Source organism: Notechis scutatus, chromosome 2 (genome assembly GCF_049901735.1).
Source record: "Notechis scutatus isolate UNSWTSFEM ecotype Mainland chromosome 2, rNotScu1.2, whole genome shotgun sequence".
Classification (NCBI taxonomy): Eukaryota; Metazoa; Chordata; class Lepidosauria; order Squamata; family Elapidae; genus Notechis; species Notechis scutatus.
Genome location: NC_142010.1, coordinates 187,747,480 through 187,819,568, shown reverse-complemented (window position 1 = coordinate 187,819,568; position 72,089 = coordinate 187,747,480).

Here is a 72,089-nt window from a genome sequence, read left to right as displayed (position 1 = left end):
AGAAACTGTCTCTTCGTTAACCCTTATTACATTCTTGGCAGGACTAGACTTCCTGTTTCTGGAACTTCTTTGGGTATTTTTTCCTCCTTTGCTGGTACTTTGCTTGTGTGGAGTGACCATTCAATGTTACAATGGCGCTGGAAAAAGTGACTTATGACCGTTTTTCACACTTACGACTATTGCAGCATCCCCACAGTCATGAGAGGCCAGGCAAGGAGATGCATGCCTCAATATGAGTGATATTGAGTTGGCCACACCCAGCCAATAACATGACAACCAACCCATGCCCACCAACTAAGTCACGCCCACAGAACTGGTTGTTAAAAAAATTGAATCCCACCCCTGAGTAGGATGTACCTTTAGGAGAACTGGGGTAGGAGGTAAACATGGATATGAAATTGAGAACAAATTCATTTCAGGGATAATCGTTTAATGTGATGTGGGCAAGGCAGAGATGGATATTTATGCAAGCAGTTTGTGCTAAGAGAGCAGAATAATTCTTGTTATATCTGTGGCTTGAGTTTCTGGAATTTTACTTGCACATTGCAGAGAATGTTTGGTTATGAATAATAAAAAAGGCATCCATTCTTTGCCAAGCCATAATTTTCCACATGTGGGAAAGTTTTTCACTTGATTGTTTCCTTGTCATGGATATCACTAGAACTATCTGTATATTAATCATCCTGTAGCAAACATAATTGAGTTTTATGAATAATGAAAGTCATAAACTAATGGATTTGGTAAGGTTTTTTCCCCAGCCCTTTTCTTTCTGATGACAAACAAATCATAATATTTACTAGACCTATCCATTACTATTCTAAACTACTTAAGAAGTTCTTGACAATTCTTCATATTCTTCATATCATATCTGGTGAAACCAAGTAATCATTCTGTCAGCTCCAGCACTGCTTATTGAAGCACACACATATATCAAAGAACATATATGGCTAAGCATGAAGTTTTTAAAAGAATTATTATGTCAGATTTATGTGAGCTGAATATAAAATGTGCAGATAGGCACAGATATTGATAACTTATTCACTAATGCTTCCATAGCAAAATCCTGTACATACACATTCCCCAGAGGAAATGTAGCTTCTTTTTTAAATTGTTTTTTTTATTTAAATTTAGGGAAAAAAAACATATACAGAATATAGACCAAACAACAAAATGTACTAAAAGCCTCTTGTTTAAGTTAAGTTAAACAGAATGCCTAAACATAAATGAAAAATAATATAAATTTAAAAAAATAAGAGGAAAAAAAAAAGGAATATTGGAAATATATCTTTTTTGCTCTGGATAGTTCTTTTGCATTTAGGCTCTGCAATATACCTGCCTCTTTCTATTCCCTTTATAAAAAGGAAATAAGTTTGAGAAACACTTGGGACAGAAAACATCTCCCAAAATTCAGAAATCTCTAAAATTCCCTGCCCCGTAAGTTTCCTTCGACCCTAATAATTTAGTAATTATCCAGAATTCATTCTAGGGCATTGTATTAAGGACTCCCAAGTATATGCCAATCTTTCTGTTGCTGAATCCCTAGACCAGGGGTGTCAAACTGGATTTCTTTGAGGGCTGTATCAGCATTGTAGTTCTCCTCCGTGGGCTGGCCGGGGGGGCAAGGAGGAGATGGGACGGATGCCTCCTGCAGCACGCTGTCCCCGCCCCCCTTGCCCCGTTTTGGCTGGCGGAGTGCCGCAGGAGGCTGTCCATGATGAAAATGGGGCACAGGGGAGGGATTGCATGCAGCCCCCTGGGCCCTGTTTTGACTGTAGAGGCATGGTGGGCTGCTCCTTTGATATTTCCAGGCCAGCCCCGAAGGCCAGATTTAAGCACCCAGTGGGGCGGATCCGGCCTACAGGCCTTGAGTTTGACACCCCTGCCCTAGACCTTCCACTCAGACTTTTATGACCTTCTAAAAATAATTCAAAAATAAACCAACAAAAGAAATGAATGTAGAATGTAACATGAAACTGGCCTGCAGAATCAAGGATTCTTTCTTAGGGAGCGCACACTCTTGGACAAGCTAGAATAAATTCAATATTCTGCTCAAACCAGGATTATGGTCAGCTACCAATTTTTCTGTGGGTCATTGATATGTCTTCCTATGTCTGGGCAATCAAGCAACCCATGTGGCTTTCCATTAGGAATCGATGTTAAATCAGAATCAGAATGATTACGCTGGAGAAGGGAAGTGCTTGCCTAGATGGTTCTTTGTGGATGCATTGGGAAAAGCAAAGCCTCATTTCCATTATATCATTTAATCATTCTCCATCCACTAATGTTTCTCTCCCAGGTAGCCTTCTGGCTGCATTTCATGTCCTCATTTAGACGTATCAACACTGCTGTCTCTCGTTTTCAGTCTGCCCCTGCGTAATTAATAATCAATGGGTCAATTTGGAATTTACACAATAGATTGGAATCTCAGAGAGGTCCGTTCACATGTGGACGGAGTATGATAGACCCCCTTATTCATATTTTTACATTGATTTCCTTCGCTGGAGAGGGTTGAGGCTTGTTCTGGGTTTGTAACCGAACGTTGCAGCAACAGTCCCCTGCCTGCATCTTTGATCAAGCCATATCCTCTTCTGTCAGCAAGATTTATACCTCTAAACAGCGTTAAGAAGATTGGTTTTTAATTTTCATTTGGTACTGTCTTTTAAGATTTAATTCAGTTCTTTCCGAAAGGACTGTCATTTGCTGGAAAACTACTGGAATGGGTGAAAGAAAAGAAAAAATAATTATTTCTATCCTGTTGCACTTGACCAGTTCTAACCATTTCTAAGCTTCAATTTAAACATTTGCCCCAAATAAGGGTGTTTTTTTTTTCCAGGTCTCTTCCTTTTTGATGGTGGATATTAATAACACCACAGAGTGGTTCCAGCAGCTGCAGAAGATACAAAGAAGAGCTAAACAGGGAATTTATTGAAAGATTTTTAATGCAACTGGTATCTCTGGCAAACAGCACTGATTCAGAGCCAGAGTGAAAACTCTTTTATCCGGCATAAAGTGAGCAAATATAGGGATCAGGAAGGAAAGCAGCTTAGATTTCTATTTGAAATGAGGAACTTCTCCTGGACAAAAAAACTCAGGGTGGAAGTGCACTTGATTTGCAAACAAACGAACAAAAAAATAGTTTCGGATTCAAGACCTGACATCTCTAGGCAAGGACGGCTGCCCGAGAATTAGGCTAAAACCTTAAACAGATAAACTTTGTCACTGTGGACAACGCTAAGGTAGATGAACCAATTACTTGCATGTGGTTTAGCTCTTTCTCCAGCATTTGTTTATTTGAATGAGAAGCAGCCCAAGCAAGTGAAATAAAATGAGAGAGCACCCATTTTGAGCCGAACAACAAGAAGAAATCTTGGCATTTGGTATCTTGGTAGCCTTAATTGGTATCTTCACTGTGAGTGAGATAAGCAGTATCTAAATTTGATGAATAAATAAACAACAAATAAAGATATAAAATATTTTTGCCTATTTCTTCTTAGGCTGGGAACCTAATAAAGCTATGCTCCTCCTCCTCCTCCTCTTATTTCCCCCCTCCTCCTCGTCCTTTTCACTAGTCCTGCAGAGGCCAATGATGTTCAGAAACTAGCATCACCTGAGCAAATCCACCAATGAGGGAGCGGTTACCTCACGAGTTCCGCTTCCATCTGTCTTTCTCAGAATCCTTTAGAGAATCTTTGCTCTAAAAGAGACCGAGAAGATAGCAAGTCCACCCTTCTGCTCATTGCTAATCATACACATGTATTTCATATACAAGCACTCTTTGGTGACAAGGCAAATCTCCAGAATTGGCATCGCAGATTCATAGGGTGAAGCAAATGACCCCATCTATAGATTGACAAGTTGAGGAAAGCAACTTTAAAATATTGTGTTACTTTTCTTTCTAGATTCTTTTGCCTCAATATGCTTAAATTCCTCTTCTTTTCAAATGAAATTATATAAACATAAACAACAAGTCCTTAGAGTGCTTAACTGATACAAAAAATTGTGTCAGGTTCTCCATTTGAGGATTCTGGATCACAGCGCTTCTTCAGGAACAGATGATGACCATGAGCAGAAGACATTTTGCCCATTTTCAAATTGAAACTCCAGTTGTGGAGTTTTTTGGGCAGGGTGTCTAGGAAACATTTATATGCTGATTACTTGGGAATTGATTATTTCAATAAGATTATTTCAATTATTTAAATGAGAGGGACCTTGGGTCCTAATGGACAATCACTTAAATATAAGCCAGCAGTGTGCAGGCGCAGCCAAAAAAGCTAATATAATCCTTGGTTGTATAAAAAGGTATAGAATCAAAATCATGTGACATATTAATACTGCTTTATAAATCCCTAGTAAGGCCCCACCTCAAATACTGCATCCAGTTTTTGTCACCACCAGGGGTGGGATGCTACCAGTTCTGCCTGGCTCTATAGAACCGGTAGCTCTGAAGAGCAGCAGACACCAAACCAGTTCTGTGTCTGCTGCCATTTGGCCACCCGCCCACCCGGGCTCTTACCTGTCCTTTATTTCCTGCTTTTTCAACCTCAGCTGCTTTGCGCGGCACAGCTAAGGTTGAAAAAGCAGGGGAAAAGAGGCTTTTCGAACGCTGTGCACCTGCGCGCAGCACTTATCAGCTGTCCAGGCAGCACAGCTTAAGGTTTATTACATGCGCGCAAAATGTAATCACTGAACCGGTAGTAACATCGGTTGAATCCCACCCCTGGTCACCACATTACAAAAAAAGAGGTTGAGACTTTGGAAAAAGTGCAAAGAAGAGCAACTAAGATGATTCAAGGCCTAGGGACAAAAACATCAGAAGAACGGTTGCAAAAATTGGGTATGGCCAGTCTAGAGAAAAGAAGGACTAGAGGTGACAAGATAGCAGTATTCCAGGATTTGAGGGGCTGCCATAAAGAAAACGGGAGGTCAATTTATTTTCCAAAGCACTAGAACACAAGACAAGAAACAATGGATGGAAACTAATCAAGGAGAGAAGCAACCTGGATTTAAGGAGAAACTTCGTAACAGTGAGGACAATTAATCAGTGGAACGGCTTGCCTTCAGAAGCTGTAGGTGCTTCATCACTGGAGGCTTTTAAGAAGAGACTGGACAGCCACCTGCCTGAAATGGTATATGGTCTCCTGTTTGATCAGGGAGTTGGATTAGAAGACCTCCAAGGTCCCTTCCAGTTCTCTTCTGATTGATTGACCTTTCTTGGTGATGTCTTTGAAGGAAACTTCTGCAGGCAAGTATTGTTTCAGAAGGTTAACACCTGAGCTTTACAAGTACTGAATTGGTTGCCAATCTATTTCCAGAAACAATTGAAATTGGCTTTGGCTCTTGACATTTTGGTACAATCTTCTCTGAGCAGAATCTACCTATCCTGTGTGTGTAAATTGAAAGGGAATTCTATAGATCCCCACCCTTGGGAAGTGAAGGAGATGAAACACAGAAAGTTAAACTATCTGTCTGTACGAAACAGCATGTTTTCTAAAATGAGGTTAAACTCCCTTTTTTATTACCTTTTAACAGGGTGGGGAAGACAGTGCTTCTCCACTGAACATAGGATGACATTGGGTTTGGGGAAGTTATCAGTTTAATTTTAATTTTAGACTACTTGTGAAAGAGCAAAAAAAAAAATATTGGATACAAATACAATACAAATAATTCTAAAAGACCAGAAAACCAGAACTTTTAAAATGGAGACTCCTTTTCTTATTAGAAAAGATTTAAAGAAGATTGGTTTTGTATATGTATGTGATAACTGCAGCAAGACTATTACATGCTCAACAAGAAATACTGAAATGCTCACAATGGAGGATTGGATTGTGAAGATAGCAGAAGTTACAGAAATGGCAAAATTGACCTGTTTATCAGGGATAAAACAATAAGCACTTTTACAAAAGATTGGAAACATTTTGTGGATGTTAGCTGAAAATGGGGAAAAAATGAAATGGTTATTTCTGGATTTGCTGATGACAAAGGACTGAATATGGGATAGGAAAGAACTATATAGTGTAATTTTAAAGAGGAAGACGAGATAATATTATTTGTAACTGCTGTAAAAATGCAAGTTGCTTTTTATTCTCTTTCTCTTTTTTCTCTTTCAGTTCTTCATTTTTATCTTTTTCTTAACTTTTCTTAACTTTTATGTCTATAAAGTTTTCTCATAAAAATTCTAATCAAACTCCAGTTCTAATAAATAATCTGAATTAAAATATATAAAGAATTAGCTTAATTGTAGATTGATCTTAACTGAATTTAGAATCAATATAACTGTGTTTTTAATGAAAGGTTAGGGTTAGGTTTAAGGTTGAGAATTTTTTATGATTATGTGAGTTGTCCACAACGTTTTGAATGGCGCATCATATTTTTTTCAAATAAAAAGCAACATATAAACAAACCAACAAACATCAAATATCTAGGAGATTTTTAAGCCTGTAGACCTCAAGAAAGTGGACAGGATCCTTTGTTTCAGTCATCCAGGTCATGGTTATCGCAAAGGTGCTTTTTCAACAGGCAGTTTCCTGTTTTTTCTTTGAAGACATTTCATTTCTCATTCTTCACAGCTGAAGAAGCTCCTTGGATGAGCTGAAGAAGCTTCTTGGATGAGAAGCAAAACCTCTTCAAAGAAAAAACAGGTAGTCCAGTTGCCTCTTGAAAAAGCACCTTTGGAATGACAGGATCCTTTGGGATATTAGCAATTCCATGTGTAGGCTTCATGCTTGATCCATCCATTTCTAGGTAGGGAATAAGGAGTTGGATCCTGATTAATGCCTCTTTGCCAAAGTGAAAGCTGGTGCATTCTGCAGACTAGGCTACTTCAGTAGAGATTTTCATTTAAACAGCACTGTGGAGCATAAAGTGTACAATATATAAATACACTATTTGGAAATATTGGGTGGCCTTTTTTTCTTACATATGGAGGTGCTCTGCTGCCTAAAAACATGGTAATACAGTAGATGAGGACAAGAAGACAGTAGTGGTGATAGATGTAGTAGGGGCAAATGATAGCAAAATCAGGAAGAAGGAGAATCTGAGAAGCTGGAGAAATTCCAGGAGCTCAAGGAGGAACTAAAGAGAATGTGGAAAGTAAAGACCAACATGATTCCAGTGATGGTAGGGGCACTCAGAGATGTGCCACTTAACCAGGGAGGCTCCAACATATCCCAGGAACAACGTCAGAACTCTTTGTCCATATGAATGCAGTGTCAGGAACAGCTGTGCAGAACCACCTAACTCCCAGGCTTCCGGTAGAGGACTCAAGATTGATAAGACACATACTACCCATAGAGATATATACTTCCTGTATTTAAGTACTGCACTGATGGGCTTCATCTAAAAATGCAGAAGCACAAATTGCTGATCCAGCCTCAGAACATTAATTTGTCTATTCCAGGAGCTAAATGATAACACTTCACATTAATCAGTGGAACAACTTGCCTCCAGAAATTGTGGATGCTCCAACACTGGAAGTTTTTAAGAAGAGATTGGATAACCATTTGTATGAAAGGGTATAGGGTTTCCTGCCTAAGCAGAGGGTTGGACTAGAAGACCTCCAAGGTCCCTTCTAACTCTGTTATTCTATTCTATTCTATTCTATTCTATTCTATTCTATTCTATTCTATTCTTCTGTTCTGTTCTATTCTTCTATTCTACTCTACTCTACTCTATTCTATTCTACATCCCTTTCCAGTTTTCCTGTGCAAAAAAAGAGGAAGGGATGTTCTTCAAACTGAATCCCATTGGTGAAGGGATTCGACTGTTCAATTGTTGAAATGGCTTTAATCTGTTCAGATATAGAGACAATTTAGTCCTAATGAAATTGTTTCCCAGTTCAAGATATCTAATTAGAAAATAGGAGACCTGAAGAACTTCTTTTCATCTCCCCTAACCCTCAAATCTTTTCCAGCATATTTTAATCTCTGCTATCGTTTGTTCTTAAATAGCATTACTAAGGACCTGACAAAATGGGTTGTTCATTCATTGCCAATTTTCATTCGTGGCTGAAATGAATATTTCCCCCCAATCATATTTTTAATCATTTTCAAATCATTCTTCCCTATTCCTTTTATATGAGAGAATATTAAGTCTTCAAAAACATTCCTGCTGAGTAATAAAAACTCAGATTGGATTAATAACACCCAGCCTAATCAGCCTTTCGTTATTACTTCAGTCACTCTTAACTTTCTTTTATACAATGCCACAGATGTTGATTTACGAGTAATGAAAGAGACAAGGTCCATTTTGAAGATATACTTCAGGGAGGATATTAGTATCATATAGGCTAGAACATAGAAATCTTTTTTTGAAAGAACTCTCCCTGATTTCATTTTAAATGTATCTAGTAACGTGCATTTCACAAGGGAAGCTTTTGTTCTTATTTAAATCTGTTCTTAAATCAAGGCTTATATTTTCTACACCGGTTGAGAAAATGCTGAATGTTCAACATTCAGGCATCTGGACTCAGCTTCAGTTGTCCAAAGCTATCTGTCTTTGCCAGACTGCATGGACTGTCGAAACCTAGGTACAGTATGCCAAATAAGCCCAGGTGAGCTAGATCTTTATGATACACTGTGTGAAAGCCAAGAAACCTGGACTATTGAAACCTGTCTTAAGCTAGCCTGTTTGTATGATATACTTGAATGGGTCAAAAATGAAGGTTTAAGATGGCACTAGAACTTATTTAATTCATATAGCTGATTTACTGTAAAGGAATTTATTTAAAAACTGTGTAAGTTTCCTTATTAAATTAAATTAAATCCTCATGATCAACTTACTCCCCCATGTCTTATATATTGGAGAGTTAATTGTTTCACTACCTGTTGCCAGGACAAGATTCTAGAGGGGCCCCATGAAAACAGGACCTCTTTATGCATTCCATCTCTCTGGTTATTTCTATTTTCATTCTGTCTTCATACTCAATGGAAAGTGGGGTGGAAGAGGGACAGAAATGGACAAATTCAACTCCTATCAATGATGATACATATTCCAATTGTCCTACCAGATTTCCTCCCCCTCTAACAACAACAACAACAACAATAATAACAACAACAACAACAACAACAATAATAATAATAATAATAATAATAATAATAATAATAATAATAATAATAATAGAAACAACAACAACAACTCCACAATATGGGAAAGGATGCCTCATCTTACTTTCATTGGGTTTTCTAAGTTGATGGTTTCTAGGTGATATTTTAGACCCAAAGGTATATTATCTCTGCAGCTCTGGCTAGGCCTGTTTTCATTTAATCAAAGACACACAGTCTAGAACAGAGGTCTTCAAACTTGATAGCTTTAAGACTTGTGGACTTCAACTCTCAGAATTCCTCCTCCCATCATGTTTGCTCAAGAATTCTGGGAGTTGAAGTCCAGAAGCCTTAAACTTGCCAAGTTTGAAGACCCTTGGTCTAGAAGAAGATTGCTATTATTTAATGATTCTCTCCTATTTATACCTGTCAGAGTTGCAATGAAAATAACTTCCACCTAAGTGCATATAGCAAGTGTAAAACTCTCAGAGCAGTATATCCACATTTTTATAGCAGAGATTGATCCTTCCCCAGACAACCTATCAAGCCAAGGTGGTACGTAATCTTGCTAATTCTCTTGATCTTTTGAGTACCATCAAACATGGTATCCTCCAGGATAGGGCATCTGTCCTGCAAATTCAGGATAATATGGTGCTGAAAATTGATTTCATTCACTATACATGTAATGAAAATAAAATAATCAAATATAATTAATGCAACTATTCCAAATATACTTAATCATGTTACCCTTTTGTTGCAACCACAATTAAATTCTTACGTTAGCTTCTGAAGATACTCAGTGACTCCACCCAACATTTAAGACATTTTAAGACAGCCTCGGTTATCTTCAGGTAGAGTCAGAAAAGTCCTCTCTGCAAATTTGCGGACAGCTATTGCCAAATGTGGCTGACAGTGACAATTATATGAATCCCAGTGAGGTGGCTTAGTATGAAACTGAGTCCTTTATTCCTTATAGGGCATTTGATGCAGTGTTACAATGACAATAATCCTCATGAAGTAAGCCTAAACCATTTGATTTCTTCCTGAAGCGGTCAAATCTAACTTTTAAAAGTGTGAGATAATTTTTTTATTGTTTTTTTAAAGCACCGCTAGGAAATTAATTTCTCAGAATTATGAATTTGGTCCTTTGTGGTGCAGAATAAATCTTGATCCATGAACTCTTTCCATTTTGCTTTTGTAAACAATGTGAGTTTATGTTAACTTTTTAAAAAGTGGATTTAAGAATGTATTCTGCAGAATTATCTCCTGGTGAAAGATTTAGCAGGTTAATACTTGAGCAGTTACCAATGGGAAGGATTATTGATAAGGGACTGTTTTGAGCAAGATGCCAACAGAACCAACTAATCTTCTTACTGGATTGCTCAATTTCACACATTTATCTTGTAATTTTTAATTCACATTCATTTCTGTTGCACATCCCAACAGACATGCAGGTTTAATTCTGATAGCCCTGTTCACAGAAATAAACAAAACTATTCCCTATTCTCAATGAAGCAGTTTTGAGATTACTTGACATATTCCAAGAAAAGCTACACGCATGAGCTTTCTGCTTCTCAAACTGGCATTTGTGTGTACGTGACTTCTATGTACTAATGCCACTCTATAAAGCCTTAGTAAGACCGCACCTAGAATACTGCATCCAGTTTTCATCATCACACTGTAAAAAAGTTGTTGAGACTCTAGAATAAGTACAGAGAAGAGCAACCAGGATGATTAGGGGACTGGAGGCTAAAACATACGATGAACGGTTACAGGAACTGGGCCTGGCTAGTCTAGTGAAGAGATGGATCAAAGGAGACATGATAAGAGTGTTCCAATATTTGAGGGGCTGCCACAGAGAGGAAGGGCACCAGAAGGCCAGACAAGGAATAATGGATGGAAACTGATCAAGGAGAGATTCAACTTAGAAATAAGGAGAAATAAGGAGGGGTTGGACTAGATGACCTACAAGGTCCCTCCCAACTCTGTTAATCTGTATCTGTAATTCACCAACCTGCATACAGTATCTGGCATGTCTTCTCAGAACACAGAACTACCAAAAAGTATATGCTCCTGATGCATAGCTCGATGGGGAATTCTGGGAGTTGAAGTCCAGGCATCTTAAAGTTGCTAAGGTTGAAAAACGCTATCCACAGGCTTCATGGCTTCTCCCTTCTGAGTGAGAAATTTTCTCTCAGAGAAAATGCCATGGCATGAGTTTACTCTTCCAACGAGATTCTTAGATCAAGAAATGTTGGCATTTAGAGAATATATAGGAAGGATGGGGATATTTTTGGTAACCAGCCCCCCCTTGCAAGAATAAATAAGCTCAAAAATATCACCACAAAAGCAATGTTATGGAAATTCCCATACAAATTAAGGTGGAAGTGGAAAAAAAAAATCTCTTTTTTTTTCCAAGGGTCAAAAGCTTTTAGTAAAAAAAAAAAAAAAAAACTTGCAGCATAATCTGAATCCAAACTCAGACGAAACTTTTCTTAATTGTGGTGGGGGGGGAGTATTATTTTTGTTTGATCAGTTTAAATTGGCATCACGAGGAAAACCCGAGGTTGACCTTGGTAATGAAGAGTTTGTCAATAGCATCAAACATACCAATTTCATTACATAAAGTAATGGTTATTACAGAGCTTTAATATAAAATATACGGTTCGGAAAGCTAACATGGTGCGGCGAGCTCATCAAGCCGAATCAATTATCAGTGTAATGCAAAGAGTGATAACCCCAAAGATCTTCTTTGTGATGAGGTCATAAAACATGACAAAAAGGCATTGCCGTTTTTACTGCTCCCATTGATTTTACCTTTCCACTTTTCCATCCAAAGATGACTATAGGGTTTGAGGCCGCGGCAGCTACTAACTGGAAAAAAGCTGGCTGCATCTTGGCAGCTCATCCATCTTGTCCTTAGCTCTCTAGGTTATTCAGGAGAATCTGAATTCGTCTGGGTGAATTCTGAAGGTACAGATTACATTAGCTGCAGTAATTCACTGAGTTTTCACCCTGCAGCTTAAAACAAAGTGGAAAGAAAGAAAGAAAGAAGAAAGGAAGGAAGGAAGAAAAAGAAGGAAAGAACAAAAGAAAGAAGGAGAAAGAAAGGAAGAAAAGGAAGGAAGGAAGGAGACAGAAAGAAAAAAGAAAGAAGGAAGGAAGGAGGAAGGAAGGAAGGAAGGAAAGAAAGAACAAAAAAAGAAAGAAGGAAAGAAAGAAAGAAAGAAAGAAAGAAAGAAAGAAAGAAAGAAAGAAAGAAAGAAAGAAAGAGAAGAAGGAAGAAATAAGGAAAGAAAGAAAAAAGAAAGAATGAAAAAAGTGACATTTTTTTCTAAAAAAAGTTCTCCTTTGCTTCCTCTTTAAATCTAATCTCCAATCATGCCCTGTGCATGCTTCAGTTGGAGAATTACTGTAACTGTGCCTGCAAATACTCTTGGGAATAGAAGAAGGGCCAGGAGTGAAAGCAAGGAAGCAAGAGAGGAAGGAAGGCTTCCTAAATGTTTCTATATTACCCATTTATTACGTTTATTTATTACATTTATTACCTGTTACTCATTTCAGAAGTCTCTATAACTTACAATATCCTAGAATTAAAAACACTTAAAACATGACAGTAGGTATGGCAGCCTGGACCAAAACCAGCTATTAATAAATAAAACAATGAAAGCAATAAAAACTGAACTGGGGTTTCCGTGGCCAGGACACAGAGCCACTTTTCGTTCAGCAGCCCCTCCTCCAGCTCTTCAACAGCACTTCCTGCTTCCATTTTTGCCCACAAAAACCACAGTGCCAAAATTGCCCAGTGAACTTCCACAGCTGATGGCAAATGGAAGCTTAAGCAACATGTTCATTGCTATACCACACAGACTCCTCATGATCTGCATTCATTCTGTACTGCCTGAATTTGGGATGTTGCAATAGTTGTAAGTGAGAAAAACGGTGAGAAGTCATTTTTTTTCAGTGCAGTTGTAACTTCAAATGGGCACTAAATGAATGGGTGTAAATTGAGGATTACCTTTAAAAGTTCCAGACAATTAAAAAAAAAGAAATCTTGGAATTTGCTGATTAAATTAATTCATTACTATCAAAATGACTAGTTACTAAATATGTAAAAAGACTATAACTTTATTTTTATTGTACAGTGCTTTTATCCCACACTTCTCTTTTCCCTTCTTACCCTTTCTCCTTTCCCTACTATCTTTATTTTCATTAATATGTTATATTATAATCTAAATTTTATTTTTATTTTTTTAAAAAAATAACAGATCAGATGCTATCCAGCAGCCAGAGGTTCTCATCTGTTAATAATTTTTTCAAAGCACTTATTATATTTTACATGATATAAAAGTAATTATGCATACAACTGTATTAATATTTACAGTATGTTTTTGAGTTCTGTTTTATAGTCTTACAATTAGTCAGTTATAATAATATAATAATTATATTAATCTTATATTAGTTCTGTTTTATAGTCATGCTTTAGAAAGCTGTCATTGTTGGTAGTGGTTTGCCTTCTTGAAGTTCCTCGGGGATGAATGTTTTAATCACAAGTACATAACTTGACACTTCAGGGGTAAATATACATTTCTCTCTCAATTTAAATATGAGCCAGCAGTGTGCTACAGCTGCAAAAAAGCCAACACGGTTCTAGGCTGCATAAACAGAGGGATAGAATCAAGATCACATGAAGTGTTAATATCACTTTATAATGCCCTGGTAAGGCCACACTTGGAATGCTGCATCCAGTTTTGGTCACCACGATGTAAAAAAGATGTCGAGACTCTAGAAAGAAGAGAAGAGTAGCAGAGATGATTAGGGGACTGGAGGCTAAAACATATGAAGAACGGTTGCAGGAACTGGGTATGTCTCATCTAATGAAAAGAAGGACTAGGGGAGACATGATAGCAGTGTTCCAATGCCTCAGGGGTTGCCACAAAGAAGAAGGAGTCAAGCTATTTTCCAAAGCACCTGAGGGCAGGACAAGAAGCAATGGGTGGAAACTAAGGAGAGAAGCAACCTAGAACTAAGGAGGAATTTCCTGGCAGTTAGGACAATTAATCAGTGGAACCATTTGCCTCTGGAAATTGTGAATGCTCCAATACTGGAAGTTTTTTAAAAAGATGTTGAATAAACCATTTGTCTGAAGTGGTGTAGGGTTTCCTACCTAAGCAGAGGGTTGGACTAGAAGACCTCCAAGGTCCCTTCTAACTCTGTTATTCTCTTCTGTTCTGCTCTCCTCTCCTCTCCTTCTATTCTATTCTATTCTATTCTATTCTATTCTATTCTATTCTATTCTATTCTATTCTATTCTATTCTATTCTATTCTATTCTATTCTATTCTAGATTTTATAAAGGTGATACCAGAGTGTTTAATTTAATGGGACAAAGCAAGGGAAATGTTAACTTCATGATTAGAGATCAGGTGTATGCAGAGCTTCAGATTTTACAAGGAACGCAAATATAACACCTACCCTAAAGCAGGTTGCATCATTTTCCTGGATCAAGTAACCTGCTCCTTGAACCCAGGAAAAAAGTGTGATTGTCACTGGGTGCTAAAGATCCACCTAAAAAGTATTTAAGGTGCTGTCAATGGAGGGTAAGTTCTGCCCATCCCAAGGGATCTTTTAGAGACTGAACCCTCTTGGTCACGTGATCAAAGTTCAGCCATTTGACAACTGACCCATATTTATGATAGGGCAGTGTCTCATATTTATGATAGGTCATGTGCAGTGGTGGGATTCAAGTTTTTTTTTTACTACCGGTTCTGTGGGCATGGCTTGGTGGGTGTGGCAGGGGAAGGATACTATAAAATCTCCAGTCAGAGTGGGATTTGCCGGTTCTCCGAACGACTCAAAATTTCTGCTACCGGTTTTCCAGAACTGGTCAGAACCTGCTGAATGCCACCTCTGGTCATGAGATCAACTTTAGCAACCTTTGACAAGCAAAGTCAATGGGGCTGTACTGTTCTACTAGTCAGCTTTTCATTTTGAGTCTACGGACAGTTCTTTTGGAGTTCATCCTCAAGCATGCTGACCGGAGGATGAGGTGTAGCCATCAGTCTGGAAAAAAGTTGCACATTTTTGTTTTACATCGATTAAAAAAAATATTGTGAAGGGAGAGAAAGGAAGGGGTAGCACAAGGACAGAACAGAACGAATAGTCCCAAAATTCAGGACCATCTCAAACTGTTCAGATGGTGTACAGAAATGTCTCAACTGGGTCACACCACCAGTAATTTTTGATTATTTTTTTTCCCCATTGCCTATTGAAATATCTAGAGGAAGAAAAAAAGAGAAGATAATGGAGGTATTTTGACTCGAACAATTCAACTCAGTTTAATTGGATCTAACCTCTGGTTCCTAGGAAGATTTACTCACCTGGTAAATTAAATTCAACCAGTCCAACGCCTTTCAACACCATTGAGAGGATCATCAAAGCTCTTTTACCATGAAAGGATTGAGGTTCCTAATGAAAGAAATCAGGCACTTTTCTTTTCTTTTTTCCCCCCCTTCTACTGAGCCAATGGCTCTTTAGCAGCAACCTGTGTCATGTGAAATGGCTCTAATGTGCAGGGAGCCGAAATCTCATTCTGCATTAGAGAACTGGGGCTTTTGACCCACTCTGTGGAACAGTAGTTCCTGTAAATTAGGACTTATAACTTATGCAGAAAAATGAAAAGAGTGATAATTACAGGCTTTTATCATAAAAAAAAAGTTTTATTAAAATTATTAGAGGTCCCTATGGTAACTTTCATTTTTAATTTGATCTCTTTCACCCTCACTTGTTCTATCTTGATGAACATCGAAGGTGGAATGTCAACCCTGTAAAACCGATTCCTCCAAATCAAGAGTAAAATGCAACTACTGGAGGGATGGGCGTAAAAATGAGGCACAGAACATAGAATAATAGAGTTGGTGGGATTCAGGTTTTTTTACTACCGGTTCTGTGGGCGTGGCTTAGTGGGCATGGCAGGGGAAGGAGACTGTAAAATCTCCAGTCAGAGGTGGTATTTGCCGGTTCTCCGAACGACTCAAAATGTCCACTACCAGTTCTCCAGAACTGGTCAGAACCTGCTGAATACCACCTCTGGTTGGAAGGGATCTTGGAGGTCTTCTAGTCTAACCCGTTGCTTGAGCAGGAGGCCCTATCACATCATTTCAGACAAATGACAGTCTCCTTTTGAAATCCTTCAATGATGGAGCAGCCGCAACTTCTGAAGGCCAGTTGTTCCACTGGTTAATTGCTCTCACCATTAGGAAATTTCTCCTTAATTCCAGGTTGCTTCTTTCCTTGGTTAGTTTCCAGCCATTTCTTGCCTATTGGTGCTTTGGGAAACAGTTTGACCCCCTCTTTTTTTATAGGAGCCCCTCAAATATTGGAATAGTGCTATCATGCCACCCCTTTTTATTAGACATTTCCAATTCCCGTAACTCTTCTTCGTACATTTTAGTCTCCAGCCTCTTAATCCTTTTTGTTGCTCTTCTCTGACAGACTTTAAGTAATATATGTATCTAAGTACATGTATTTAGTGGATGGTCCTGGACTTTCTGACCTCAATTTGCCATCTGTATAATATATATAAATATGGACAATGGCAAAGATACGAAGTCATTCAAAATTAAGGAAATGTTTAGAAATCAAAAGCATAATCCTATTATGATTAATAATAACTTCTTATTACACCTGTGTGACAGGAACTACATTTCTATCCACTGCGGCACTTGTGGGTTTTGACAGAGCTGCAACTGTTAGGTGAACAGGTAATCCTTGACTTACGACCTCAACTGGGACCTGAATTTCTGTTGCTAAGCGAGGCGGCTGTTAAGTGAGTCACATCCAATTTTATGTCCTTTTTTTTTGTTGCCACGGTTGCCAAGCAAATCACTGTAGGTACGTGATTGGTCAGCCACTGTCGGTAATTTTGGTCAGCCATCTTAGCCAGGAGTGGGTGCTGGGGGGGTTAGAGAGAGACCCTAGTTAAGATTCTGTGCAGTTCGGAGAACCCTCAAATCCCACTCCTGGCTGGCCCCCACCCACCCCACCCCACCCCACCCAGGAGTCCTGACGCGGCCCGTTTTGGATGCAGGTAAGTGCAGGGTGCGTGCGGAGGCTCAGGGAGGGCGAAAAATGGGCCTCACAGAAGTTTGGGAAAGCCAGAACTGGGCACATTTCTGGATTCCAGAGAGCCTCTGGAGCCCGGGGAGGTAGTTTTCGCTCTACGGGAGGCTCAAGGAAAAGCCTCCAGAGCCAAGGGGGGCAAAAACACTCCACCCACATCATGGTACAGGAGGCTGACTAGGCCATGCCCACCATGGCCACGCCCACCCAACAACTGAGCAGAGAACTCTTTGCTAAATTTTTTGAAGCCCACCTCTGAACTTAGCTCTATATTCATAAAGAATAGCGGTGTTTGGCCCTGTGTGATTTCACTGATTCACCCCCTCACAGCACAACTTCATTAAGGAAGTTCATTGCCCGTGGGCCCTGTTGCATTGTGGGAACAAAGGCTCGAGACCCAGTTGATCTTTTATTCTCTTTATTCTCTCTAGAACTGATCCCGGCGAAACCGTGGCAGCTGCTTTTATAGCGGGCTGCTTGCGGCTCCTGGCCAATGACGGCTCTTCAAATTTCCCGCAGTCCGGACTGACCTATCCACGATGAGTATGCAAATATATAACAGGCCCCACGAGCATAGGGGCCCCATACTAACCTATGTATGTTAACCCTTCAATGTACCTTGTATCTTATAAATACAGCAACTGTAGGGCTTACTGAGTATTATTGTGTTTTTCAAGCCTCGTATAGTGTGCAAATGTTTATCATGTTGATCAGTTGTTGCTGTACAGCATGTTTTTAATGTTTCAACACCGATTTTGTTGGAAGTGCCAATAAAATAAATATATGTCTAATTTTATCGACCAACTACTGTGAGTAGTTGTTGTAGGGGCCCCTGCTTGGCCTGGGGTCCATAATGCTGTTAAGACAGCCCTGGAACAGGGTGTGGTTTGCTGATAACTGAAGACCAGCAAGAAAGTCTCTATTATTCAAGTGCTCTGATAAGTAGTTGGAAATTATCTCAGATTGGAAACCCGAACTCTTAAGTCTGGGCAGACTGGAGAGTTTGATATTGTGAAGTCAGCAGAGTCAGAACTCCAGGAACTCAAAGGCAGAGAGGTTTTCCTTTTATCTTGGAGTAATCAAAATAGATCTGAACAAAATTGAGCTTTCCTATTGACTGTCTGTGGGGCCCAGGTATTGTTATAATGAGAGCATTCGCTGCTGTTCATCAAAGTCGACATCGTTTTTTGATCAACTTATAAAATTATTGCTTTCTTCCTGGTGCCCTCAGTCATCATACAGAGATTTAAATTTCACAGATAAGTTCAACAACTTGGAGCAGGCTTTACTGCTTAGGGCATCTAATTTTTCAGAGTGTTAAGATGGTGGGGGGAATCTTTGAAAAGACTTGCTAAGAGATTGCCTTGCATATGGGGCTGATGAAATTGAAATTCAATTCAATTTGTAGAAATTGAACACATAAATAAAAACAATGATAAATAATTCAAACTGGTGTTTGCAATGCATCAAGAACAGGGCATTAGACAGTGAAACTCTACCACATGGTGAGTGGTGTCCAGAGCATAGAACATAGGATAATAAGGTTGAAAGGGACCTTGGAGGCCTTCTAGTCCAACTCTCTCTTCAAGAAGGAGACCCTATACCCATGATGGCGAACCTATGGCACACGTGCCACAAGTGGCACACAAAGCCATTTGTGCTGGCATGCGAGCTGCAGGCAAACTTACCTCACTGCGCATGCCTGCGCCTCACAGCTGATTTTTTTTTTCCAGTTGGTTTGAGGCCTTTTTAGCCTCCCAGAGGCTTGGAAAAAGCCTCTGCAAGGCTTCTCAGGCCAAATTATAGGCCCATTTGTCACTTCCTGTAATACCAGAAGTGACAAAGCGGGCCTATAATTCGGCCTGAAGAAGCCTTGCAGAGGCTTTTTCCAAGGCTCTAAGAGGCCAAAAAAGGCCTCAAACCAGCAGAAAAATCAGCTGAGAGGTGCAGTGCAGGTAAGGGTGTAGGGGTGGGTATTGTGCGGGCATGCGCAGGGGGTGTGGGGAGGGGGTGCGCATTGCATTCTGGGTGCTGGCACATGAGTACGGGCATGCTGGCGCATTCACAGTTTTTGACACAGGAGTCCAAAAAGGTTAGCCACCACTGCCCTATAGGATTCCAGACAAATCTTTTTTTTTTTTAAACCCTCTAGAGATGGAGCACTCACAAATTCTGGAGGCAAGCTATTCCATTGTCCCAAAAATGCTTTTTCAAGAGGCAACTGGACTTGAAGAGGTTTCGCTTCTTATCCAAGAAGCTTCTTCAGTTCTGGTGTAATGGTGGAGAATGGAAGGATTGCAGTCATCTGGTCATTAGCACTATGTCTGAGAGTTGTTGAGGCCACCTGGAGGCTTATCTGTGCCCTTGGGGTCATCTAAATAGTGTAAATGGGGAGTGGAATCTTTTTGGAAATAGTGAAAGGACTGTGCTTGCAACACAGGAAAAACAAAGGGAAACAAAAGAAAAACAAAGTCCAGTTGCCTCTTGAAAAAGCACCTTTGGGACAACCATGTCCTGGATGACTGAGAATCTTCATAAACATTTAGCTGCTCCATTGGTTAACCGTTCTCACCGACAGGAAATTTCTCCTTAGTTCTAAGTTGGCTCTCTCTTCATTGATCTTACACCCATTATACTTGTTCTGCCTTGTCTTGTAGTTTCCAAACTATTCATCCAAAGTTTCATTTTCAGAACATTCTGGATCTGAAAGCCTACCACACAGCTGAAGCCTCACCAGAGTCAATTCAGGATGACACTGACCGTTGCCTTCCTCATCTATCAGTCCAAGGCCAGATTCCATTCTGTCAACACATTCTTCTTCCTCGATGAACGACTGCATTAATGACATGGGGAAAGATGTTGCATTGCACTGCGGGTGCGCAATCATACCTTTTTGGTCAACTGCAGCTTCTGTAGACATGAAAGAACTGTAGCTCCTGTGAGGAAATTTTTGTCAGCAATCTTTAACAGCCCCATCACCCTTATCTGGCTCCATGAGTGTTGCTTCAATTCTTTCCTCTATGGCACAGCAATCACTTATTTGGAGGGACTGTGTGAAATCCTCCGGATTCTCCCGTCCTCCTCAATAAAATGTAACTTGCAGGAGTGTAAATAAATCTACATTCATTGCCTTAAATATATAAATATATACACAGCCAAACAAAAAAGAAAAAAAAAGAAACCCAACAAAAACTCAAGCTGACACTAAAGATAGCTGCCCAGCACGGAGGTCATCATCTAATTAGTTTTGCTACATTGCCACAATAATTTTGCCTGACAGGACACTGAATTGAGGCTCAGAAAGCAATCAGCAACTAACAAGCATGATGGGCATTAGTTACAGCTAGTGACAGAGTAATTAGCAACTGACTGAGCCACTTTACATGAAAGAGCCACTGTTCCTATAGCTGGAAAAACCACTGATTAGAATGCTCATGCTTACAATAACATAAGAGTCTTGGGTTCTTCCCACTCCAGATGTGGACATTCCAAATTCCACTCTTTGCATGCCACCCCAGGTCTTTTGAAAGACTTACACAAACTCGCTAATCAAAATACAAGGGAGGTGGGAGATGGCAGAGTCAAGAAACTTTGCTAGCTTTATTTATACACAGGCTAAAAACCGAGCCGCTTCCTGGCTCAAATGGCCTCAGGGCAGCTTACAGCATTGAAACCATTTAAAGTACACATACACTCACTGTCCAAAAAAGTAATCTGGAATGTAATAGAATTACAGTTTATGGAATGGAAGCAAAGCAGGGAGCAAAGAAACAGTCCTATACTTTCCTGACATCACCAAAGCCAAACTAGTATAAATTTCAGCCAATAACACTGAGTAGTTCCTGGAATTCCAGCTTGAGGGAAAATACTCAGAGACTCAATGTCTAGAGAACATTTGGGTATTCATCATCCACAAAGAATCTTCAGGTGGGTTTCCAAGTGGGTTGAGGAGAGGTACAGTTGGAAAATATACTGAATGGAACATAGTTCAATTCACCCCAACATCAGGTAGTTTGATTGATAGCATTGTGAAATGAATTTGCTGCATTGATGTTGTATGATGCCCTTTGAAGACATTTTATGAAATGTCTACAAGACAACCACCAAGTTCACAGAGCATCAAGGTCCTCACAGGTCAACTCTGAGCTACAAATATTCCCTTCTGTTGAAATGCTGGTGTGGTGTTGAATTCGGATTGCGGAGAACGTGGTTCAGATCCATTCTTAGCAGTGGTGGTATTCAGCCGGTTCACACTGCATCGGGCGAACCGGTTGCAAGAATTTGGCGTGGGTCACCGAACCGGTAGTAAGTTCTGGCTGGCCACGCCCCCCACCCGGTTCCCCTCCCACCCGATGCTCGCTCACCCGGCTGCCTGCCTGACATTTGCCTAAGGTATTTCTTTTTTTCCCTCCCGACAATCAGCTGTAGATAAGATCAGCTGTGCCAGGATTCCCCTTGCTGAGGCCCAGGAAGGCAAAAAATGGAGGGAGGAGCTCAGCCCCCCCTCCATTTTTTGCCTTCCAGAGCCCCAGAGGAGCCTTAGGGGAGCAAAAATGCCCCCCGCCCCGAGGCTCTTCTGAGGCTAGGAAGCTCCCAAAACGGAGCTTGGAGGGGTGCAGTATGCCCCTCCCATGCTCTGTTCCTTTTCTTCCAGAGCCCCAGAGAAGCCTTAGGGGAGCAAAAACACGCCCCCCCCTCAAGGCTTCTCTGAGGCTAAGAAGCTCCCCAAAATGGGTGCGGCTGCAAAAAAGCCACGCCCATCCAGTCACATGGCCACGCCCACCAAGTCACACCCACAGAACCAGTAGTAAAAAAAATTTAATTCCACCACTGATTCTTAGCCATGGAAGTTGACTTGGTGATTTTGACTTAGCTGCTATCACACCATCTATCTCAGCAGGGCTGTCAAACTCGTGGCCTGCAGGCCAGATGTATGATACACTGGCCACACCCGCACCCAGTTTAACGAAGGGGAGAAAAGTCCCAATACGTTACGTGACGTATGATGACGCGAGTTTGACACCCCTGATCTATCTGATTTCCCAGATGTCTTGCAATGGGGAAACCTTGGAGAAATTCCTGAAAGCAGAGGTGGTATTCAGCCAGTTCTGACAGGTTCTGGAGAACCGGTAGCGGAAATTTTGAGTAGTTCAGAGAACTGGTAAATACCACCTCTGGTTGGTCCTGCCCCCATCTATTCTCTGCCTCCTGAGTCCCAGTTGATCGGCTGGGTCTTCTTTTGTTGCCCTGCACAGGAGAACAGAGCTGGAAAGCAGGTGGGGAGGGAATGGAGATTTTACAGTATTCTTCCCCTGCAGTGGTGTGGAAATGGAGATTTTACAGTATCCTTCCCATGCCATGCTCACCAAGCCATGCCCACAGAACCAGTAGTAAAAAAATTTGAATACCACCACTGCCTGAAAGACAATGTTTATAAACTATCTGAGAAATATTTTGCAATGGGGTCTCAACAATGGAAGAATTCCATTGAAATGCAAAAAAAAAAAAAAAAGTTGCATGAAAAGCACACATTTATTTTTGAACAAGACCATAGAGATCTCTTCCAACTTTATACTTTAGCCTTCTTCCTTGCTGTTAAGAAGTAACCTTACTTTGATTCACTCACCTGGGACATCATAACTGCCTGACTGTATAGCACATTGATATTAGGGCACACTACTTTTACACTGGCAAAGTTTGCACATTGATTCCTCTGTGTCCATCTCTTTCTCTCAGGAGAAGGAAAAAATATGCAACACTACAGCACAGCCTGCAGTCATACATTTTGTTTGGTATTTTTGCTATGGTAAATACTTTGTATTGCATTACACTTAACAGCTGTTCTATCATTGATTAAAATTAGGGCAAATAAATTACAATGTGTTACATTTCAAAAATCTAAATGCTATAATGGGATTAATTTGTTTCATACATTCAGCCTTAATTGGGTGTTTGAAGGTATAATTTCACTTTATATTTTGCATTTCCTGCTGATACTAATTTTCTGTTTGAATTGCAGTGCAACCAAGTTTTTCAAGTACTAATAGTATTGAGCTAAGAGCTCTGATACCATCATTTACATACATATGACCCTTATGGCAGGTGTCCTGTAGTGATTGTATTACTTACTGGTTCCAGTTGTTAACTTTATTGTGCAGAAAAGTCCCATCTACAACTTACTGGAGGTTTATGCTGCTATTTCAGAAACATGTTGAAATATCTGCAATTATGTTCAAGGAGTCTAGCAAATATCAAGTATTATAGCTTTTTTTAAAAGTCAGCATGTAACCCATGGCAAATAGTCCAATAAAAATATTTTGGGCCTGAGAGCATGTAAATGCCATACTCTTTTAAAACGCAAAATATATCATTTTGCATAAAATTCCTTCCTTCCTTCCTTCCTTCCTTCCTTCCTTCCTTCCTTCCTTCCTTCCTTCCTTCCTTCCTTCCTTCCTTCCTTCCTTCCTTTTATTTATTTTATTTATTTTATTTATTTATTTTGATTTTTCAATCACTTACAAGATAATAGGTATAAGTATATACATAGTTATGAATACATGAAATGGGTACATATAAGAAAAATAAAAGAAACAATAGGACAGGGACGGTAGGCCCATTGGTGCACTTATGCATGCCCCCTACAGACCTCTTAGGAAAGGGGTGAGGTCAATAGTAGACAGTCTAAGGTTAAAGTTTTTGGGGTTTGGGGAAGAAACCACAGAGTCAGGTAGAGTATTCCAGACATTGACCACTCTGTTGCTGAAGTAGTATTTCCTGCAATCAAGTTTGGTGCAGTTTACCTTGAGTTGGTATCTATTGTGTGCTCTTGTATTGTTATGGTTGAAGCTGAAGTATTCATTGACAGGTAGGACATTACAATATATAATTTAATGTACTATACTTAGATAAGACCAAAGGCGGCATAGTTCTAGATTTTCTAGGTCTAGAATTTCAAGTCTGGTGGCATAAGGTATTCTGCAACGAGTAGAGGAGTGGAGAACTCTTCTTGTGAAATATTTCTGGACTTTCTCAACTGTGTTAAAATCAGATACGTAACATGGGTTCCAGACTGATGAGCTGTATTCAAGTATTGGTCTAGCAAATGTTTTGTATGCTCTAGTTATTAATGTAATATTACCAGAGAAAAAGCTACGTAGGATTAGGTTACAATTCTTAATGCCTTTTTGGCTATGTAGTTACAGTGGGCTCTAGCATTTAGATCATTAGAGATGAGTACTCCAAGATCCTTGACAGAGTTTGGATCATTCAACAAGGTCTTGACTATTCAGCTTCTATTTTATTTTCTGATTATTTTTTTTTGCCAACATGTAAGACAGAGCATTTATTTGTTGAGATTTGAAGTTGCCATTTGTTTGACCATTCTGATACATAGTCAAGATCTTTTTGAAGGGTAGCAGTATTGTCTGTGGTATTGAGCAGCTTTACATCATCAGCGAAGAGAACACAGTTGCTCTTAATGTGATCACAGAGGTCATTTATGTAGAGCATGAAGAGAGTTGGTCCTATAACACTGCCTTGGGGGACACCACTATTGACAGGTACAGAATTTGATAGGACACTCCCAATTTTGATCATTTGTTGTCTGTTTGACAGGAATGCTTCTATCCAGTTATGTAGTTGTCCAGAGATACCATAAGATTTTAGTTTTAGGAGTAGTTTGTCATGTACCACTGAATCAAAGGCTTTACAGAAGTCTATGTAGATTGCGTCTATTGTTTTGCCCTGATTGAGTTGTGTAGTCCATATGTTTTTGCAGTGTAAGAGTTGCAGATTACATGATAGTTTTTTCCTGAAACCAAATTGTTTATTAGAGAGTAGGTTGTTTGTCTCTAAGTGGAGGATAATGGATTGGTTAATAATTGATTCCATGACTTTACAGGTGACACAGCATAAGGAAATTGGTCTGTAATTTTCAACTAGGCTGGGGTCTCCCTTTTTGAAGATGGGGATGACTATGGCTTGTGACCATAGGTTAGGCAAGGAGCTGGTCCTGAAAGGTTTTTCAAAGATTATGCTTAGAGGTTCTGCTATGGCAGTGGATAGCTTTTTTAAGAAGTAGGCACATATTCCATCCGGTCCAATAGATAGATATGGTTTTAGATTGCGCAGTGCTTTTTCAACAATGTCTTCTGTAAAATCGATATGTATTAGATCATTGTCGTTGTCTGTGGTTCGACTAGGAAATACTGGGCATGATCCATTGCTGTTTACAAATACTGAGCCAAAGAATGTGTTAAAGAGGTTGGCTTTAATGGTGTCATCATTGCAGTCTTTACCATTAGGTCCTTTCAGGGGTGGGATGGACCTTAGGTCTTTTAGTTTGTTGTGTACAAAATTGTAAAAAGCGCAGGTGGAAGGTTTTTCTCTTGTTTAATGTGATAATTGGTGCATTCAGTCTTTATCTGGTAGCATAAATTTTTGTATCGGCTTTTGAAGTTGGCAACATGACCAGATTTGTTTTTTTGCCAGAGTGATCTCCTTCCTTCCTTCCTTCCTTCCTTCCTTCCTTCCTTCCTTCCTTCCTTCCTTCCTTCCTTCCCCCCTCCCTTCTTTCAAATTACTTTAGGGAAGGAGTTATTTTATTTTTTGAAGGAGTTACTCTATTTTTTTTGAAATCAAGTTTATTATACACAGCTCATTCACTTTGCTTATATCTGAGCTTCAGTGATCTCTTGATATTCCTTCCTAATAACGAGGAAACAATTTCACTGATATTTTTTTTCAGGAGAAATTATGGCATAGTTTTTCAAGGCTGAGACTCCTTATTAGCAATTGAAATAATTGATCAAAGTAATTGAAAGAACATCTGCTATTTTGTTTTTATTTTTTTCATCCCAAGGTTTGCTTTCCTTGTTTCATGTTTCTTGCAAAGTCATCTGTTGGATATATCAATAGTGAACCCTCTCCTTGACTTGGCTATACTATATATAACAGCAATCTTCATATTTATTTTTTATGTAAAAGACCCATAAGCAAGTTTTTCAGGTAAAAAGTAAATTATTGATTGGACTTGCAACTCTGAAAGTAAACTATTGATTGCATTTTCAGCTCCAGACTCTATAGTCCACGAAGCGGGCTTAGATATAGCTCTGCAGCAACTTTTAGGAGTATCAACTGTGATTTAGCATGAGCCATGCATAAAGTTGGCTTGGTGATGGTGGTTTTATATCAAAGTAGGTTTGCTCTGTGAGACCAATTTTTGAACCAAGGGATAAAATAATTGGCTAAATGAAAACTCTTATTTTTCAGATAACACTGAGCAGCAGCAGAATTTCCTTAAATTTGATTCCAACCAAGAATTATTTTAGAACTTTCAAAGTCTAAGCTGCTAAATTATTGTTATGAATCATACAGTGACCCAGACATTTTTGATAGGACTATGCATATCGGAATTCACAAAGGTTAAATTTAATAATTTCCCCTTGATTCTTCCATTATGAATAAATTCAAATCAGACAAAGACTATAGAATGTTTGATATTCTTATTAAACAGTTGCATGTACCTGGACTATTGTCCAAATAATAGACTCCTTTAATATCTTATTAATTGTTTGAACATGTGCCATAAACACTCTTAGCAATCAGTTAAATAGATTTTCTCCATGACGATCTGCTCCTAAGCTGGCCTTTTCCAAAGGTAGACTCATCATCCCTGGCTCTCTCCATCTTACTGTTGGCCTTCCTTTTTCTCTATTTTCTTCTACCTTTCTCATCATTAGGTCCATCTCTAGGGACTAGGTCTTCAAACAGTATGTCAAAATCTTATTAAACAAAGTGCACGTTATGTCTCTGTATGCTATGAGATAGTGTTACACTGTTTTATTAACTAAAACTCATCAAAATAGCATGCAAAATCTAGTCAAAAATGGATCTGACATTTTGCAAATTGTGCATATTTGCACAATTTATCTGATTCTGCATAATTTGTGTGTGTGTGTGTGTATGTGTACGTGTGTGCTAAATGATTACACTTCCAACTTTCTCTGCCATTTGCACCCTCATGTCTACTAGTTTCATTCCTGATAAAAAGACAAAAACGTACCAACAAATTGTTCAGGACTGTTAAAATGGGGAAATATTCAACCAATATCTTTTTTTCTTAATTCAAATATGGCAAAAAGTAGTTGTGCCCCTCATACAGGCAAATAAAAAGCCAAAGATTTTATACAGAGTAATCTAAACTGAAACAAAACACAACAGATTATATATTTCTTGTCTTAAAATATATTACAAAGCTACAAATAATTTTTCAGATCTTTAAGAAGAATTAAAAGTTTATGCTCAGTGCTGATAATATTAAAAGTTTATTAATTCTGCCTCTAACCCTTTCTGAAATCAATTATAGAAATGTGAAAAGATCTTCCCATATATATTAGCAGTAAAACATCCCTCTTGTAAGGACATAACTGTAGACAATGAAGGAGAAAAGAGAAGCAGATTAAAATGAGAGATAAATTTTTGTCCTGTCCGAAACCAAGAATTTGTGATGATTCTTACAAGCTGAATTGTTTATTGTTTCACACCTATAGACAGAATCTTGCCAGATTGAACACTCTACTTTTCTGCATCTAGGTTATACATTGTGAACTGTTGGTGAGGAGCTGTCTTCTCTCTCTTTATCTCATACATAATATCTGGGCTGAGTTACCTTTTATTCCTCTGGAAAGCACCCCTTTCGTTCTGGGAACTCAAATCCTCACTACATTCCATCACATTTCCATTACAAAAAAAAATTCTTCCCTTGGGATAGAGAAAGCAAAACTTTTCAGATAACAATCCTATCTGATTTAATTCACTATAAATATATTCCTTTTTGTCTTCTCAGTACAATGTTGAAGCTATTAAAAGGCAGTTTACTAAATGTGAATAATTAATTCAAAATATAATTAAGTCAGCTGAAGCAAAATTCAGACTACTTTGTGAATTAAAATCAGTTTGGAGAAATGATCTGCGAACAATGACTGAAAATGGGAAAATATTTGAGTCTGCAGCCCATATTCTCATCCTCGGTTATAATTAGAGAAAATTGTTTCAAAACAATTTAGAACTGGTACAGTACATGACTTTGCGGGAACTGGGATCTATAAAAATAAATCTGTGCTTTGGGATAACTTCAATGAGAAAGAAAAATATGCTTATCTGAATATGCCCAAATCATCACTTACAACCCTAGAATAAACCCACAGTCAACTTTGGTAGGATTATGCATTCAAGACAGTAAGAAAATAAAATACAAAGAGTTAATTTGAAACAAAATACGGAAGTTTTTTATTTTAAATTTTTATATATATTTATATGTATGTATACCAGAGTAGGTATTCAGCAGGTTCTGACCAGTTCTGAAGAACCGGTAGCGGAAATTTTGAGTAGTTCAGAGAACCAGCAAATACCACCTCTGACTGGAGATTTTACAGTATCTTTTCCTTGCCATACCCACCAAGCCACGCCCACAAAACCATAGTAAAAAAAATTGAATCTCATCACTGATGTATACATATACATATATGTACTCTCTCTCTCTCTCTCTCTCTCTCTCTCTCTCTCTCTCTCTCTCTCTCACACACACACACACACACACACACACACACACCATGAGTACTGCATTGCAACAGCAGAAAATTAACCCATTTCTAACATCTTCCAACAGGACATTCCAAACCATATTCTTTTCTTGAGAGATGGCAAGGTTTGATATTTTTCATCAATCGAAACAAAACTGTGAGAAAGAACTCCCTGCTTATTTACATTCAGACATGGAAAGGCATTAAAATTCTAAAAACTGGACATAACAGTTAGAAGTATTCATAATTCTAAGTAAAAGTTTGATATTAATGACATTCATAATGTATTAATGTTATGTCTCTGTATGCTATGAGACTGTTTTATGTTATACTGTTTTATTAACTAAGAACTATCGAAACGGCATGCAAAATCCAAAGTCAAGAATAGATCTGACCTTTTTATATTTTTCAAATTGGGCACATTTGCACAATTTATCCGATTTTGCATAATTTATGATATCATTTGGATTTTGCTTCCTTTTAGTTATTGGAAGAAAGCAAGTATAAACAGGGAGATGCCTTCTGGCTTTAGTAAATCTTATTCATTAATTCATCAAACTTTGGAGAGTTCAACATACTTTGCTCAAATATGTCTAGTCACTTCACATCTGTAATGGCTAACTATGACTGATTTTCCTTTTTAAAAAAAGTATGATTTTTTTTAAAAGTGGGACTTTAGCTGCTGTTTAAATCTTCTTTATTTTTAAGATACTTCCACAGAATTGTGCCATATATCCAGCATAGTCAAAGGGATCACTTGCAGTTATATTTCAGCAACAAGATGACCTTGTATTTTAGAGGTAGGATTAATGGCAGAACATTATCTGGCTACATAAGCTTTCCAAATTAGTCTGGCTAAAGTCTTGCTACCCTTTTTTTAATCTACTGATTGATTAACATTCAATTAGTATTCCAAGATGGCGCCACATGCAAAGTGGCACTCTCTACTCTGGAAAACCTTGGAGTTATTCCTTTTATAATTTAGAATTAGGATTAGACTGCAATTTAGGACTAGGATCAGACTTTAGTTCACTTCTACTTCAGGCATTATAGAATTATGACTATATTCTTGACAGTCATAACTAAAGAAGAACTTTCTATGTAGGACCCTAACAATCATATTCAGATTGATGATTTAGATATAAACTTATGATCAACTTTTATATGAAGCAAATGGCTATAAGACTATGGGCCTGATGTATACAACTGCTTTGGAAATAATAATATATACCCCAATATTAAAAGATAATGGTAAGGCAATAAGTACCAAAATCCTGACTGACTTTCAAGACAGTTGCAATATTTTCTGCCCCCCTCCCCTTGCAAACAAGATCCATCTGAGCAAGAAATTGGATATTAGGTCCAGAAGACCACCTGCCTTTCAACCCAGGGCAAAGGTATTTTTTTCAGATGCCATAGATGGTAAGGTGCATTGACAGAAAGCAGTGATGAAGCTCTGTGAAATCTCTAATTCATCGTTTTTCCCCTTCTGTCCTTTGGAGTTCATGGGGGTGAGAATCTTTTAGTCTGAATCTGAGTGTCATCTATAGAACTGAAGGTTCCAAGAATCTTTTTTTTTTTTTAAATTATGCCTTTTCATGATTAATCTCTCTCTTTGGTTATGGAGATCCAGTTCATCTGGGCAATGAAAAAAGAAGCAAGACATAATTAAATGTCATTTCCAATTCTGAAAACATGCCAAGTTCTTCCAGGTCAACCTGAATAAAGTAGCACTCATAAGCAATCACTTATGGAGAAATTCATTGTCTTTTTAAATGTAGATCATGCTTAACTTCATGTGGCCATTAACAATATTTCTTAGGCATTCTTGGAGGCTATAGTGATAACTCACATTTCTCTTAGTTGCAAAACAGATACCAAATAACTTACCCCTGCTATTTAAAAGGGAAAAATAAGTTGCTTATTGCAGTTCTCAATCTTTCCCGTTCTATGGATTCCTTCAAAATTTCTGATCAAAGTATTATCCATTTAACAAATATCTTCAATAACTTAAGAATTTCCCATATCTTTTCTTTAGGATATTGTGTTCTCTTTATTGCAACTTCTTACATTTTCAGTCTCTCTTCCCTTCTCATTTTTTCTTTTAAGAAAAAAAGAGAGGAAAAAATTCGGTGAAATCAATTGTATCCAGATTTTGTAGGTTACGAATAAAACAGAACAGAACAGAATAAAATAATAGAACAGAACAAAATTCTTTATTGGCCAAGTGTGATTGGACAGACAAGGAATTTGCCTCCGGTGAATAAGCTTTCAATGTACATGCAAGTGATAATCATGATCATAAAATACAATGATCATGAATAATAAGATACAACACTCAGGGATAATCATAGGATACGAAATGCAAGCAATCAACACAATTGTAATAGGATACTAATAAAAGCAGTCAACATAAATCATAAGATACAAACAACTGAGTTATAGTCATGATGATGAATTGAAGGGATATGAATCAATTCATATATAAATGAACTGATGGCGGGCATTATAGTTCTGAGTGTAGAAAAGAACAGCTTTGTGGGAAGGCCTATGAAAATTCTTATCAAATTTCCCCCTGGATGCTGGCATTCTGAATTGGGAATGGTTTGGTAAAGTGGAACTGTAATTATCCACGACTCTTTTCTATTTCAGTACTTTGTACACAGCATGGCAGGCATCCAGTTCACTGTATAGATCACTTTCTTTCCTTCCATCATGTCTTTTCCCTTTGAAACATTGCCAGACTTGCTTTTAGAAATTATGGAGGTTGGCATTTTTTTCTAGCAAGATATACATCTGGAATTTTGAGAGCATGCAATGCATTCACTCGCAAATGGCTGCCATGCAAGATTTGCTACTTTGCAAATGGTTCCAATAATGGTCTTGGCTGGCACTAAACACTGATTTAATAGAAAGTGGTTTAACTACCAGGAAGCTTTATGTTATTTTAGTACAGCAGTGGTGGGGCGCAAAGACAGAGATAAGACACAAACACACAAACATCTGTGATAGTGAATGGAAAGAGAGGCAGAGAGAGGGAGGCAGGGGAGACAGAACTGGAACTGGGACCAGGACCAGAACTAGAACTTAGAACTGGAACTGGAACTAGAATATAGAACTGGAACTGGAACTAGAACTTAGAACTGGAACTAGAACATAGCACTAGAACATAGAACTGGAACTAGAATTGGAATTTAGAACTGGAACTGGAACTAGAACTGGGACCAGAACCAGAACTGGAACCAGAACTGGAACCAGGACCAGACCAGAACTGGAACTGAAAACAGAACTAGAATTAGAACTAGAACCAGGATTAAGTGCAGTGCAAGAAAGATTGATGCAAATAATAAAGGATTAGATTCAGAAAAAAACTTATTTCGTGGGATGGGCCAATAATAAAGGAATAGCACGACATCATTACAGTTTACATGTGGCTTCCTTACTTGCACCAAGACACAAGTATGAAAGTCAGGGATTTGCATTGTAAGGTCATTGCGTATCTGTTGTCACTCTGATATTATTTTAATTTGCTGTAGTTTATTTCACATATTTGTGAGCAGATGAGGAAGGCATTTTAGCCGAGATACTAGATTGTGTTGCTAGTCAATACAGAAATATTGAATGAGATATATCAATAATATCAATTATTTATATAAATCTTGTATAACTCGGGGGGCAGTTTGAGGCATCAGACATACCTAAACTTCCTCCCTTCCTATTTTTCCCACAAGAAAAAAACCTGTGAGATGCATTGAACTGTAGGTATTCTTTTCTTCTCTTATCTATTACCCTCCTTTGTCCTATGCAATCTCATCTCCTCCATTTTTTTTTAATTACTAGGGCTGTGGATATATACAGGAACCCAATTCAAATCAATGCTTCAATTCAGGAGATTATCCAAATAAGTTTAGAAAATCGATTCAGTTTGGATATTGGAATCATGGATTGGCTTTATTTGGAACCCTTCCTTGGGGAATCTTAAAGTTGATTCAGAGGCTTTAGCCCATGAGTGAGCAATTAATTTTACCAAGAATGCACATGAAAAACTGAAATTATTGTGGAGGGCTGAACCAATAGGGGCTATAAAGTTCATAGGAATGCAGACACACACATAGGTAAATTGGAAAAAAAAATAGCAATCATCTTCAAAATAAAAGCAATCCACACAGGGATTGCCAAAGGGCTGGATGTAGACCATAAAATGCCCAGGATTGCTTTCGCCCATTTTTTAGTTATCATGTAATATTGGAGTATGGTCCATAGAAAAACTGATTGCATGAACCAAATATTCTTCAAGAGGTATGGAAATTAAGTTGGTTGTTTATTGAATTGCCACGATCGTGCACGTATTGAAATTCTGGTAAGTTCATGTACCCCATAGGCTTAAAAACAAACAAACAATAGAAACATCAAATATGTGAAATCATAATTTTGTCTCTTGGTGATTTTTTTTAATTGCTTCACTTAATTATGTAAAAGCTTAGCCCCTGAATAATCATTCTATAAAATTTTAAGAGGCAAATTAGCTACATGTTCATTCAGGATTTCAATATTTACCTAATGCATTTGATGCAGCCTTTCTTTTTACAATATACTCATTTTCTTTCATTCTACCTTTTCTCATTTTCTTCCCATTCGTTCAAACTTAAGGGAACCACACTAAGGAAAAGAACACAACAAGCCCTCAAATAATCTGAGGTAATCCAATTTAATTTAATAGATTTGTTATGGATGTCTATACCAGAAGACTATGGGCAGCTTATAAAGTCCCATCAAAAAACCTAGTAGACATAATTACTTCCATTAAACCCATGTAAACTGGTGTCTAAAGCAGGTAGAACAAAGGTCTTCAAACATGGCAAGTTTAAGACTTGTGGACTTCAACTCCCAGAATTCCCGAGTTAACATGACTGGAGGAGGAATTCTGGGAGTTGAAGTCCACAAGTCTTAAAGCTGTCTACCCTGAGGTAGAATAATAAACAGTACAAAACACATAATAATGGCCCTACCGATATATAACAATCACAATTAACCCGAAAGTTGAGAAGAGGCAGGTCTTATAGGATCTTTGGAACCTCAGGAGATTGGATGCTGTCTCTGGGGGAGGCTGTTCCAGAACGTTGGGACCATGACAAGAAGGCACACTTCCTTTGTCCAACAAGGGGAACACAGTGTAATTAAAGGGACTTGGAGCACACCCACTCTACCTGAACAAATTCAGGCGGGCATGCTTCATTGAAACCACAACTGTGCAACAGACCATAACTGGAGCATCACTTGAATACCATTGAACTGACAAAATCATCATCAGTCAGTTGCAAAGGGCAGCTTCCCTTGGAACAGTTTACTGTAATACCTTTAACACCATCAAACAACATTTCTCTATCCCAGATCCCTGGAAAGATTTGATAGATGAATAAAAGTGCCAAATCCAGCCTAAGCTTCTGATCTCTCTCTCTCTTTCTCTCTCTGTCTCCCTCCCTCTCCCTTTCCCTCCTTCCCTTTCTTTCTCTCTTTCTCTAATCATCATCATCATCATCATCATCAGCAGCAGCAGCAGCAGCAGCAGCAGCTTGATATATTTGTAATTCCAGGATACATAGGATTACAATGAAAAAGACAGTTTCAGTAGGAAATTGGGAATGATGCAAATATGGCAAACACTCCTTCAGCTTAATTTTGTTTCCAGCTCTGCTATAAGTTTAAGACAAAACTATTTGTTTGGAGTAATCGCCATAAGCAATCAATCAAAACTGCAATTGGATACCATTGTCTTGTCCTGATCTCCAATCTGCTCCTGAATGCAATAAACAGAAATAGCAGTACAGCAACATTTTCCAAGTCATTCAGAAGAAACTGTTTTATTACCTAGGCTAAGGTCCATTTCACAAAGAAATAGCTATATATATAAAATAATGCTTGTAACAGAAAGTTAGATGCCAGCCTCTTTCTACTTTCTTCTATAAACTTTTACTTATCTCATTCTCCTTGGCTCCTTTAATGAACCTAACCACATTTTCAATAAAAAAGGTTTTTTTTTTTATTTAAGCTAAAAGAAAGAAACTTTTTTTTTTAGTTTACCAGTCTGCCTTAGGTTTGGGGAGGATGAGTTTCAACTGCTGAACTAGAAAGTAAAACCTGATTCCAGATATGCCATCTGCTGTCTCTCTTAAAGCAGGCAAATATAAGGAAACAAGGATAGGGACAATTGATGCAATCTGAGATTTTGATTTGGAGGCCTTTACAGGAAAGTCTTGATATGCAAAATGCATCTGCTTCTGATAGGAAAATATTTGGATGACTTGGAATCTCCCGAAGTTTGGAAAGCTGAACAATATGAAACAATAGAGGTAAAACAATGAAAGAAAACCTTTAATCTGCTCAGATCTATATCATGCTTATCCCCACCCACCCCCACACCTTTTTAAAGGAAACATCCCTGATGGAGAATTGCTTATATAAAAAAAGCATACATTCCTGTTGGAAGAGCTGTTTGATCTTAGGCCAGTCATATATGTAGAGTATGTATGTAGAATGAGCCACAGTGGCACAGTGGTTAGAGTCCAGTACTGCAGGCTACTTCTGCTGACTGCCGGTTGCCTGCAGTCTCACGGTTGATTCAGCCTTCCATCCTTCCGAGGTGAGTAAAATGAGGACCCAGATTGTTGGGGGCAATAGACTGACTCTGAAAACCACTTAGAGAGGGCTGTAAAAGTACTGTAAAGCGGTATATAAGTCTAAGTGCTACTGCTATTGCTATCACTTATCACCCAAAATGCCAAGTGCTTGTTGCTTATGGCGATGGACTTAGGTGCCATTAATTTGGAGTTATGTTGGAAAGGAAAGCTGTTGCTCTTATCACTCTCATGTCTGTTTCCTAAGCAGCATCTATTCCCCAAGATCATCCATGCATTCCATCACAGCTTCCAAGGACGTACATATAGACAAACACATACACATAAACAGCCATGGAGATGATCTTTAAAATGGCTGCCAGAAGCCATTAGAAAAACTGGCTGATTCTGCCTTAGCTCCTTGGGATGAAAGAGAAAGAAGAAAACATGCTGGGGGACGTGTAAGTTTCTATTCTCAATAGATTTTTGTTCTTTCTCTGGTTTCTGTGTCTGATTCACCTCATAGGTGAATCAGCAGCATAAAAGAAAAGCAGAAACCCCCTCCCATAGAAGCAACATAGACATATCTATAAAGGAAAATATTTGTAGCTCTGGCTTGAAATGAGAGATTCTTGGCACTCTCTGAGCTTGGCTGTTTTCTTGCAGTTGTTTCATTACCCAAACTAGGTAACATCATCGGTGCTGAACACTGAAGTCTGAATAAGTGCTGAGCACTGATGATGTTACCTAGTTTGGGTAATGAAACATCTGCAACATCTGCAAGAAAACAAGCAAGCTCAGAGAGCACCAAGGGCCCCTCATAGATACACATACGCATGACAACACATACCCTTAGTAGTTCCCTGTCCAAAAGTGCACATACATAACTGTATACAAATGCAACAATGAAGAAGTAAATGCAGGGGTCTTTCACTACTAATAGTGGGATCGGAAGGAATTCCAGATGCCATGTTCTGCAGGCAATCCCAGACTTGTTATTCCTTCCAGTCGAATGGAATTTTGGGAAAACAGTTCAGTCGATAGGCTCAGGTCTTTAGCAATTCAGCATGGATGGTGAAGATGATAGAACTTGCTGAGATGGCTAAATCGACTGCTTTAATTAAAGACAGGACATTGTCTAAATTTCATGATGATTAGAAGCCCCTTATTGACTTTTTGCAGAAAACAAAATTAAAAAAAAGTTTGAAGATTAGAATACAAATAATAGTCTATAGAAAAATGTGGCCAATACTGTACTGTAACCATAGAGTAAGAGTTTAACTTATATTTATGCTTATAATTACTATACAGGAAAATCAGAAATCACTTCTTTATAATCTTTTTCTCTTTTCTTTGATTTCTGCACTTTTTGTTTTTGCTCTTTTCTTCTTTCATTCTTTCCCCCTCTTTCTTCATTCTAAATATTAGTTTTGGGGAATTTTTATTCTGTATCTAAAATTCTAATAAAATTTATTTTTTTAAAAAACAGAAAAGCTTAACGGTGGCAATCTTACTGTAGCAGCTCAACAGCAAAATATGAAAAACACACAGACACACACAGACAAATAAGTTACTTTAGTACAACAGTCACCTAAATAATTAGGAACAGCGACAACAGCAACAATAATCAAAAGACAACCCATGTAAATATTAGGAAGCCCTTATTTTTTCGTGGGTGTATTAAATTTGATGAGAAGAAAGCAGTTTGCTAGATTTGCCAGATCCCATGCCTATTGCTTTTTTTAAAAAAAAAAATATGAATTTGGTTTTGAGTATAATGGAATATTAAGCTAACTGAGCTTACTCTGCTGGGTATTTTTTCCCCAGTGTGGTTTCAAAGCACTGCACTTGAAAATAAAGATTTCTATATTTGATACCTGCTTGTGAAAAAAATGGAACAGTTGACAGAGAAAAGAGCAAATTTTATATCGTGTTTCTAGCTAATGAGGAAAACTAACCATGGGAGAATTATAGGAATTATTTCCTATCTACATTAGGAATGTAAACTGAATGCAATAACTGGAAGAATTTTCCTTAGTTTTCTTCAAAAACAGATGTGAGCTATAATTTCCCCAAATACACACTATCAGTCTGATGCAACAATGCTACAGAGTAGAATAATGCTAGGGCGAAAACAAATATTACAATCCTTGATGCAAAAATAAGAAATCTGTGATTAAATTCCTGGTATCTGTTTACTCATTGACTCAGAATCCTAGAAGGAGATTGTCAGTTTGCAAAGAGAGCTTCTGTTTAAGGATTCGAACTGCCTCATTTTCTATTTTACGTTGCCTAATTCTGGTGATGGACACCACACCATACCCTATGCTGTCACTCAGCTCTAGTTTGGGTTGAAGAAACTCCCTGTTGGTATGAAGGATGAAGTATTTTTTATTTTTGGCTGGAATTGTATGAAAGTTGCCTCAATTTTCACTTTGCAACTCCATTTTAAAAATCTACTGGGACAAACCTTAATGTGGAATGTTCTCTGAATATTCCCTGGATTCCCTGATTCACATCATTTTTTTTTAAATTCATCAGTTGTTCTCTGGAAACAAGGTGGTTAACTTTGGCACTCGACCTTTCACTGTGGTATTTGATACTTTTTACTGAACTGTTGTATAACATATGAAGAATAATGCCTTTGCCTCTTCTTTGGTCCTCCAATTGAATAATTGCAGATACCCTGAGGTACACTAATTTTAATCCATTTCCCTTGATGGTTTTCTTTTTAATGGATTTCATGCAATTTAATTTATCCTCTTTTTATAAAAAAAAAATCTAGTTGCATTTATTTTTATTTATTTTGTGCTTATTACAGTGAACTGCCTTGGGCGACAGGGTTGTGTGGCTGGAGCATAATTTTTTTTTTCTAAAAAAAAGGAGAAACATAAACAAATGACAGTCTCATTGAATGGCAGGGGCCTTTTACGGTAATATCATCGTCTTCTGCATTAAGAGCTGAGCAACCATGGAAACTGACACAGTTGCTCATTTCAAACAGATTGTCCAATGTCTGCTCTTCCATCACAACAAGAGGAGAGGCTCAGACATATTCATTTCACATGGGAAGTGCACTTGTGTCCTCCTTCTGTTCATATAATGGAATAGTTAAGGGAAGAAGAGGAAAGCAATCTGTAAGCGGTGACATTCCCAGTTAAAAGTCTTTTCATGTCAACATGAACTTCCTGGTTGAATATAAGCAAAACTTTTCTTTTCTCTCTCTTTAATTAGAGAATGTTTATCACTCTTCACTCCTGGCCCCAAATACCACAGAAGAAACAATAATATTGGGTTCTTAGGAAGTATTTTCATCAGAATTTGTTCGTTACTGGTTCCTTGTCTCGCCTGATGTGATTATTTTGAAGCAATTTTTAATGAAATAATATTAAATTGATGTTGGGTTTTTTGTTTTTTTTTACAAATCAAGGTTCTGCCCGTGAATATCATCCTTATTTATAAGAATAACTACAAATCCCACTTCAACCATTCTTCAGTATAAAAATACTGACAATGTGCTGTCCAAAAGGTGATTCTCCAAAAGTCAACTGGACTTTCTTGTTTTTTTTCCCCCCTTGAAAACGTTTTGCTTCTCATCTGAGAATTTTCTTCATTTCTTCACTGAAGAAAAGCACCTTTGGGACAACTATGACCTGGATGATTGAGAATCTCCATAGACATACTGTCCAGAATCTTTAAAGAAGTGCTTACCTGCCCCCCAAAAAGGACAACATTGATAAAATATATCTAGATAAGGACAGTAATAGAGAATAATCAAAATAGTCAAATTGGCTGGATCTTTTAAAAAATTACACCCAGTATGGAAGACATCATCTGACTTAGGAAACCTTTTCATAGCAATTGTAAGCATACTTTCAGAATTCCAAAGGGCCAACCGAGTCTAGAACCATACTCCTACTGAATTTAATGAATCATTAAAACTGCAAGGACATTAAAACTCCAAGTGTCTTCTGTGAATCTATTTTGTAAAGTAACAACGAAATGATGGCACATAACAAATAGAAATTAATATTTACACAAAGTAAGAGATGAGAAGTTGGAGAAACTGCTGAGGTTGCTAGATTTTATATGAAAACTAAGAGGGGATTATGTTCTACCTAAGAAAGTTCACAAGAAGCAATTTCTTAAAATTAACAGATAGAAATTAAAATGCAAGATCATTACAATGATTAGTAATTATATTATAATATGGATCCAGAAGTAATTCATTCTTACGCTGCAAGATCAATCAAGATTATAGAAAATTTCACTTTCTGTGCAACCTTGAGAACAAATCCAATCATTTAATTATAATTTATTTAGTAAACAATTTTGAGCAAATACATTATCTATCCACTCAGAACCAGCCTGCTTTTCATGAAACCTTATCCTTATCAGAAATCATTTTACCCAAACAGAACTTGGGACCTTTTGTTCCATTGAAACAGAGGTGATAGGAAAAAAATTGTGATTGTTGTTGTAATTACTCCTTTGTAACCATTTTCATTACATGGAAAAGACTGATCAGACTCCATGGAATCTGATTAGGACCACTTTAAGAATGTAAAAAGAATCAAGCCAGAATAGTTTTCCAGCAATTACATTATGCATCCATTATCCAGTAAGTAAATATTCAGTTTTAATCTTCAGCTGTGGTCCACTTAGCAAAAGATATGTGAACCTATGATACATTTTCATTTCCAGATCTGCTTGGGAATTCTCTGAATTTGGTTCTACATCACCTCTTTTGACTATACCTCTTAGCGCTGGCTACATTTAGTATTAGAACCACCGAAGCATTGCTTTTCAATAAAAAGCTAGTGGTGAAATTAAAATAAGGGTTCCACTAAGCCCTTTATATAACGCCATATTAACCATGAACCTCTTTCCCAAGGCCAGATACCTTATTATCTCTCTGAGACATAGCCAGGAGTTCTCTGTTCCCATCAGTGGTGGCATTCTACTGGTTCAGCCTGGTTCTGGCATACTGGTAGCGCCGAAGATTGGCAGAGACAAAACTGGTTCTCTCTGAGGAGTTGCTGGAGCTGCTGTTGGGCCCACCTGCCCACCCAGGCTCCCGTACTGACCTTTATTCCCTGCTTTTGAAGCACAGCTGCTTTACGCATGCAGGATTGCAGGAGGTGAGTCAGAAAGCCTCTGCACCTGTGCAAAATGTGTGTTTGGTGCCAGAGTGAGCACAAAGTGTGTGCAAATGCACAAAGTGTGCCCACCAAGCCACACCTACAGAACCGGTGGTAAACAATTTTGAAACACACCACTGGTTCCCATGTATTGAGGTACTCGTAGGCGCAAGGGAATATTTTCACAAAAGTCTGACACACAAACAGCAGATATGTGTTTTGGTGCACCACTAAATGAGAACCACTATTTCTGATGCACAAATAGCCATTGATTCAAATCCAGGATTTCAACTCACCAACTGGGGAGGCTTTTTGTCAAACAAGCTATATCCACCTATAGCCAGTGCACATTATCTGAAAGTCCACTTAAATACAAATGCTTTATTGGTTATTTTAAACAGAGTTTCACATAATTCTAGGAGCAGGAAGTAACATTCACATATGTCTATGGAAGTTCTCAGTCATCCAGGTCATGGTTGTCCCAAAGCTGCTTTTTTCAAAAGGCAACTGGACTTTTTGGTTTTTCTTTGAAGATGTAGATGCTTCTCCTTATGCAAGAAATTTCTTCAGTTCTGGACAAACTGGACAAAGTCCAGTTGCCTTTTGAAAAAAGCAGCTTTGAGTAACATTCTCGTACATGTTCATTCATAGGAGAAGCATCTACATGCTATTTTTCACTTAGCTTGGAATTGGGGAAAAAGAAAATGTTTATCAGATAAGAGGTAGATTAATTTATTAGGAAACTATCAAGTTGGGAGGCTAAGAGGATTAGGGGAAACCTAGCTGCTTGTGGGAATAGGAATAAAATTGGACGAATTAAAGAGGAAATGGAGAAGGAAAAAGTCATTATCCTAGGCAAGACTTATAAATTTCTAGATCTATAAAAATCAGAAGTGTAGGTTAATTCAGACATGTTACTACTTCAAAATAATGAGTTATTAAAGTTCTTAAACATGTTTTAAAAAGATCAGCTGAGAATTTCAACTATGCTGAACATCAAACAGATGAGGATTTATAAAATGACCAATGCAACAAAAATCGGATGCAAAAAGATTATAAAACATATTACAAGAATAATTCACAAAATTGTAGGTATAGTTGATTGAGCCTACTCATAATGCATGATGTTCTCCTTTTGAGTTACTATGTTAGTAAAATCTAATGCAGATATTAGATTTTGTGCAAGCCTGTAGAGAGTTAGTCAATTGGTCAGGTTCAACAATCAACTCTTACCAAGGATAGACAATCTGCTAGATAAACTAGATTGAACCATTGTATTTATCCATGTTTACCCATCCTAGATTTGATGCAAAGATATTTGCAAATTCCTCTTTAAGGAAGGAAGAGTTCAAAGGCTCCTTCAGTTTATCAAATGCTTTCCAGTTTAAATTGACCCCTGGAAACTTTTCAGAGGATATAACTGGTTGTAGAGAGCAGAGTGGTGTGGTGGCCTAGTGGTGAAGATGCTCGCTTCCCAGAAGGTTGAGAGTTCAATTCTAGATAATGGCAGATGTTTCCCTCCTAGTGTGCAAAGATTTTTTTTTTCCTGCAAACTCCATGTAGACATTAGGAAGGACATCTAGCTAGTAAACTGACTTTACACTGAATTGAGGAATTATGGGCTCACAAAAAGGAAGTTTTTTAACTGGTTATAGAAGGCAGTATGAAGTGCTATAATAGTCTCTAGTGCTATTCGAGAGGAACACTTAAAGTATCTACACAAGGTAGTAGCAATCTTGAAGGACATAGTCTGAGTATAAATCCAGTGAAATGCCACTCAGCATTTCAAGAATTCAAGTCTTTGAAAGTTGAAAGGGATAAAGTGGTGGTGATTCAAAGTTTAGCTCTCCAAGTACAAAGAAAGAAGTGATATCATTCTTAGGGTTGGTAGAAGTATAGCATGGTAACTTTGTTTAGAACAGTTTTTCAATCAGAGTGCAACTTCTTAGATGCAGTGAAAAAGTCTGAGCCAAATAGAATAAGATAAACAAGGCAGTCTCCGGAGGCATTTGAGAAATAAAAGAAATGGGGGGGAGGAAAGCTATTTGCAACAGCCAATCCTGAGGAGACCCGATTTTAGTCAACACGTTATCTTCCCAGATGGATGCCTCTGATGTAAGTCTAGAGGCAATGTTGCTACAGAAGTCTAGTGATAGAAACTATCCCCAAAAGCTTAAGTATTATACAGAAGAAGGCTGGTTCTCCAAAATGAGCAGTAGAGTGTATATATTGGGAAGAAAATTTACAGTAATTTTTTTTGTTAACCATATGAACCATAACTGTTAATGTGATTGGAAAGAATGAAACGTACCAACTGTCATCTCTTCCAATTATATCACTCACTGCAAATTACATAAGGTTGCAATTGTACACAAGCTAGGATAGCAACACTTTTTTTTTTTATCAAGACCTGGTAAAGATTCTGCAATAGTCACCACAGATGGGTAGACATATGAGATAAAGAAGTACAGTCTTTTAAAGAAGAAGGAAATGCTTTGTTTAGTTTTTAAGGGAAAGGTATATGGGAGAAAGCTATTCATGGGTATAGCGCAGGGGGCTCCAACCTTGGCAACTCTTAAGACTTGAGGACTTCAGCTCCCAGAATTCCCCAGCTAGCATGACTGACTGGGGAATTCTGGGAATTGATGTCCATAGGTCTTAAAAGTTAATAAAGCTGGTATAGCTGCTCTAGAATAACTACTCTACGTTCTCTGCCTACTTAGCTGCTAATTGATCAATTGAATTCAGATAGAAGAAAGAGTGGGTTGAATTCCTAGCTACTGAGAGGCTGGTAACACAAGAGGGTAAAATGTATTGGAGAAAGGGACAGTGTATTTGAGCCTAAAAGATGAAACAGGTTATCTAAAGAAGATCTAAAGTAATTTAGAAATAGAACAATATTGGACAGCCAGGAAAAAACTGAATTATTGTTGACCTTAACAAAAAAAAGAGGAAGAAGTAGAATCAATTGAGAGTTGAGTTACCTGCAAGCAATAATAGTCAACAATCTGAGATAAAAGATGAAATTTACTTCAAAGTGACTCACCATTTCGAATCTCCAAGAGAGGGAAAAAACAGAACTCCTACAGTGTGAGTGATAAGCTAACAAAACACTGTGAAAATGGAAGAATGTTAGAAAGGAAGAGGGAGGGATAGTTTTATGACACTTAAAGGAGGAGAGCCAGAAATAAAAGCAAAGATTGTATGTTACTTGAACTCGGTGCATAAAGCTACCTCTCTAAGAACACAGAAAACTCTGGAAATAAATTAATAGGCTTAGAGGAAGCTACCCAGGGTTTATGTGGTCAGAAAAAGAATAGGATTAAGACTTTACATTCATAAAACTTCAACATTACCCATGAACAAATAATAGAATCTATACCTCTTTGTCTACCATGCCTGGGAATCATCCTAAATGAATCAGCCACACTGCTGAAGTTTGAAGCATTGCATTTGTAATGATCAAACTCTTATGCCTGATTCTAAATATATCCCTACATTTTTTTTCATTTTCAAAAAGACTGGCCTCACTTTTTCATATTGAAAACATTACTTGCCATGGAAAGATACATACTTGGCATTACAAGACAGGATGGAGAGACCTGCACACTGATTAGAGAACAAAACAAAGTATTCCAGATCATCAAGAGAGGGAAAAAAATTAAATGGAAATGGCCAGAAAGCAAGAAGAACTGATAGCAGGTTGACCAAGACAGTTGTAGAATGGATCCCACTCAATGGTGGGATTCAAATTTTCTTACTACTGGTCTGTGAGCATGGCTTGGTGGGCATGTTTGGTGAGCGTGGCAAGGGAAGGATACTGTAAAATCTCCATTCCATCCCCACTCCAGGGAGAAGGTTACTGCAAAATCCCCATTCCCTCCCCACCCTACTAATCTGCTTTCCAGCTCCGTTCTCCTGTGCAGGGCAACAAAAGAAGACACAGCCATTCAGCTGGGACTCAGGAGGCAGAGAATAGATGGGGGCAGGGCCAGTCAGAGGTGGTGTTTGCCGATTCTCCGAACTACTCAGAATTTCCACCAGTGGTTCTCCAGAACTGGTCAGAACTTGCTGAATACCATCTCTGATCCCACTTGATAAAAAGCATCCATGAAAGAGACCAAAGCATGATGGATCAACAACATCAGCAAGTATGGTGGGCCCAATTGACAAAAGAAAGCTCAGGACCATATTGGTTGGAAACCCATGGAAGAGGCCTTCATCCTGAAGTTGATAGACACTAGCTAAAACAATGATATTCAGAATCATCAAGATAAAGTTTCTTTATTCTTTATTTCAAAGAATGCCGAGCAATATAATCTGTGAATATAATCAATTAGCTGAATGAAAAAGCTGAAATGAAGCTTTATATCATCAGTATATCAAGATTGTTTTATATATTGATATGTGGCATATTGAAGGAAAGTTGCAATTTAATAATGAATAAAAATGATGTTAGAAGTAAAGACTATTTTTTACTATTTTACTTGGCACTCCCTGAAATAATAACAAAATAAATAAATATAATAAATATAATAAATATTATTAAATATAATATATGATCCCAACTAATTACTTGATGAATTGCATGAGAATTCACAAATTTTTTTAATCAAAATGTTTAATCAAAAACGGTTGTACTGGTATGACGCTCATTTTGAGTTTCCTCAGCATCTATATCAGATGAAATGGATCCCATTTACCTCATGATGTTCCTGTGTATCTGACTATTTTGTCTGCTGTAAATATAAACATTAAATATATTTATTTATATAAAACTACAAGTTTGTGGAAGCGTCTCCCACTTCATTTGGACAGTTGCTGCAATATTCTCTGACAGTAAGAGAGGGATTTATCTTGTATCACTCCCAAACTATGAAATAAATGTCATTTAATCTGCTTGACTTCTCAATTCTCGAAAGAAGTTAAGATTTTCCTTTTTAGTCCGATTGAGATCTGCTGGATTTTAAAGATTATATTATTTATTTAAGACAGTTGCCTTCTGGGTAGAAATATTTGGATAAATTAAAATAAAAACAATGAATAGCCTTATGATACATTTTCAGAGAACCCTGTCGTTTTCACACTTTTACCCTGAAACTTTCTATATCAGTAATTTTTTTTAAATGTACAGGATAGGTATAATATAGCTTTTAGTGCAAATTTAAAAAGTTAATCTTCCTAGCCAGGAGCAATAAACATGGCACACTCCATTCACTACTTTTGTTTATAATGTCCTGGAATTGTTTTTCTTTTTTAAAGAAGCGTGTCATTTTGAGGGCAAATATATTCCAGACAGATTTTTTTTTAAGATTCACAATGACAAACACAGTGAAAAAAAAAAGAAAAAAAGAAAACCCTCTCAAGCGCATGAGTTAAAACTACTGATAGAAACTCAACACTTCATTTATTTAAACAAACTTGGGGACCTAGGAAGTGTATAATGTCAGATGGTGAGCTTTACCCTTTGGGGAAACTGCCTTTGAAATGCCATCTGTTTGGCTCACAAGATTTTTGAAGGCACGAAGTCATCAAGGTCAAACATGGGCATTTCTACTCAGATCACAAGTGGGATTGTTAAAAAAGAAAGCGATATTAAAAGTTATATTTCTTTTAATAATGGTTCTTAAAACTTCACCCTATGCCATATGAGACTCATTTGATTTAAGTGGCTAGGGGCATTACCTGTGGATAGGCCTGCAGTCAGTTAACTTGATTAAAATATTTGATGCATGCTGGGTCAAAAGCATACCTGAGAAATGTTATAATAATGTCCTTGACAATTATGTTCCCTTTTTTATTTATAACTTGGCAACTTTAAGACTTGTGGACTTCAACTCCCAGAATTCCTCAGCCAGTTATGCTATGCTATGCTGGTGAGGAATTCTGGGAGTTGAAGTCCACAAGTCTTAAAGTTGCCAAGTTTGGGGACCTCTGATTTATACAGATGTGAACCATTTTGCACATGGTGACATGCTAAGAAATGAAACAGGTTTGGGTAAGAAAGTCACATGCATTTCATGTAGAGTTAAAGGTAATGGTAAAGGTTTCCCCTGTCCAGTCATATCAATGGTGCTCATCTGAAAGAGACAGCATTGTCCAGGGACATTTCTATGGTCATGCGGCCCATAGGATTATATGCTGAGGAGATGGAATGCTGTTACCTTCCCACCGAACTGGTACCTATTTATCTACTCGCATTTGCATGCTTTCAAACTGCTAGGTGGGCAGGAGCTGGAGCAAGTAACAGGAGCTCAACCCATCGTGCAGCACTAGGGTCTCAAACCTGGGCTGTCAGCTTTCCAGTTGCCATTTCTCTTCCATTAGAAGCATCAGAGTGACTTAATGTTTCGAGGCAAGCCACAATGTTGAGGCAGATCTCATCTGATCCATGCAACCTGAAGTTCATATATACCGACACACTGACCAGAGTCACAGGTTTTATTTTGTGTGCTATATATTGAGTTCTAGTTTTGGTTTAAACTCATAGTAACATACCAAATTGCAACATGACTTTAAATAATTCCTAGTTCTAAACTTAAAGTTTGAAACATATTTAATTTATTTTTTTTCTTAAATTGTTACTGGATTTTAACTAAATTATTTTTTTCTCCTTCGTTTTTTAATGGAATTAAATTCCACTTTGGGATTGGTTTCAAATATAGAAATTTGGGATATACATTTGGTAAATAAATAGTTAAAAGGATGTAGTCAGAGGCTTACAGGATTGTGTAAACTAGTCACTTGTTTTGTAATCCATGATAAAACAATTATGGCTAAATGTAAAGCTTGTACCTAACCATTAGGTGCCTTCAGACCCTTGATGGGTAAATTGAAACCATTTCCAACTATGTCATCTGCGTTTAGATGCAGATTTTTATACATCCTTCCTCCCCACCCTAACTAGCCCAGTTTCATTTGAGTTTCTGATTACCAGGGATATGGATATCTTGCAAAACCCAATTCAAATAATTGATTCAGTTCAGGAAATCGATCCCATCCAACAATTGAAATCAGTTGAGAAAATTGACTCAAGTTAGACCTTTGAATGACCAATTTAGATTGGATCAATTTTGATTTCCAAACTGACTTGGAAGAAACTGTGTATGTGCAGATTCATCCAACATGTCCAATTTGATGATCTGAATCCATTTTTTAATTCAATTAAGAAAACTGATTTAACTTGGAGACTGAATCAAATTGTCTTTGAATCAAATCTCCAAGCTGTGAATTTACAAATTAATGCAGGCAATTGTGTTCCCTATTATACCTTATGGATGTGAAAGTTGGACTTTCAAGAAGCAGAGCAGAAAAAAGTATTGAAAGTTTTCAACTTCGGTATTGGAAGAGACTTCTGATAATTCCAAGAATAGCTAAGAAAACAAACACATGATTCATAGAACAAATAATTTCATAATTCTTATTTGAGATCCAAATGCCCAGGCTCAAATTATGTTATTTTGGATAATTTCACATTCACACGTGAAAACTTAGTTCTCTTGAGAAATCAATAATGTTGGGAAAGCTAAAAGGAAAGAGAAGATAGGGATGACTAATAATAAGATGGATGGGCTAAACTCTAGTTAACGTGTATGCCATTACACTGAAAGCCAAATTTGAAGATAGATAATGACACTGACTTGAGATCACTTTGTCAATCAATTGGATAAAAACTGAGGGAAAACTAAAAATTATGTTTTTTAGTCTTGCAATATCACTTAAATGATTAAATAAAAGTCACAAAAAAGTTCATGGTACAGTTTATTATTGTGAGAACTACGTTTTACGTGTTTTTCCCCCTCCTTCCTCTCTGGTGAGGTTGAAATGATAAAATTATGATTAACCACAGTTTATTCTCTAATTTGTGACACATTTAATTGTGGGTTTTGAAATAAGCCTTCTTTTTAAACCAAGCTCTTTGGCTGACTTATTTTAGTAATCCAGGTTTAATGTCATTTTTCCCCCCTGAATTTGGGTGTAGTATAAGTCTGAAATACAGATTTTCCCCTTCCCTCCCTCCATCCCTCCCTTCTTTCCTTCCTTCCTTCTGGAGTTGTAAGAAGACCTTCAATCTCTCATACATATGGAATTGCAGGGGTCTGAGAAATGTTAACATGACAATAATCAAAATCAAGGCATCTATGATCATTTTATTTCCTGCCTACCTGGAAATATACCAGCAGAGATAGAATTCTCAGAAACACCTGGTAACTCGTTCATGATGATACCTTCTAGGTGTTCTTCCAATCTATTTATGTCTTCAATTTGCAAGAGCTTTCAGTACAAGTAGAGTGAAAAATCATCTGGGGCAATCTGGATTTTGAAAATAATTATCTTTTAGGGGTTCCCCTCCCCATGAAAACAGAAATGGACAGTCCCAAAGTTAGCTCTTCATCTGCTGATAAGATGAATGTACTGATTAACACCTTTTTTCAAGTTGGACTGGAGGTGAAAGCAATCTCATTTGGCAAAACCTCATCCCATTCGCTGACATCTTCATTAACCTCACTGATAAGGAAACCATTTCACAATATTTTTTTTGTACAAGGCTGGAGATGGTATCTTCATACTTTCACCTAACAATGCTAATTCTCTGCGTGAAACATGCAGGTTGAATTGCCTTGATAATTTCATAGAGCTCTATACCTTTTTGTGTTTCTCTCTTTAGTTTAAAAGGTTGACACAGAAAAAACCCAATTATTTTAAGCTCACTGCAGAAGGCTGGTTATCGGAGGGACATTTCATTTTTTTCAGCAAAACAAAATGCACAAGGATAAATATCCAGAAACTTAGCCAAAAGTGATCATCAGATCATATTGGTTAGACTCATATATCACACAAACCTATGGTTTGTTTTAATGATGATTTGTGGAATGAGGCACAGTGTCTTGCTTTGCAAAATATATAAAGCTGTAAACCATGCTTTACAATCTACAATGACTATTCTTCCTAATACTTATCTGGGAAGCCAAGCAAGTGGCTTTTTTATATATATAAAGCAGCAGCTAAGAAATGAGATAATTAAGAAGCATAGTTTTATCTTTGAATTCTCCTGAAAAGCATCAGATAGATTGGTTTTAAAAACCTAGGGAACCACTGTTACCCAGAATTAGCTGTATGGAAAAGCTGGGGTAAGTATGTGCTGACTTCAGCACCACATTCTAATTTTCATTATGGCATGGGTGCTTTGAAACATTCAGTCTACAGTTTGAATCTTTCTTAGTACCATCTTAATTAGGTTGATCTTGGTGATTGAGGTAAAGTAATCTTACCGGCTTGGTCAAAATGCACAGAATGCTCACCTCACCAACATATAGAATGATTGTGAGATCCACTGAAAAGAAGTTGGTTAAATGGAAGACATAGTTTAGCGTATAGTTAACAGAATACGAAGGCAAGAGATGTCCTTTTCTGGAGAAAATCTATTTTAACTCCCAGTAATAGTCTTTTATACATTGTGAATACGAGAATATAACTATTTTCATTTTTCTTCAGTGGATGTCTGGATATTGTAAACATGAAATATTGGGTACACTAAGTAGAGTTGCTTATATTTTCAGGTCATCTTAGCCACTAGACCAGGGGTGCCAAACTTGCAGCCCACGGACCAGATGCGTCACATGCTGGCCACGCCCACCCGTTTTAGTGAACAGGAAAAAAGTCATGATATGTCACATGACGCCGTGAGTTTGACACATCCTGCATTAGACCAAACCAACTCTCTCATTGGCATCAAATGAGAGAGATGGTTTGGTCTAGTGGCTAAGGCACCAGACTAGAAACTAGGAGATTGTGAGTTATAGTTCCACCTCAAACATGAAATCTGGGTGAGTAACCCGTCACCACTAATGGATCAACACTTGGTTGATCCAAAAACAAATGTTAGGTATAACATTGATACCAAATATGGTTTGGGTGAATAAATATATAAAACTTAGATATCATGGTTTAAGTGCTTATCACTTTAAGCACAATGCAGCAGGCAATTAGCCGATTAAGGGTGCGGTTAGAAGTTACAATATAAGGAAGCATTAGAAGCTGGAAAGCTTACTGTGACACTGTCTGTAGCTGACTGTTACTGTGTGCTACTGCGACTAACTGTGATTACTGACTGTGAGTGCCTGTGACTGAACTGTTATTGTTTGCTACTGTTTGCTGAATATCCAGCGTTTGTTTCTCTGGAGAGTGAAACCGGAGGAGGAGAAGATATCTTTATCGGCTGATAAAGGTATTGCAAGGACTCTTAACTTGGACGATACTAGTGAGTCTTAATGGATGGAAATACTGTGAATGACTTAATGGACTGAATGACAATGCTTAAACTCTAACTGGATTAAAAACTATTTAAACTACAAACAGTGTTTGTGTTCAGTGTGTGTATACTCTGGGGCCCTTCCACTCTCGTTTGGCTGCCTGGCTTGACTACTGCTGCAATACTCTGCTAGGGGTTAATTCCTCAAACCCTAACATTGGTTATGGGCCCAGCAGCATAGTCTAACTAACCAGGATATAGCAGAGAGAGTTGGTGTGAGTTGCACATTACTGTAAAAACAAACTGTTTTAATTAGTTTAAAATAGTTAAAATATCTGAAGAGTAATGGCACAAGTAAATTTGTCACAACTGTCCATGATATCCAGGCTGGATGGAACAAACTATGTTTCATGGTCAATGAAATGTAGTTTACTTCTACGCAGAGAAGGTTTGTGGGACATTATAGCAAACCCACCAGATGTGAGTAGCTGGGATCCTGCTAATGATGATGATAAAGAAAAGTTACAAGACTTTAAACTGAAGAATGAGCAGGCTTTATGCATCATAGGACTGACTCTCTGTGATCAGCAGCTTGTCCATATTCGTGGAGAAGAAAATGCTGCAAACTGCTGGGAGAACCTCAGGAAGATTTATGTTCGGGACAGTGTGGGAGCACATATAAATCTTACACGGAAGCTTTTTCGAACGCATCTTCAGAGGAATGGAGATATGTTAGTTCATTTAAACTGTATGAAGAGCATTTTTCAAGATTTGCAAGAAAAAGAGCTTATATTTAATGAACTGCAACAAGTTTACATAATATTATCTTCATTAGATCAAAGCTATGATGACTATGTGACTTCGTTAGAAGTATTGCCAAAAGAAAGCCTCTCATTAACCGAGATTACAGGCAGGCTACTAGAAGAAGCCAGAAGAAGGCGTGAGCGTGACGAGCTGAGAGAAGATAAGAAAGAAGAGAAATTATCTTCAAAGTTTGAAAGAAACCAGAATAGCAAAGTAAAGCACCTGGAAGAAGAGAATTTATCTTCAACGGCATACACAATTAAAAAGTGTTTTAATTGTGGAGGCAGAGGACATTTGGCAAGATTCTGCAAAAAGAGAAAAAACCAGAATGTAAAAAAAGCCAAAGAAAGAATTTGAACTAGCCACGTTAAGCAACTCTGATGTGAAGAATAATTTATGGGTGGTTGACAGTGGCGCATCCCACTGCATCACAAGAGATAAGACAAAATTTATAAAAATGTCTACAAGTTCTCAACATATATCACTTGCAAATGGCTGGAACCTGAAAGCAAAAGGTCAAGGTTTTGCACGTTGTCCGTACATAAACCAGGATATAAAAATGTTGTATGTACCGCAACTAAAGTTTAATTTGCTTTCAGTAAGGGTATTAGATAAATTAGGTTATGTAATTACTTTTAAGGATAATAATTGCATAATTGAAAAAGATAATAAAAAGGTAACTGCAGCTTTAAATGGAACATTATATGTCTTAGATAATAGTAAGAAAGGGGAGGCTCAAACTGTATTTAATAATATAAAGCCTCATAATGAATGTATCCATTTATTGCATAGGCGTTTGGGGCATGTAAATTTTAAAATGCTAAAACGTACAGTTGAGTTATCTGAAGGAATAAGGTTAAAACCTTGTGATAAATATTTGCGTTGTAATGTTTGCTGTGAAGATAAGAGCAAGGTATTGCCTGCAAATAGGCTAAATGGTTTCAAAACAAAAGAACCTTTAGAAGTAGTATTTGCAGACATAATAGGTCCAAAGAAACCCAGTATGGGGGGTGCTAGATATATACTGAGCATTATGGACCATTATTCTAGATATGGGTTTTGCTATTTAATGGAAAGCAAAACTGAAACATATCAAAAATTTTTCAATTGGCTTAGGTTTGCTGAAAGAAAGTCTAAATGTCAACTGATAACCCTGGTGACAGATAATGGCACGGAATTTATTAATAACAAATTCCAGAACAGACTTAAGGTAGCTGGAATAGAGCATAAGAAGTCTCTCCATACAGGCCAGAACATAACGCTTTTATTGAAAGAAGAGGCCAAACACTACAGGCAATGGTTAGAACAATGTTAAATGATTCTGGGTTACCTGATTCTTTGTGGGGAGGCTACAATGTGTGCTAATAACATATTGAACAACGTTGTTAATACAACAACAGGTGAAATTCCATTCACCAGGTGGCATGGCAGGAAACCTGATCTAAGTTACATGCACACATTTGGTGCACCAGCATGGGTGCATATTCCTGCACAACTCAGAAAAAAAGGGCAACATAGAGCTAAAAGATTTTTCTTCGTTGGTTATCAGGCAAACCATAGGGCATATAGATTTTGGGAGAAAGGCACATCTAAAGTGTTATGTAGTGCTAGTGCCCAATTTCTAGAACATGAAGGATGGGAGAAATTAGAACAGGATGCCAATAAAGATGTAATTATTGAATCCTATAGAAATCCCATTAGTTATCCCTGTAACTTTAAAAATAAGGTAAAAAGACAAATACAGGATGAAATAGTGCCTAAAAAGGAAGAAACAGATTCAATAGCTGAACAGGATGAGGAAGATGAACAGGTAGTAGTTCAACAAAGTCCTCCTGTAAGCCCTGTAATTCCCAGAAGAACTACACGTGTATCTAGACCGCCTGATAGGTACCTGACTAACACAGTGTGCCAGATTAATGAAGTTCCTAATTCTGTAGAAGAAATTAAAAAGTATCCTACTAAGGAAAAAGAAAGTTGGTATGCAGCAATGAATAAGGAACTGAATTCATTAAGAGATATGAAAGTGTATGAGAATGCCAAATTACCTGTAGGTAAGAAATCCATTGGCTGCAAATGGATATTTAAGGTAAAAATAGATAAGGATGGTAATTTAATCCATAAGGCAAGGTTAGTAGCCCAAGGTTTTAGGCAGAATGCTAATGACTATGATGAGGTGTTTGCACCTAGTCTTAAGGCAGCAACCTTGAGGGCAGTTTTAGTGTGGGCAGCTAGTAAAAACTATATAGTTAACCATTTAGATGTGGAAACTGCTTACTTGCACGCCCCATTAAAACATACTATTTATATGAAAAAACCTGTTGGTATTAAAAGTGAAAATAAGGATAATAATGATTGTTGGTTGTTAAAGAAAAGTCTCTATGGTCTAAAACAATCAGGCTATGAATGGAACCAGTATATTGTAAAGGAACTAGACAATATAGGATTTAAAGCTGGTTTAGCCGATCCATGTTTGTTTAAGAGGGAGACAAATGGGAAAGTATCATTATTATTACTATTCACAGATGATATTGCTTTGATAACTGAAACTAATGATGAAGCAAATAAAATAATAGCATCATTAGGAAAGAGAATAAAGATCAAGCAATTAGGGGAGATAAAGAAGTATCTCGGTTTGAATATAAAGAAAACACGGAAAGGTTTTAAGATATCTCAGGAAGATAAGATAAGCAAATTGCTAAAAGATTACAAGATGGAGCTTTGTAAGCCAGCTAAGACTCCAATGAGTCAGGAGTTTAGCAACACTGATGAACAAAGCCCGGAGTTTGATAAGGTGATTTATCAATCTTTAATTGGTAGTTTGAGTTATATTAGTAATTGGTCTAGACCAGATATTTCGTACTGTGTGAATCAGTTGGCTAGATTCAATTCTGCACCATGTGAAAGACACTGGAATGCAGCTAAGAGGATATTAAGATATCTTAAAAAGACAATGAATTATTCATTGTATTTAGAACCAAAGGGTGATTTAATCCTGAGTGCTTATGCAGATGCTAGTTTTGCATCAGAAAGAGATACTAGAAAGTCGACTTCAGGAACAGCCATAATGCTGGGTAAGACATTAATAGGCTGGAAGTCAATAAGACAACAGCATATAAGTTTGTCTACTATGGAGGCAGAATTCTCCTGTTTATCATTGTTATGTACAGAGTTAATAATGTATAAACAAATGTTAATTGATATAGGTATAACTGTAGATTATCCTATAATTATACATGAAGATAATCAGGCAGCAATTCAAATGGCCACAAATATTGGAGTAAAAACAAGGAGCAAGCATACAGATCTAAGATACCTAAACGTGAGACAATCTGTAAAAAGTAAGATGATTCAGCTAGAGTACTGTATGTCGGAGGACAATTTAGCTGATAATTTTACTAAAGCCCAAGGTGCCAGTAAGCACCAGGAGAGTTGTGAAAAATATGGGATAAGATTGTAAAGGTATTATATATTTATTTCACCCAAAAGGGGAGTATGTTAGGTATAACATTGATACCAAATATGGTTTGGGTGAATAAATATATAAAACTTAGATATCATGGTTTAAGTGCTTATCACTTTAAGCACAATGCAGCAGGCAATTAGCCGATTAAGGGTGCGGTTAGAAGTTACAATATAAGGAAGCATTAGAAGCTGGAAAGCTTACTGTGACACTGTCTGTAGCTGACTGTTACTGTGTGCTACTGCGACTAACTGTGATTACTGACTGTGAGTGCCTGTGACTGAACTGTTATTGTTTGCTACTGTTTGCTGAATATCCAGCGTTTGTTTCTCTGGAGAGTGAAACCGGAGGAGGAGAAGATATCTTTATCGGCTGATAAAGGTATTGCAAGGACTCTTAACTTGGACGATACTAGTGAGTCTTAATGGATGGAAATACTGTGAATGACTTAATGGACTGAATGACAATGCTTAAACTCTAACTGGATTAAAAACTATTTAAACTACAAACAGTGTTTGTGTTCAGTGTGTGTATACTCTGGGGCCCTTCCACTCTCGTTTGGCTGCCTGGCTTGACTACTGCTGCAATACTCTGCTAGGGGTTAATTCCTCAAACCCTAACAACAAATAAACCAAAAAAGCACAACCTGAAATTGTGGGGGAAATGCTAGGAAGGAAATAATATCTTGTTATTAAATGAAATTATTTTAATCTATGGGGGGGAAATGTAGAATAAAATGAGGTGAAATAAAGTTTCTATGCATTGGATCTCTCCCAGAATTATTCTAAGGCAGGGTATGCTTTAAAAAAAAAAGTCAACATGCAGCTACAACATTGCAATCAAATTTCTGCCTGTTGTTTTTTTATATAAATCACATCGTTGTGGCCAACATCTTGACTTTTTTGACCATAGCCTGAGGATATCCCTGTTGAACCAAATTACAGTTCATGGGTGCAATGATGCAGAAAAAAGAATTACTTCTGAAAAGGATATCAAGATGGAAGAGGAAATAATAGAACTGAGTCTGGAGGCCTACCAATATGAGAAAACAAAACTTCCTTCATGGCATGTCCTGAATTAATTAATCATGAATATTAGTTATAAAAAAAGTGGGGGTAAAACTACTGTAAAACTCAGTGACAGCCTTGAATTGTATGGTTATCTCCACTGTGATCTTTGATCTTTCTCTGTTGAACTTCCTTCCAGACATACCTGGGCTTTATTTTGTTCTTCTTTAGCCTTCAAATTTTGCAAGGCTGTTCTCCAACTTCAAAGAAATAAAAACAAAATAAAATATAAATAATTCACATTACAGTACACAGAAAAAGACAGAGGAAGTGATGAATCCATTAAAATGATATACCAATGTTTATGTTAGATAACAGATAATCAGAGTTGGAAGGGACCTTGTAGGTCATCTTGTCCAACCCCCCACCCAAGCGGGAGACCCTACACCATTTCTGACAAATGGCAGTCCAATCTCTTCTTGAAAGTCTCAACTGATGGCGCTCCCACAACTTCCGAGGGCAAGCTGTTCCTTTGGTTGATTGTTCTCACTGTCAGAAAGTTTCTCCTTATTTCCAGGTTAAATCTCTCCTTGTTCAGTTTCCATTCATTGTTTCTTGTCTGGCCTACAGGTGCTTTAGAAAATAGCTTGACCCCTTCCTCCCTGTGGCAGCCCCTCAAATATTGGAAGACCGCTATCATGTCTCCCCTGGTCCTTCTCTTTACTAGACAACCCAAGCCCAGTTCCTGCAACCCTTCATTGTATGTTTTAGTCTCCAGTCCCTAATCATCCGGGTTGCTCTTCTCTGTACTTTTTCTAGAGTCTCAACATCTTTTTTATAATGTGGTGACCAAAACTGGATGCAGTACTCTAGGTGTGGTCTTACTAAGGCTTTATAGAGAGGTATTAGTACTTCCCTTGATCTTGACTGTATCCCTCTGTTAATAAAACTTAGGATTGCATTAGCTTTTTTGGAGGCTGCTGCACACTGCTGGCTCATATTTAGCTGGTTGTCCACTAAGACTCCAAGATCCCTTTCACAGTTACTGCTATTGAGTCTGGTTTCACCCAGTCTATATGTGTACTTTGGGTTTTTCTTGCCTAAGTATAGGACTTTACTTTTCTCTATACTGAATTTCATTTTATTAGATATGGCCCAGTGTTCTAGTCTGTCAAAATCCATCTGGATCTTGAGCCTATCTTCTTGGGTGTTAGCTTAGTATCATCTGCAAATTTGGTAAGTTCCCCTTCTATTCCCTCATCTAAGTCGTTAATGAAGATATTGAAGACTACTGGGCCTAAGACGGAACATTGTGGCACCCCACTGCTTACTTCCCTCCATGTAGACTTAGACCCATTAAGGACTACTCGTTGAGTACGGTTTGCCAGCCAGTTGCGAATCCATCTAGTGGTGGTGCTATCTATTCCACTTTTTTCTAGCTTACTAAGAAGTAGATTGTGGTCTACTTTGTCGAATGCCTTGCTGAAATCTAAATATATTATGTCCACAGTATTTTGCTGGTCTACTAATTTAGTCACTGTGTTGAAGAATGAAATGAGATTGGTTTGGCATGATCTGTTTTTAACAAACCCATGCTAACTGCTAGATATTATTTTACTTGTTTCTAGATGTTGTCAGATCTGTTTTTTTATTATCTTTTCCAGTATCTTCCCGGGTATTGATGTTAGGCTGATTGGTCTATAGTTCCCTGGGTCTGTTTTTTTTCCTTTTTTGAAGATGGGAACCACATCAGCTCTTTTCCAGTCCTCTGGTAGTTCCCCGGTTCTCCAGGATTTTTGAAAGATATGGTGCAGTGGTTCTGAGATGACCTCTGCCAGCTCCTTTAAAACTCTGGGATGTAATCCATCAGGCCCCGGTGATTTGTTTTCATCAAGATCAGACAGGTCTTCTCTTACTATTTTTTTTGCTTATTTTAACTTTTATTTCTGGTCTGTCTTTTACAGTTATGTTTTTGGTGGGCTGAGCTATAGTTTCTTTTTGCGTGAAGACAGATGCAAAGAATGAGTTCTGCTTTCTCTCTGTTGCCTGTTACTTCCTTGCCATCCTCTCTTTAGTGGACCGACTGTTTTTTTTTTCTTGTTATTTACATGTTGGAAGAAACTTTTTTTTATTATCTTTGACTTTTGTTGCAAGCCTTTGTTCGTTCTGAGCCTTTGCTATCCTGACTTCATCTTTGCAGATTCTGGCTATCTGCTGATATTCTACCTTAGTTGTATGTCCTTCTTTCCATTTTTTGTACTTGTCCTTTTTTCTTTCAATTTGCCAGAGAGATCTTGTGCAGCCATACTGGTTTCTTCTTGGATTTCTTGTTTTTCTTTCTCAGTGGTATTGTGCTAGTCTGGGCTTCTATGATCATACTTTTTAGAGTTTCCCAAGATTTTTGAGTTGTTTTCCCCTTGAGGATTTTCATCCATGGAATCTTTCCCAAGTTCCCTCTGAGTTTATTGAAATCAGCTCTTTTAAAATCCAAGACTCTGGTGTCATTATGTTCTGTTGCTTGTGTTTGTGTTATGTTGAATTCTAGTATGGCATGGTCACTCTCACCCAAGGTTCCTGCAGTTTCAACTCCCTCTATCACTTCTTCTCTGTTTGTAAGAATTAAGTCCAGTATGGCTGTCCCTCTAGTTTCACCCTCTACCTTTTGGACAACAAAGTTGTCAGCTAGGTTGGTTAGGGACTTATTTGATTTCTCACTTGGTGCAGAATTAGTTTTCCAATTGATATCAGGATAATTGAAGTCTCCCGTTACTATTGTTGTGTGTTTCCTGCATATGTTTGTTAGTTGGCTGGCAAAAAGGACATCTATTTTTTTCTGCTTGATTGGGTGGCCTATAATATACGCCTATGGCCATGTCATTCTTTTTTTCTTTTATATTGACCCATATGCATTCTAGGTAAAAACTCACAATAAAATGTTTATATTTGCTAAAACTGAATTCTCATACAGAAGGAAAAATGGTGAAGCAATCTCAGATTCAGAAAAGGAAGAAGGAAAAAAAGGAAAAAAAAAAAAGGAAAAGCTTGGGATGATTTCAGATCAGAGGAGCAGGCTGATGCAGAAGGTATGCTTAAAAGAGAATGTGCCTGTCAACTCATACAATATTGCTCTGGTCTTTTAGAGTTGCCAGCAGAAAGGGAGTGGGGAGCAGTGCAGCAGCTTGCAAAACCAAAACTGCATTCCATAAATGTTTTCATAGATAGTTTCTAGGCAACCGAAGTTTCTCCCACGCAAAATTCTAACTGGAGAGTATGATTGATGACTCTTGGCTATGAATGTGTCCCATTGGAGAATATGAATTATGATACATCCAGGGGGAGGGGCAAAACCAGGGTTAAGGGTGACATTAGAGTTGGCTACATCCAGGTAGCACCAGCATGTTTACTCCTAATAAATATTCTTTAAGCTTTGAAAATCTGGCTAGAGACTCATGATTTAAATGGGGATAACTACCAGAGCCCTGACAGCACCTTTATAATAAAGCTCTTGCCAAATTTGTTTCAGTTCAGCAATTTCCTTTTTGGTGGATCAAATTTCTTAATCACAGCCATTGACCACTGCAAATATGGGGATCAATGAAGAAATTCTGTTTGCAAACAGAATTAAAAAGATATAGCCACGAGAACCAGTCTCGCGAAGTGGTACATATGCCACCCTAGAAAAAAAGGAGACTGAAAGCTCTAGTCCCATCTGGGTGAAAGCTGCCTGAGTGACTTTGGGCCAGTCACTCACTCTCTCTCTCTCTCTCTCTCTCTCTCTCTCTCTCTCTCTCTCTCTCTCTATGTTTGCTGACTTGAGTTACTTATAAAGTAAAAGAAAAAGGCAGGTTTTTTTATTAAAAAAATTGAATAAATAAAGGGGGAATTATAAAAAATGAATAAATAAAGGGTGCAGTTAAAGATGTTGAGCTTGTCAGCTAGAAAGTAGAGTAGTAATAGAAAGCTGACAGTCCCCATTCGAGACCCGAGCGCTGTGCGAGACCAGGTGAGCTCCTGGTTCTTGCTCAGCTCCTGCCAATCTAGCAGTTTGAAAGCATACACTTGGGAGTAGATAAATAAGTACCACTTTGGTGGGAAGGTAACAGCGTTCCTATGTGCCTCGGCATATAGTCATATAAAGGTTGCTGGAACTGGGTATGTCTAGTCTGATGAAAAGAGGGACTGGGGAAGACATGATAGCAGTGTTCCAATATCTCAGGGGTTGCCACAAAGAAGAAGGAGTCAAGCTATTCTCCAAAGCACCTGGGGGCAGGACAAGAAGCAATGGGTGGAAACTAAGGAGAGAAGCAACCTAGAACTAAGGAGGAATTTCCTGACTGTTAGAACAATTAATCAGTGGAACAACTTGCTTCCAGAAGTTGTGAATGCTACAACACTGGAAGTTTTTAAGAAGAGACCGGACAACCATTTGTCTGGAATGGTATAGGGCAGTGGTGGATCCTGTGCCAAAAATTGTGCACGCGCTTGCATGCTTGCGCTCATGTGCCAGCACCCAAAAGGCAATGTGTGTGCCCCTTACGCCCCCCATGCATGCTTGTGCAATCCCCACCTCCTCACCCTCTTACCTGCACTGCACCTCACAGCTGATTTTCGGCTGGTTTGAGGCCTTTTTCAGCCTCCCAGAGGCTTGAGGAAGGTTTCTGCAGGCTTCAGAAGGCTTTGCAGGCCGAAAACTAGGTCCGCTTTGTCGCTTCCATCATAGTAAGGGACAAAACGGGCCTAGTTTTCATCCTGAAAAGCCTCCAGAAGCCTTCCTCAAGCCTTTGGAAGGCCAAAAAAGGCCTCAAACCAGCCGAAAATCAGCTGTGAGGCACGTCTATGCACAGTGAGGTAAGTTTGCCTGCAGCTCACGTGCTGGCATATATGGTTCTGTGCACCACCTGTGGCATGCATGCCATAGGTTTACCATCACGGGTGTAAGGTTTCCTACCTAAGCAGAGGATTGGACTAGAAGACCTCCAAGGTCCCTTCCAACTCTGTTTATTCTATTCTATTCTATTCTATTCTATTCTATTCTATTCTATTCTATTCTATTCTATTCTATTCTATTCTATTTTTGCCAGCCACATGGCCATGGAAGCATCTTTAGACAATCTGGCTCCCTTGGCTAAGAAACAGAGTTGAGCACCACCCATAGAGTCAGGCATTTTGGACATGAGAAACTTATACTATTACCTAATAAATAAATAAATAAAATGATAGGAAGACATTTCCTTTTCTGGCTTCCATCACTGTAGGCAGGAACATCTGCAGGGAACAGTAAAAATAAAACTCATGATGGTGGCCACAGTAGCACAACAGAAGCCTAACATCGTTATATGTGCATCCAACGTTGACCCAATGTTGAATGGGTTTGAATAGGTTTGCCACAAGCGCCATCTTGACTTTTTTGAATGCCCTCAGCCCCTCCCCCCGCATGCTGACCCGTCTCATGAAGCAGATCAGGCAGTCTGTATAACACTCAGGAATATGTTATGTGCTTTGATCCAAATTACAGTATTATGAACTGGGGAAGGGAGCCTAACTCTTTAACTAGCACCTCAAAAAAATAGCTTAGCAATTCCAACGTGACAAATGTTTAACACATCATTTCCCTTTCTTTCTTTTTTTTTGGGAAGAGGAGAGCACAGCCTCGGTAAATCTTAATAAATGAAACTCAGCTAAGCACATAAAAGGGCTTGATGACCTAAAACAGGCCCAAGTTAATTCTCTCTTCCTCTCTGCATGCGGAGCTAATTTTCCTGAAATACAACTTGCCAACTTTGAAAACGTGCAACTCGGAGGAATACCAAAGAAAGAAAGGGAGGGGGGGGGTAAAGGTTGGCAGCCAAGAACGGCATGTAGAGGATTCAGAGTGATTGGTGTCAGTTATTTCTCTAAGCCTTTGAGTGATATAATTTGTGGAAGTAATTCCAAGAGTAATATCCCATTTGAAGTTAATGGTAGCTGTGCACTTAAGCACATTGACTGATAGTTATTTTTACAGTTTGAGCTTGTTAGCAGATCAGGAAATCACTACAGCTCATCAAGTGAGGGATCACCTAAAAAGAATGCAGATGGAAAAAGCTCATTCTTAGAACAAATTATAAAGGACTTTCAGTAAAAGTTACAGGCTTTGGCCTATAGCTTTATATTATTACTAATATTATTACTGGCAATCTACAATTACTTGAGTAGAGTAGAGTAGAGTAGAGTAGAGTAGAGTAGAGTAGAGTAGAGTAGAGTAGAGTGGAGTAGAATAGAGTAGAGTAGAGTAGAGTAGAATAGAGAGGAGTGGAGTGGAGAGTGGAGTAGAGTGGAGTAGAGTAGGAGTGGAGTGGAGTGAGAGGTAGAGTAGAGTAGAGTAGAGTAGAGTAGAGTAGAGTAGAGCAGTGTAACTGAGTAGATTAGAGTAGGGTAGAGTAGGCGTAGAGTAGAGTCAGGTGAGTAGAGTAGAGTAGAGTAGAGTAGAGTAGAGCAGAATTGTTTTTCTGAACTGGAGGGACCTTGGAGGTCATCTAGTCCAACCCCCTTCTCAGGCAGGAAACCCTATACCAGTGATGGCTAACCTTTTCTGGACCAAGTGCCTAAAGTGAGTGAATGTATGCGCACATGCCCAAACCCCCAAAATGCAATGTGTGCCCCCCCATGCATGGGGCCCATCCCACACACATGTGTGCGTAACCCCCCACATGTGACCTGCCCCCCCATGCATGCGTGTGCGACCCTCTGCATTCCCCCTACCCTCCCGTGCATGGGCGGCAGGTGGGAGGTGCGTAGTGCATGTGCATCAGAACTGAACTGGGGTGAAAGCTCACGTGCCATCAGGTTCGCCATCTTGGCCCTATACCATTGCAGACAAATGGTTATCCAATCTCTTCTTTAAAACTTCCAGTGTTGGAGCATTCACAACTTCTGGAGGAGAGTTGTTCCACTGATTAATTGTTCTGTCAGGAAATTTCTTCTTAGTTCTACGTTGCTTCTCTCCTTGAGTAGTTTCCATCCATTGCTTCTTCCAAGACGGGCAGGAGCCTAAAAATTTGAGTCCTAATCCAGAATTATTAAGGTAACGACTGAGAACATAGGCAATTCCCAGCAGCATGGTGTTTTTTTTTTCCTTTTGTAAAATTACCCTGTTCAGCTCTGATAAATTTAAAAATGTCCAAGTATTGAAGAAGTCCCTAAGGTATTTCTCCAAGGGCTCCAATCCGTGGTTGGCATCAAACTCGTGTTAGAAACACTGAGGCACTTCTGGGATGAAAGGATTAGCCAGTGACATCACCATTGCCCAGGGAACACCCAGTTAACAGAGAACAGATAATCAGAGTTGGAAGGGACCTTATAGGCCATCTAGTCCAACCCCCTGCCCAAGCGGGAGACCCTACACCATTTCTGACAATGGCAGTCCAATCTCTTCTTGAAGGTCTCAAGTGATGGCGCTCCCACAATTTCTGAGGGAAAGCTGTTCCATTGGTTGATTGTTCTCACTGTCAGAAAATTTCTCCTTATTTCCAGGTTAAATCTCTCCTTGTTCAGTTTCTATCCATTATTCCTTGTCAGTTGGGGACTCCTTTCATGTCCCTGACTTGAAAGCGGGCCAGCTAACCTCCAACCTGGCATCCTAACCACACGGACCATAAGTAACAGCAGCAGCAGCAGTAATAATAGTGGTCACTATGGAAACAAAAGCCTAGTGACTAGGCCAAAGGTCCCCAAACTTGGCAACTTTAAGATTTGTGGACTTCAACTCCCAGCTCTGCTGGCTGAGGAATTCTGGGAGTTGAAGTCCACAAAGTCTTAAAGTTGCCGAATTTGGGGCCTCTGAATTAGGCTAAAATGAAACCTTTTCACTTTTAAAATGGGCTCTTAAATTCCTCCAAACGCAAAAAAAAAAAAAGGGGGGTGGGTGGGAAGGTTTGGGATGGTGTTGTTGTTGTTGTTGTTGGTGTTGTTTTTGGCTTTACACCCACATCAACCAGGCTGTTGAAGGTACATTGGCAGCCAACAAATGGCCTTTTGCTCTTTTTAGTTCCATACGGGCAGCACAACAGGCTGGTTATCATGCTATACCACACAGGCTTTCTCACTTCTTTCTCTCATTTGATTAAAAAAAAAAGCAAGCAAAGACAAGCACACGCTATCCCCCAAAGTGTCATCCGTTCATGTATAACCACCTTATTAATCTCTTAATGTTGTCTGATGAGTCATGAGCGCTGTTCTCTTCCCTTTATCTAAGGAAGCCTAGAGCACTATCTCTGCCAGAAACTTCAGCTGTAATCTATACACCCTGCGATACACACACTGTATTACAGGGTAAAATTACATCTTCTTCTTGGAGGAAAGGGGAGAGGCCAGGCCGGCACATTCCTGTGTTTGCTGTCTCTCTTCATCAACAAAAGCTCTTTACTAATCTGAGGCAATATTGCTTCCTTGAAACGGCACCTTCAGAAAGCTTCCTATTAGCAAACAGCATGTAACATTGCTTTTACAAGCTACCCTACGGTACTGGAAAGCCATGACCTGCTCTACAGTGACTTCATCTTAGTGCCTGCTCACCCAATGCCAATAAAGAATGACGAAGCCAGCTATCAGTAGAAAAGAGGAACCACGGCAGCAGCCTTCAGACCAGCATAGTCAGTGGGGGAGAACTTGCCATGGTGCTCTTTCCCAAAAATGATCACAGCTATGCATGACCAGAAAGGTTCAATGCAATGGACATGAATGAGAAGACTGTACATTTATTTATTTATTTATTTATTTATTTATTTATTTATTTATTTATTTATTTATTTATTTATTTATTTATTTATTTATTTATTTATTTGATTTGCCAATTGTTTACAAGATAATAAGTATAAATGTATACATAGTTGTGAATACATGAAATGGTTACATATAAGAAAAATAAAAGAATAAGAGAAACAATAGGACAGGGACGGTAGGCACGTTGGTGCGCTTATGCACGCCCCTACAGACCTCTTAGGAAAGGGGTGAGGTCAATAGTAGACAGTCTAAGGTTAAAGTTTTTGGGGTTTGGGGAAGAAACTACAGAGTCGGGTAGAGTATTCCAGACATTGACCACTCTATTGCTGAAGTCGTGTTTCCTGCAATCAAGTTTGGTGCGGTTTACTTTGAGTTTGTATCTATTGTGTGCTCTTGTGTTGTTATGGTTGAAGCTGAAGTATTCATTGACAGGTAGGACATTGCAATGTATGATTTTGTATACCATGCTTAAGTCAGACCGAAGACAGGCGTAATTCAAGGTTTTCTAGTTCTAGAATTTCAAGTCTGGTGGCATAAGGTATTCTACAGCGAGTAGAGGAGTGGAGAACTCTTCTTGTGAAATATTTCTGGACTTTCTCAATTGTGCTAATATCAGATCACGTAGTGTGGGTTCCAGACTGATGAACTGTATTCGAGTATTGGTCTAGCAAATGTTTTGTATGCTCTGGTTAGTAGTGTGATATTACCAGAGAAAAAGCTACGTAGGATTAGGTTAACAACTCTTAATGCCTTTTTGGCTATGTAGTTGCAGTGTGCTCTAGCACTTAGATCATTAGAGGTGAGTATTCCAGGTCCTTTACAGAGCTTGGGTCATCAACAAGATCTTGACTATTCAGCTTGTATTTTATTTTCTGATTTTTTTGCCAATATGTAAGACAGAGCATTTATTTGTTGAGATTTGAAGTTGCCATTTGTTTGACCATTCGGATACATAGTCAAGATCTTTTTGTAGGGTAGCAGTATTGTCTGTGGTATTGAACAGCTTTACATCATCAGCGAAGAGAACGCATATTGCTCTTAATATGATCACAGAGGTCGTTTATGTAGAGTATGAAGAGAGTTGGTCCTAGAACACTGCCTTGGGGAACACCACTATTGACAGGTACTGGATTTGATAGGACGCTCCCGATTTTGACCATTTGTTGTCTGTTTGACAGGAATGCTTCTATCCAGTTATTCAGTTGTCCAGAGATACCATAGGATTTTATTTTTAGGAGTAGTTTGTCGTGTACCACTGAATCAAAGGCTTTACAGAAGTCTATGTAGATTGCGTCTATTGTTTTGCCTGGTCGAGTTGTGTCGTCCATATGTTTTTGCAGTGTAAGAGTTGCAGATTACAGGATAGTTTTTTCCTGAAACCAAATTGTTTATTGGAGAGTAGGTTATTTGTCTCTAAGTGAAGGATGATGGATTGGTTAATAATTGATTCCATGACTTTACAGGTGACGCAGCATAAGGAGATTGGCCTGTAGTTTTCAACTAGGCTTGGGTCTCCCTTTTTGAAGATGGGGATGACTGTGGCTTGTGACCATAGGTTAGGCAAGGAGCTGGTTCTGAAAGATTTTTCAAAGATTATGCTTAGAGGTTTGGCTATGGCAGTGGATAGCTTTCTTAAGAAGTAGGCACATATTCCATCCGGTCCAATAGATAGAGATGGTTTGAGGTTGCGTATTGCTTTTTCAACATTGTCTTCTGTGAAATCGATATGTATTAGATCATTGTTGTTATCTGTGGTACGGCTAGAAAATATTGGGCATGATCCATTGCTGTTTACAAATACTGAGCGAAGAATGTGTTAAAGATGTTGGCTTTAATGGTGTCGTCGTTGCAGTCTTTACCATCAGGTCCTATCAAGGGAGGGATGGACCTTGAGTCTTTTAGTTTGTTGTTTACAAAATTGTAAAAAGCGCGGTGGAATTGGTGCTTAGAAGGTTTTCCTCTTGTTTAATGTGATAATTGGTGCATTCGGTCTTTATCTGGTGGCATAGATTTTTGTATCGGTTTTGAAATTGGCAACGTGACCAGATTTGTTTTTCCGCCAGAGTGATCTCTTTTTGGATTGAAGTTTCCTTATTGATATGGGTAATCTGCTTTTTGTTTTGTTTTGGGAGTTGTTGTTGGTACATATAGTTTGATGACTCTTTTGACTTCAAGTAAAAATATGTTATAATGGTCTTCAACGGTATTGCATCCAGTGAATAGAGATTGCCAATCAAGGGATGAGAGATCGTTGTCTATAAGATCATAGTTGCCTTTTTGAAGTTACAATAGGGATTACATCATTGTGGTGATTTTTGTGGATGTATGTTGAGACAAAGTCGATCATATTGTGGTCACAATATGCAAGGGCTGGGACTGTTGTTGTGAGTTTGAGCCTGATGTGGTCATGTCTCACTGGTCCTCAATAGCAAAGTTGTCCTCCGTAATAGCAGCCCCCTTTTTGGCTCTGCCACGCGGAAGCATTGGTGGCATTGGTATGTGTGTGGCTGGAAAAGGATGGTTTTGCATGTGCAACCTAAATTCCACACATATGCAAATAAAGCTTCGCATGCTTGCCCACTGCTTACACTGCTTGATTCCAAACAGTTTCGGTCTGTAGCCCAGGGGTTGTAGATAAGGGTGGGCTGCTGGGGGTTCGCAGGGGTTCGAGAGAGCCACTAGCTAAGATTCTGTGAAGTTCGGAGAACCCCCAAATCTCACCCCTGGCTGGCCCCGCCCACGCCACCCCTCCCAGGAGTCCCCATGTGGCCCATTTTGGATGCAGGTAAGTGCAGGGCATGCGTGGACGCTCAGGGAAGGCGAAAAACAGGCCTCCTGGAAATTCAGGAAGGCCAGAAATGGGCCCATTTCCAGCTTCCAGAGAGCCTCTGGAGTCTGGGGAGGCTATTTTCGCCTTCCTGGAGGCTCAAGGAAAGCCTCCAGAGCCTGGGGAGGAAAAAAAATGCCCCCCCACCATGGTGCAGGAGGCCAACTAGGCCACGCCCACCCAGCAATCGGGCAGAGAATCTGTTGCTAAAATTTTGGAAGCCCACCCCCTGGTTGTGGACCCTTGCTCTATATCAAAGTAGTCCTCTCATCCTTATTGATCCCTTTATAGTGCCAAGCTAAATTATTTTTCCTTTCCTGGGCATGTGTAACATTCTTCATGGACCTATATTATACTGAAACAATAGTTCTTCTACCATATTGTAATAGATTTTGCTATTGTATGGACTTCACTGCTTTTATATTCTAATAATGTTATCATCTGTCCAGAGAATTTTAAATATTGGATGGAATGATGATGATGATTTTATATTCAGAAGAGATCTTCCACGTTTGGCCAATGTTGATGCTGCTACATCATATTTGACCTTGGATGGGGTTCCAATTCCTCATTCAAGGATACTATGCAATTTGAGAGTCTTTGTGGACACATAGCTGTTGCTCAATGAGCAGGGGATAACTTTGGCCAGGAAGGCTTTTGTCCAGCTTCATTTGGTGCACCAGTTGCACTCTTTCCTAGACCAGGGGGCCCACATGCTCTGGACACCTCATGGCTTGATTACTGCAATATGTTTACATGGAGCTGCTCCTGAAGACCACCTAAAAGCTTCAGCTACTCTGTAATGGAACAGCAATGATGTGCAGCAACATACTTGGTATGCCTATGTAATAACTCAGCTTCCTGAGTTTCACTACTTGCCGGTTTCCTTCTAGTTGTAATTCAAGGTGCTGGTTGCTACCTATAAAGACCTCTGTGGCATAAAGCCTGGTTATTTGATGACCGCCTGTTTCTTATAGGATCTGCTCAGCTGGTTTAATCTGGTAAGGTTGGTGCACTCCAGTTCGATCAATTAGGCAATGCCATCTGTTTGCACCCAGGAAGCATGCTTTTTTGGATACAGTCCATCTCACTTTCTAAACATTTAATTGCAATTATTTTTTTCTGTAGGAGAAGTTAAAGAGGTTAAGACTTAAGGGGTGGGGGAAGACAATGAAGAAAGGAGGCACAAAAACTACATAAAATTGTAATTAACAAACTAGATCTACTTTGATGTGTTCCACGCAGGAGTACTTGGAAAAAATTAAAAGGTACAATATGATGACTGTTTTTGTCTATTAAACACAGTAAATATCAGACTAATGGCTTACATATACAGTAGTTATTTTGCAATTTCTATGAAAACAGATGCACCCATAATTTATTTATCTTCCTAAAATATATATCCTACTATTGAGGACCAGCAAGATACGATAACACCAGGCTCAAACCCATATCAATGGTCCCATTTGTTGCATAAATTTAGTCTATTAAAGGGAGGAAGATTCATGTCCATTGCAGTGAGCTATTTATCATATCTATCTGTCTATCTGTCTGCCTATCATCTGATTTTTAAACGTATGTATTTATATTATACTCCTCCAAAAAAGTCAGTATTTACATACAAATTGGGAGGGGTGGGTTGAAGATTTCAAATAAAGCATTTTTTTTAAAAAAAATGTCCACTATTAAGTAAAACAAACTTTTGCTTATGCAGTGGAACTTCACATCCCTTTCCTCTCCATCTCTTCTCTGTTTTGGTTCTGGCCATGGACAGTAAGTCTGCTCTTAACCACCTTAAGAGTTAAGGATGATACAATCTTGGGATAGGGCAGCCTTTGAATCAACAGCACTACCATCTTGTTAAGTATTTAAGGAATATTTTTATTGTTTAGTTTTCATATACCCCTCTGTTCCCCTTGGGGGGGGGGGTGTGAATAATTAGGCCATGAGCCCTGAAAATGGCCTTAGTATGCTAATTCCTGAAACCAACCCATTTCTAAATTAGTATATATTGACAATGTTGGGACAACACCCCCTGCCCAAGAATCAAATGTAAAAGCAAAAATGGCAAAACCAAAACCCTATTTAGGCATGAATATCCACCATATAGTTTCCCAAGGTAAGAGTGCATGTGTTGATTTCCAAGAAAATAAGAGATACAACATAATTTTAGCCGGATAAGAAGCCACTTTGCTTTCTGATTTATGCTTTCTGATTTTGCTTTCTGATATATTAGTTTCTCTCTCTCTCTCTCTCCACTCTCTTTCTCCCCCCCTCCCCCCCCACTCTCTCCCCATCCCTCTCTCTCTCCATTCCTCCCTCTCTCATTCCTCCTCATCCATAACATCCATGTATGGATAGCCTGAATGAGAGGTAGCAGTGAAAGGTGGATGCAGAGGAAAGGAATGGAATTATTTTCACAATTGACTGAGGGAGCTAAATTTCCTTCATCTTTGGAGTCCTGGGAGAAGGCCGGGAAGTAGTTAAAACTACAAGGAAAAAAGTCTAGGTTAGATGTCAGGTGGAACCTCCTGGCTTATGAGAATACAGCAAGGCTAGCAGGTGAAGTGATCCTCAAACAGAGGCAGTCGTCTGTCACAGATGCTACCCTGAGCAAAGTTTTGGGCTAGATCAGTGTTTCTTAATATTGGCAATGCTGAGAAAGTTGAATTTCAGAATTTTCTACCCAACATGCTTGAAAAAAGTGTTCTAGATCAGGGATCTCCAACTTTGGAGACTTTAAGCCTGGAGGACTTCAACTCCCAGAATTCCCCAGCCAGCAAAGGTGGCTGGGGAATTCTGGGAGTTGAAGTCTTCCAGGCTTAAAGTCATCAAGGTTGGAGATTCCTGTTTTAGATCTCCAAGCTTGGCAAGACTTGTGGATTTCAACTTTCCATGCGGGCTGGGGAATTCTGGGAGTTGAAGTCCATTAGTCTTAATGTTGCCAAGTTGGGAGACCCTTGTTCTAGATGACCTTCAAGAGCCCTTCCAATCCTAGAAGTTTATGAAGCCATTTCAGTTCCATGGAAGAGGAAGCAAGGCCTGTCAAGCTTTCTGAACAGTACAGCCAATTCTCTGACTTAAAAAAAGCCCTCATTCTATTCTGCAAGTAAATAGGACACATTCTATTCTAAAGGTTTTTCTTTTTTTCTAAAAAAGAAGATCTACAGAATTCACTAATGCAATCAAGACAGCAAAGAACATTATTAGCGTGGTCAAAATGTATCTCTTTTTCTGTACCTAAAAATTAAAAAAGGAAGCTGTGATGGAGATGCTTTATTATTTATATGAATTCTGATGGGGCAGTCTAAATTCAGCCGGATTAGATTCCTCTAGTTGTCTGTTCCTCCTCCGTCTAGGCTTTATAATACCTGCCAACTTCATAAACAGACATTATAATCTTGTCACTCACCCAGATATGCAGTCTGGAGCTGTCATATCCCCTCAAACACATCACCCTCCCCTCTAATGTCATCATAATGAAAAGTAAATAAAACTTAAGCAGGCAGCAATATTACTTTTCTCCTTTTAGAATCAAAGTAATTTGGGTGGTGGTATCGTGCATAAAAAAGAAACAGAGAGAGAGAAATACTGTTTTCGCCCCTGTCGAAGATGCATATAAACTTGGTTTTAAAACAAGAAAGAATGTAAGTGTCTTGAGAACTGTCAGGAACAATGCAAATCATTTCTCTAGGAGGAGGGAAGAATTTTTTTTCTGGGAAGACATGGCAGCATTTGCAACCTCTCCTGTTTTTACTATTGATTACTATTATAATTACAACTACAATAATTCCTCTCATCATGTACTATGCAAGAAATACGTTTTCTACTGGTTTAAATTTCCTTGACCTTTAGAGGCCTGGGAGAAGGCCAAGAAGAAATGATTAGGATTCAGCTGAAACTCCTGAAAGATGGGAAAGTCAAAATTAGACATATCTTTCTTTTGCTGTCAGATCTTAAAGAGCCTTCTCTAGTGCAATCCCATATATCCAGAAGGTTCAGCAGGTTCTGACCAGTTCTAGAGAACCAGTAGCAGACATTTTGAACAGTTCGGAGAACTGGCAAATACAACCTCTGACTGGAGATTTTACTGTATCCTTCCCCTGCCACACCCACCAAAGAACTGGTAGTAAAAAAAATTGAATCCCCCCACTGCATATTTCCATTGACTTCAAACTACAGAAAATCATAAAATGAGGTGGAGTTCAAACTTCGAAGTGGAGATCATAATAACTTCTAAAAGTTCATAGTTCTTCCCCAAAATGCCAACTAATTATAGCTTTTAATGTGATCAAATAAGGAAATGAAGTCTTCAGATGGTCCTTTTTCTTAAAAAGTAAATTTAAATGTCATAAATCACAATTAGGTTTTTAATCCTGATTTCGTCCATTTCTTTCTCAGGTTCTCACAGAACAAAGACAGCCCTTAAGCCTCCAAAAGCAGCTGACATATGTCCTAAAGTCTTAATTCATTATTTCCCTAGT